The sequence below is a fragment of the Hevea brasiliensis genome, chromosome 11 (genome assembly GCF_030052815.1).
Source record: "Hevea brasiliensis isolate MT/VB/25A 57/8 chromosome 11, ASM3005281v1, whole genome shotgun sequence".
Lineage (NCBI taxonomy): Eukaryota > Viridiplantae > Streptophyta > Magnoliopsida > Malpighiales > Euphorbiaceae > Hevea > Hevea brasiliensis.
Window position 1 is genome coordinate 77272789 of NC_079503.1, and position 72089 is coordinate 77344877.

The following is a 72089-nucleotide window of genomic DNA, read 5'->3' on the forward strand; positions in this document are numbered from 1 at the left end:
TTTAAATAAATTTTAAAGTTTCTATAAAATTAAAATTCTTAATTTTAGAGTTAATATAAAGTTAAAATTATTAGTCCTATTTATATTTAATTTTAATTAAATATAAAATTTTACATGAAGTAATTAATTAAAATAAGAAATTAATAAATAAAAAAATATAATTTGATCGTATTACAATATTAGTAAAATAGTTTATTATTATCTAATTTTTAAATTTTTATTTATAATTAGTTATTTATTATATAAATTTAAAGATATTTTATTAGTTGCATATTATTTTTATAAGTTAATTTTCATATAATAGTTTTTTTATTTCAATAAATAATATATGAATATTTATAAAATTATAAATATTAATTAAAATTAAATATTTTTATGATTATAATTTATAAAAACAATAAAAATAATATAAATCATCTAAAGATTATTATTAATTTTAAAATTTATTAAATAAACAACTTAAAAGGAATTTTATTTAATTTTATTTATTTCCAATACTAATAAAAAAATATTAAAGATAATTAAATTTAAACTTAATTAATTTATTCTTTTATATATATATATATATATATATGAAGGGGGAGGGCAAAACATTGACTTCACTCAAATTGCCATTTATTCTTAACATTAATTATAATTACATTTTTAATATTTAAATTAACTTTAAAGTTTGTATAAATTTAAAATTCTTAATTTTACGATTAATAAGAACTTAAAGTTCTTAATCTATTTATACATAACTTTAATTAATTATAAAATTTTACAAGAATTAATTAACTAAAATAAAAAATATAATTTGATCGTATTACAATATTAAGTAAAATAGTTTATTAGTATCTATTTTTTAATTTTTATTTACAATTAATTATTTTTTATATATGTTTTAAAATATTTATTAGTTACATATTATTTTTTAGTTAATTTCCATTTAATATTTTTTTAATAAAACAATATATTAATATTTATAAATTTATGAACATTAATTAAAATTATATATTAATTACTATAATTTTTAAAAATGAAAATAAAAATAATATAAATCATCCAAACATTATTACTAATTTTAAAATTTGTTAAATGAACAACTTAAAAAAACTATTTAATCTTAATTGAAGACTAATACTAACAACAAAAATTATAAATAATTAAATTTAAACCTAATTAATTTATTCATTATGTAAATCTTTATTATTGGAAGTATATTTTTATTTCAATAAAACAATATATTAATATTTATAAAATTATCAATATTAATTAAAATTAAATATTTAATGACTATAATTTATAAAAATGAAAACAAAAATAATATAAAATCATTAGAAGATTATTAATAATTTTAAAATTTGTTAAATGAAGAACTCAAAAGGAATTATTTAATTTTAATTGATGATCAATACTAACAAAAAAATTAAAGATTTAAACCTAATTAATTTATTCATATACATATTTATATTATTACAAGTATAATTTCTTAAAAATTATTATTATAAAGCTAGCATTATACCACCTATATAAAATATTATCTCTTGCATTAATAATAAATAAAAGATAATATTGATAATATATTAATTAATTAATTAGATTTATATTTATATTATTACGATATTAATATTTTTTATTTTTATTCTTTTTAGTGTTAAAAATAGTACTATTTATAATCCTTATTCTTTTGAATGAAAAGAAGAATTGATAAGAATTGAAATAAAAAAAAATATTGGATAAACTAAACTGTATTTGACTAAATTTGTTTTATTGTGTTAATATAATTCTAATTTTCTATTAATAATTGAATCAAGAATAATATTATACCTAATTATACTAAATACCAAATAAAGAAATAATTAAAAATAAAATTAATTTTATAAAAATATTTTTTATGATGTTTTTATAAATATAATATAATTTTAATATAATGAAAACTTAAATAAGTAATAAATATAGTGCATTTATAATAATAGACTATGCATTAGAATATATATATATATATATATATATATATATATATATATATATATATATATATATTGGTAAGAATGAGAGACAAACTTTTTAAACTAATAAAATTATTATTATAAATATTAATAATATAAATTTATTTTTTCCCTTTTAAATTTTATTTTTTAAAATTCATTTTACAGAAATTTTGTTATAATTTTTAATTTTGAAGTAGACCTCTCTCTCTCTCTCTCTCTATATATATATATATAATTCAATTTTAATTAGAATATACATAATTAAATTTATATATTAATCAATAATTTATTTATAATATATATAATATAATCTACAAATATATTAAATAGATTTTAAATTTTTTTGTATTAAATTATATGACACTATAAAATTTCAAAATATCAATATAATAAAAATGAAACCTTTATAATAATAATGCACTAAACTAATAAAAATTTATTTTAAAAATAATTTTATTTTCTAATTTTATAAGTAATTCCCTTTCACATTAATTTGGGCATACAATTTTATTATGCAAGTTAATATCATTTTAAATTGCAAAAAATTAAAAAAATATATGCAAATCAAACTTTTCTTACAAAAATAAAATAATAGATTTTAAATGAATTAAATTCATGGACTAATTTATATTTATAATTAATTTATTTTAATTTTAAATATTTTCACCTATTTATATTTTAAAAACTTTTTATTATTTTTTCATTATATTAATATTATAACAAATAATTTTTTTAAAAATACAATCAAATAAAAAATAAATTTAAATAAATAAATATTTTTATTTATATAATTCATTAAAATGACATTAAAATTAATATTTTAATTTAAATAATTAAATATAAAATTTGTAATATAATGATAATATTATATAATATAAAATTAATAAAACATTATATAAAAAAAAATTAAATTATGAGTTTTTATAATAAGTATGAGAAAAAGTTAAATTAAAACCATGAATAGTACATGCACATTAATTAAGATAAAACCAAATCAAGACAAAAGAAAACAAGTTTAAAAGTGAAAATCAAAACCCCTAAAACCCTACAACCGGAAGTTTCTAATTAATGGTGCAAACTCTTTTCTTTCCCCATTGTCTTAGCAGAATTTGATACATGCCAATCCCAGCCAAGAACTCCACGCCTTGTAGTGGGCTCAAGACATCCAAAACTCCCTTCAAAGTCCTAAGCCTTACACAGTCTACCGCTTTCATCACCCTCTCTAGTCCTACCATTACTCCTTTCAGTGCCCCTTGCACCGGTCCCTCCACTTGCCTCACTTCCTCCCCATTCTTCACTCGAACCACCAACCTTACCAACTCCGCCATCTCCCTGTCAGCTACAACCACTTTGTTGCCTCTCCATTTCCCTCCTCACCTTCTCCTCTTCTAACCTTATTTTCACCCGCAAAGCCTCAATCTTTCTCATATGTTCTTGTGTCAATTCAACCAGACTCGAACTGAAAACACCATTCATCTTTATTGAGCTAACCAGTTTAAGCACTGCTGAAGGTTTCCACCCAGTAACCTAAGAATACGCATTCTCTAAAGGGGAAATCCAAATTGGACAGAAGAAAACAAGCACATCTTCATGGGCTAAGGCCCATTTTATAGTATAGTAATCTTTGTGAAGTTGTATGACTTTGGACACTAAAGCTTACAGCTCTTGCTCATGCTCACACCCAGTTTTAGCTTGATAATCCTCAGACGCCCTTCATAGGTGTTGCTGATACTTATCGAGTTGACACATTCATTTCTCAAAAAACTCAGAGAACCTCTCTTCAACTTTAGTTTCCATATTTCCCTCTTTCGTTTATGCAAAGAGATGGAGAAAGAAGAGGGATAGCTAGCTAGCTAGGACTAGGTGGGAGATAGAGAGAGATGAATAGAGTGATATGTTTTTATATATAAGAAAAGGCATGCTTGTGCTTGGCTTACGTGCATCAATGAGTTAGTGGTGAGTGTCAAGGGACGAGTGACGCTTTGCAAATATGGAAAGCCTCTCCTAGAGAGGGACATGAGTTTGATGGACTTAGGTTTTGCTTTGACCATGTTGATGAGTCAATCATGCACCCCACTACCTGATGTTTTATGTTTCTTATGTTGGAAAACGTGTCAGTAAAATAAACTATGTTGAGTTCAACATGGAACCCAGATATCTTCCTCTTCCTTCGCTATCTCCATCAACTTAACCCTCCTCTGAGGTAATATACATCTCCATGAAATTTGATTCTTTTGCTGACATGTTTCAATAGCTACAAGCCAACAACTTGCTTTAAGCTTTTGATTTTATTGATTTGAGTTTGATCATTTCTTGTTGCTTGTAGTTGCTTCAATCAACGAATTTATTATTTGAGTAATTATTAATTTACGTATTTCCAAAAATGGTTATGGTTATGAAGACCAATGAATAACAACTCTAACTCACAAAAAGCCCCTAAAATTAACAATAGCCAATTTTTTATTTTTTCCAATCGATAACTCCAACATACATAAAAGCTTTAAAATCCAAAATGTTACGTTCAATATAGGAAATTTATGGGTTATGTGCAAAAAGAGTTTAGGAGAAAAAAAAGTATGCATATAGAGAGAGAGACTGTGCCTCAAGGCATTGCAACACCACCAGCAAAACTAGAAAGTGGGTGCTCAATTGAAGTTTTGTAAAATGAATGCATTTAGCTCTCACTAAATATGATGCTTGGTTTTCTACTCAAAGCATGATAAATTGAATGAAATTAAAAAGGAAAATCCAAGAATGTGCTCAGGTAAGCATAATATATATTTTGGGAACTTGACCCACGTGTTTGACCCAAACAAGGTCTCTCGTGGTACACCGATCAAATAATCTTTTTCTAGATTAATGGTGTGACACCCCTTACCCATTTACAGTGTAGCCGAGCAAGATATGCCACTCAGTGTGCCGGAGCACCAATTCATGTTTCAATTACAATTTATCCCTTTTAATTCATTTATTTACAATTTTTGATAAATCTGAATTTTTACGCAATTTTTATAGAAAATCCAACAGAGTGCCGGCTATAATTTGGAAAAACAGTTCTTCTGAACCTGTTTAAAAACACTTCCAATATAATTTCCAAATCCAGACTCCATTATACACATTTCAAATCAATCTCAAAATCTCATTACTATTTTCAGAAATTTTTCTTTTCTGTTCACATCATCACTGGAAGCGCATTCATAAATATTTTTCAACATAATACACAGAAAATTTCAATAACGTAAAATTTCATATATTTATATTATTACGTAATTTCAAGAGTTTATAGTTACCATCCAAACTAATACAAAATACAAAATACAAAATGCTACCCCAAAGTCCTAATGTCTAACCATGTGCACTGCAGATGTGAGTTGACTCTGGACTCCGTATGCAGATTTGAAGGCTCACCTAGTCTGATGTCTGCTGGGCTCCCCAGCTAGGTCTCCAATACCTGTGCGTGGCAAAAGCGACGCGCTAAGCAATTCTGTTTAGTGGTGACAATATAAAATAAAATAAAATAAAATAAAATAAAAATAAGTATGCAGAATGTATGTTTACATTTTTGGGTAGACTTAATTTCTAATATTATTTGCAATATTATTCAATTAAAATTTGGTAAGGTTTATTATCATTGCCCGAGTAACCCATACTAGTTAACTGGACTGGATAAACGGGTAAACTGACATTGGGTACTAAGTGTCATGGCCCGGCCCACTAGTGATATTGTTTGCTCTGGGCCGAAGCCCTCACGGTTTTAAAACGCGTCACTAAGGGTTACAAATCACCAACTTATAAACCCAGCATCTCTCCCGTGTTTTGCCGACGTGGAATTTGCCTAGGGTGTTACAATCCACCCCCCTTATGGGACTCAGCGTCCTCGCTGAGGTTTGCCCCACCATCGCTCAAGGTTTCACGCGGAGCGGCTCTGATACCATAAATGTAACGGCCCAGCCCACTAGTGATATTGTCCACTCTGGGCCGAAGCCCTCACGGTTTTAAAACGCGTCATTAAGGGTTACGAACCATCAACTTATAAACCCAGCATCTCTCTTGTGTTTTGCCGATGTGGGATTTGCCTAGGGTGTTACACTAAGTACCTCAGACCATCACACCATCGGTCACATTGTGTCTCCCAGTGTGCAACAGAACAGCTAATAAGTTGTAATAATTATCAGGGATAAAACCTGAGTGTAACAACTCAAATAACATAGCCAAAGGCTATTATGTCACAGAATGGCATGGGAAGCCATGAAACACAGAATGGCATGAAGCCATATGCAGTACTGCTAACAGAACCCTATTGGCATGCCAACCTATCCAAACCAATCTTGCTAAGTATACTAGGGCATTTTACACTTTTAAGTTTCACAATTTTTGAAATTCAATTTTTAGTATTACTATTCAATTCATTAGTCAACTAAAATGTTGACTTTTGCATAGACAATAGGTACATTGGTTCTAATACTCCCAACATACCACATTTTGCATTCTAAATTTGTTGGTATTGATTGCCAAAACCATTTCTAAACTTAATGTTAATTGGACAAAATTTTCAGTTTTCATGCTTTATCTTTATTGTTCCATTAGTCATTTTTGCAGTAGGAATTTGGCAAAATGTTCAACATAAAAGTTGTTCCTTATTTTGTCTAGTTGCATTTACTTTTTTGAATCACTCCATTTGGAGTTTTGTAGCTCAAGTTATGGCCCAAAAACCACAACTGGCCGGATTGCAATTTTTCTAGAATTTCTGGACTGACCAAATCTACAGTATTAGGAGCAGTGACTTCAGGTCACTTTTTGAATATGTTATGGTCATAATTTGGGTTAGGTTTCTTCATGAAAGTTGTTGATCTATATCTCGGCTTGTAGCTGGTAAAATTTCAGGTCAATTGGACCTTTCTACACTAAGTTATGGCCAAATGACTAAATACTGTTCATTTGGTCATTTTGCCCAGGCAGAATGCAGGTTACCCGAATTAGGGCAATCTTTTGGTCAACTTGGTTTGGTTTTCTGAGCATGGTTTCTTCACCAAAGTTGTGTCATTATGTATCTAGTTTTATGTACAATTGGCCTTGCACCAATTGAACCTCTACAATTCTAGTTATTGCTGCCCAAACCTGCTGGACTCATGCCCAGTCCTACAGGTCACCAAGGGCAGCCACACCAAACTCCAATCCCACTACACAATTCACTTCATTTTTTTATTTAAACAGAACCAAATGGTCACTAATTGACCATTAAAACCTACTTTCATCATCACATGATCAAAGTCTCATTTTTCACCCCAAACCCTAACTCAAACATTACAAACCATGCATTATCATTGCATTTCATCAATCCACTTAAGAATTACATATTGTGGGCAGCCATACTAGCATGTTAGCTCCATAAAACTCATCACAATCATACCCCAACCAAGGCTGCTGAAATTTAGGGATGGCATACAAATGGTATTTCATCAATTTCTTTATCATTTGCATTCATTCTTAGTCCTTAAACATGAATTTAAAGTGAAAACTAAGGTTAGGTCACAAACCTCTAATGGAGTGAGATTTCCCACTTACTAGGGTTCCTCTTTTTCCTTTCTTTTTGCTCCCAAAAGACTCTCCAAGGTGTAAGAACACTTTTTTGTGTTGGGAATATAGGGTTTAGTTGGGTAAAAGCTAGTGAAATCAAGCTTTGAAAAGCTTGCTCAAGGTTGGCAATGGTGGGAGGGTGACGGCAAGAAGAAGATGGGAGAGAAGGTTCTGATTTTTTTTTTCAGCCCATTTATTCTCTTTTAAATAAGTTTATGCCATGTGTCAACATTGGATTGGTTGGGAGAATTTTAATGACATCATTATGATGTCATAGTTCCGTTTTCTTTCATTTTCTCTCCATTTCTTGTCTCTTTAATTTCAATTAAATTTTTAACAACATTTATTCATATTTTAGGTTATATAAATTATTTATTTAACTGGACAAGTTGGCTAAAAATTATCTCTGAAGACGAAATGATCAAAATGCCCTCCGTTTGGCTTAACGAGCCAAAATTGTGTGTACCGATAAAAAAAATTTTCTAAGCATTTTCTTGGCATTCTAATGCAATAAGAACCTCAATGACCCTTCTCTAGAGTCCCAATAATTATTTTATAATTTTTTCCCTGGGTCTAAGGTTGCTAATAGCCTTCACCGTCACTTCCCCTTCGGGTTACTCATCTCTAGTGTTTCGGCTCGTTTAACCTTAGTGTATTTCGTTTCTAAAAATTTTTCCTTGATTTTTATGAGCATTATTTAGTTTCTTTATAACTCCTCACTCTAGTCTATTTATAATTTCAAACATTCTAGCTGTCCGGACCGACCTTAGTCACTGGAACAGTAGACTGTATGAACTAGCTAAAGTGAGGATGTTACAACTCTTTCCCTCTAATAAAAATTTCTATCCTAAATTTACTCCGATGTGGCATACAGCTGAGGGAATCGTTGCCTCATCATCTCTTCACTTTCCTAAGTTGCCTCTTCAAAGGTTGTGGTGCTCTCCAAAGCACTTTCAATAGTGGAATTTGTTTACTTCTTTTCGCCTCCTTCACTTCCCTGAGCCAGGATCCGTGAGATAAGTGTTCTTCTCTGTGAGTATGTCAAGTTCTGTTGGATTTCAATCTCTTCTATGGAAATGATATGAAGGGTCCGAGCGACATCTTCTCAAAGATAGAAACATGAAATACATTATGAATTTTATCCAGCTTCCGTGGAAAAGCTACCGAGAGGCCATCGTTCCACACGCTCAATGACTTCATATGGGCCAATGAACCTAGGGCTTAACTTACTCCTTTCTCCCAAACCTCGAATTTCTTTGAGAAACACTTTATCACCAATCAGAAACTCTATCTCTTTTCTCTTTAAGTCAAGATATGATTTCTATCTATCCGAGGCAACCTTCAAGTTAGCTTTGATTATCTTCACTTTTTCCTCACCTGCTTTCTCCAAGTCCGGTCCTACTCACTATCTTCGCCAATTCATCCAACACATTGGGGTTCTACATTTCTCCCATATGGCTTCATACGGAGCCATTTGAATGCTAGCTTGGTAGCTATTGTTATAGGCGACCGCTAGTGGGAGGTATCTATCCCAACTCCTCAAACTCAATGACACAACTCCTAGCATATCCTCCAGATCTATCATATAATTCACATTGTTACTATAATTCAATTTATTAATTGCAAAAATTCATTTAGTTCTTAGATTTACCGATTACTCGCTCGATCGGCCCATCCGTATGAGGATGAAAAGCCGTGCTAAAATGGAGTTGTGTGCCCAAGGCTTCTTGCAACTTTTTCCAATCTCGATGTAAACCTTAGGTCTCTGGCCAGATATGATAGAAAGTGGGATTCCATGCACTAACTATCTCACCGATATACACCGCTTAGCTTCTCCAAAGGAGTAGTCATCCTAATCGCGTAAATGTGCCGACTTCTTAATCTATCCACTATCACCCACACCGCATCATGCTTCCTTTGGGTGAGAGGTAGACCACTAACAAAATCCATAGTGACCTGGCCCCATTTCCATCTGTATACTTATAGGTCAGAGTAACTCGATGGAACTTGATGTTCTCATGAACTTGCCGACATGTCAAACACTTAGTCACATAGTCGGCTTATATCCTCTTCATACTGTGCCACCAATATTGAGTCTTCAAATCATTATACATTTTCGTGTTTCCTGTGTGAATAGCATAAACAATAGTTGGTGATTCTTTCAAAATACTAATCTTCGCTTTCCATTATCCGTACACACACTCTTCCTCCGTAGTACGCACACCCATCCGCTTTCACCTCATAATCATTTTCCTTTCCTCCGAATTTTGCCCACAATGACCATTAATTTTTCATCCGCTCCGCCATCTTGTATCTATCAGAGCAGTTTGGCCTCACTTGCAACTCAACAAAATAGCTCCATCTTGAGCTAAGGACAGATGCATTTAGTGATCTTAAAGTCAGTGATGGACTTCTTACTTAAAGTATCAAAGAATAACATTTGCCTTCCTGTGATGATAATCTATCACACAATCATAGTTCTGAGGAACTCAATCCATCGCTCCGCTCTAAGATTGAGCTCCTTCCGGTTGGCAAATATTTTAGACTCTTGTGGTCCAGATAAATGTAGCTTTTTTCACCATATAAATAATGCCTTCATATCTTCAATGCTAAGATAATTGCTGATAACTCTAGGTCAAGAGTAGGGTAGTTCTGTTCATGTGGCCTTAACTGCTAGTAATCATAGGCGACCACTTTTACCTCTAGCCTTAATACACACCCTAGCCCATTATGCGCAGGCATCATCAGAGACTACAAAAGTCTTTTCCCGACACCGGCCGTGTTAACACCGGTGCTTCACAACATAGCCTTCAGCCTCTCAAATCTGGCTTGGCATTTGTCGCTCCAACAATTTCATATTCTTGTGCAACAACTTGGTCATTGGAGTAGCTATAAAAGAGAACCCTTCACAAATCTTCAGATACCAAATAGCCCCAAGAAACTTCGACTCGCTGTATTTCTAGGAGGCTTCCATTCCATCATCGCTTCTATCTTTTGGGATCCATTTTAATCCCCATCGATACTATGTGTCCAAGGAAAGAGATTTCACTCATCCGTGAAGTCACACTTGGACAACTTAGCATACAGCCTTCTTTTCTCGCAGGTTTGCGCACAATGCTCAAATGTTCATCATGTTCTTCCCCGGCCTTAGAATACACCGTATCATCAATAAAGACCACTACAAACCGATCTAGATATGGATGGAAGATACGGTTCATAAGGTCCATAAATGTTGCCGTACATTTGTTAACCCAAACGGCATCACTAGAAATTCATAGTGCCCATATCGGTTTTCAATGCGCTTTTGACACATCTCGCATCCTTTACCCTCAACCGATGATACCCTAACTGAGATCAATTTTTGAAAATACACTGCTCTCTTCAACCGATCAAATGTATCACAATTCGGTAATGGATATTTATTCTTTATAATTACCTTGTTCAACCGCTTAATCAATACACAATCTCAAGGTTCCATCCTTCTTCTTCACAAAATGAAACCTGAGCTCTCATGGTGACACATCGGGGCATATGAACCCTTTATTGAGTAACTCCCGCAACTAAATTTTCAAATCCTTCAATTTAGTGGGTGCCATCCTATAAGGAGCAATAGAAATGGGTGTCAGATCTCAGATTACCTCAATAGCAAACTCGACTTCCTTTCGTGGTAAACTGCAACTCTCCAGAAATATATCCGAAGTCTCTATCGTGGATATATTACATGTGTTTGGCTTAGCTTGCCTAGTATCAACCACGTGTGCTAGGTAAGCTTTACACTTTTCTCATCAATCTTCTTGCAATCAGGATCAGATAACATTGACAGAAATCCCTTTCACCCACAAATGCTGATCTCATTACCCTTAGAAGTTTTCAGAGAAATCCTCTTCAATTTGCAATCAATTCATTGCCTGATGACGTGACAACCACCCATTCCCAAAATCACGTCAAACTAATAGAAGGGCAACTCAATTAGGTCTGCCGAGAATTCATACCCCTAAATACTCAACGGGACAACCTTTATGTCACACAATACACCTCTGTAAGGAATAACATGATCCCGTAGAATACATAATGAATTACCAACTCCGCTTCATCGATAACCCATTAAATACACTACAAGGGATTTTAAAACTTTTCTTACTTCTTTTACAAAGGGTGAGCACTATTTACAGTGTTAAAGACTTCGTGAATCAAGTGAAATAACTAACTCATTTGGTTTATTTGGAATTTCAGAAAATTTTGGCAAAGTGCCATCCGTATTTTGACAAAATTTCTTCGTAAAACTCGTAAAAAGCACTTCAATAATTTTTTCCAAATCTCAACTCCAATACATTTCTCAACACAACAATTTATCAACACAATTCCATAGAAATTTTTCAAAGTCCGAGATAAGGAAATATAATACAACTTTTACAATCCAAAACACTCATAATTAATTTACAACTTCAAGGTACAATTTAATTTACAATCGCCAAAACTAAAACAATATGTACATACAAAGGTCATACATTACAAGATAAAAGCAAAAGCGTATACTCAATATACTGTAATCCTCGCCGATGTATATGCAAATTTAGTCCGCCGCCTGCTTGCCTCTCTACTCATGATAAAGAATAAAGCTATCACGAGACAATGTCTCAAAGGTGCACAACATTAACCAAATCCAATTTAAATCACAATTCATAAGTCATGTAAATAGTGGATACTTAAAATCATAATTAAATTCAAGACAATAATTGTCAACAAGAATTTAAACTCCATTTCTCAATATCACAATAATTTTCCATAAGTCGATCAGTTTGAATTCAAAAGATGATATGTCAATGAGAGTTTAAATCCATTTCACAATCTCACAATACACATCAATAAATCACACACGCCTTAATCATGATCCATAATTCAATTCATCCCAAAGCCGATGGCTAATGAGGTATTCAATTCATCCCAAAAGTCGATGACTAATGAGGAATAACATGGCTAGCTAGCAAAAATATGAGTACTCATTCTATTCGCCCTCAACAGCACACACCTCAACACTTCAAATGAGAGGGAATTCAATTCATCCCACTAGACAAGCTAGAGAGGAATACAATCAATATACATGATAGCCGTGGTTTCAAACCATTTCTAATGCTTTTAATCAATAAGTATCCATCAATGTCATTCAAACCATTTTTCACAGCTTTCAAACTATTCACAATATTTTTCAATCAATAAATATTCCTCAAACACATTTCCACAATTTAAAATAATGATATACAAATAATCAATATTTATTTCCATTGAAAATAATTCAAAAGAAACAGCTTGTTGTGCACAAACACAATTTAAAACAATAATATACAAATATTCAATATTTATTTCAATTGAAAATTCAAAAGCAATAGCCACAGTACAAACCTCCGATATTTGTCTCGGTCTTGACTCAAGATTTCTTTCCCTTTGTCGAGTCCTTGTTAATCGAGAAACACAATTTGAAGTGTTTCAAGACTAAATTAAACTATCTCTATCGATGGGGTTTGTAAATAATGCAATCAACTCAATTATTCGCTTAATCACCTAATATACCGACCCTCGATGCTTTAGGTAAATTAGGTTTTAGTGTCGTTAATATGTCACACTCGATAGGGTTTTAGGTTTGGTATGTTTTACCAAAGTCATTTCTCGCTTAGTGCATTTTAATGCAAATTGTCGATTCCGAACACCGGTTTGACCTAACCGACGATCTAGTTCCTCGGTTTTCGGTCTCGGCCGAAACTACAAACTTGTAGATCTAGGTCTTATTGCACGCGTGCAAAATTTCAGGTCAATCCGAGTTAAGTAGACCAAGTTATGGTCATTACACTATTGCTGGTCAAATGGTACCATTTTAGGTCAATTTTAGGTCAAAGTGGTCAATTCTGGTTCGGCCAGTTTTTGGACCCGAACTTGTGCAAGTTGTTTGACTTGCTTATGGTCATTTCTGGGCTTTGGTGTCTTCATAAGACTTGTAGGTATGGGTCTTAACTATTCTTGGTCAAAATTTCAGGTCAATTGACCTGGTTTGAGTGAGTTATGGCCTAAACACTCACTGCTGCCCAATTGGTCATTTTTCAGGTCCTAATTGCATCTAATCCGAATTGGTCAAATTTTTAGGTCACCTTGCAAGCAGAATTTTGGCATGGTTTCTCAATGAAAGTTGGCACATTTTGTGCCTAGTTTCACCTCAAATTGGTCTCATACTAATTAAGGTTACACATTCAAGGTTATAGGCCAAAATATACACTGCCCTCACTATGCATTACACACCCAAACTTCAAACACATTATTTACCTTGCAAGGTTTACTTCCATACCCTACCAAACTGTTTTGGCACATTACCAACAACATTTACTACATTACATTAGCATTATTTTGGGCAGATTCCAATCACCATCAACACACCAATTATCATTCACAATCACAATTCTAAGTACCATTACAATTACACCTAAACACTACAAACATTACATACACTTTACAACTTTAATTTACATACTTAACATCAATCCTTCTAGGTCAATATGCTGCCCACACTTCCTTCAATATACACCCTTTCTCAAGTGTCCACAAGCTGCCACAAATCACTCATCAACATCACATTGCCGCACTCTAAGTTAATTTCCATCAAAGTGCATAATTCACCATATATACATGCATTAAATCACTAGGTTACTAAATCACCATGAACAACATTATTTCTCAACAATTATATGCACAATTTCCTCATCAAAAACGTGACCATGGCTGTCCAAAATGACAACAACAATAACCCATCAAACTCAAAATTTTCCTTCACCAAACTAATACCCATAACATGCACATAAACTTTAACAAAGAAATTCTCAAAATTATGAACTTACCTTATGCTTGGAGCTTGTTAAACCTTGCTTAAACTTCCCAAAATTGGTATCAATATCTTCCTTGTGGTGTGTAGACCATTTTTCATGAAAGAAGCTAAGAGAATGGAGTTGAAAATGGAGGGTGGATTAAGCTAGCATGCAAACGCCCATGCAGTTCTATGTGTACATCAAATCCGCCATATTTGAGAGAATATGAGGAAGATGGATTTCAGATGGTGAGTGGACCATATCAGCCATAATTCAATGATAAATTAATCCCTTAGTGCTCCACTAAGTAAAATAATTCATATTATAAACTTAACTTTCCCATAATCCACATTTAACCCATTATTTCCACTATTTATTTTAGGTACCACCAAATTAATTTTTCATTTCATTTTCTAAGTGTAATACTATTTATTTTTAATTGACATTTAGGTAAAAAGACACTTCGGATGTCGAATGACCATAATGCCCTGCTCGTGGTTTTCCGATTTTTCTGAATAATCGTATTTTGTCCTGCTTTTTCGATTTCTCACTTTTCTTTGTACTAATTATTTAATTTTTCTTTGATCTTTCTAATGATATTTACTCTTCAACAATGGTCTATTTAAGTCCTAAAATGTTTCCTGTGGTTCCCGCAAATTGTATTAGTCAACGGTCCACGCCGTGACTTCCTAAGGGCCACCCATCGCTAGGTTTCCTACCACTTACTCTTACATTTCTTTGCTATGATTTTTCCTTTGTTTTTCTTTTCTTGTATTTCATTATTTTATGTCTCTCACTCATATTGAAGTATTTGTTCTAGGCATCCTAGCCGTCCTGACAACACTGTCACCGAGCAAGAGAACGCACTACCAACTTAGGTGTTACAATTCTCCCTTAAATAAATTTCGCCTCAAATTTTTACCGCATTAGTCTCTCGAATAGCCAGGTGTTGTCTCTCATATCCTCTTCACGCTCCTAAGTTGCTTCCTCGCCCGAATGATGGTTCCACAAAGACTTTAACCAGTGTATCTGCTTGTTCTCACCGCTTCACCTCATATGCCGTAATTTTTATGGGTTCTTCCTCATATGAGAGGTCCGATTTACTTCAATCTCTTCAATCGATAGTACATGAGATGGGTCCGACTGCACTCTCTTAACATGGACACATGGAAGACACTGTATCCTTGCTAGCTCGAGGTAATGCCAACCGGATGCTAAAGGACCCACTCTTTCCGTAACTTCATATGGTCCGATGAAACGAGGACTCGCTTTCCTTTCTCGCTAAATCTCATAATCCTCTTCCAAGGAGAAACTTTGAGGAATACCTTATCACCCATCGTGATACTCAATATCTCTTCTTTCGTATCAACATAGGACTTCTCGCGGTCCGATGCACTTTGAGTCTATCTCTCGATCAACTGATCTTTCCTCCGTCTCACTGGACAATTTCTGTCCAATCATCTTCCTCTCACCTACTTCATCCCAACATAAGGGAGTTCTACACTTTCTCGCCATACAAAGCTTCATATGGAGGCATCCCTATGCTTGATTGGTAGTCGTTGTTATAAGCAAACTCAATCAAAGGCAAGTGTGTATCCCAACTACCTTCAAATTCAATCACACAAGCCCGTAGCATATCCTCCAATATCCGAATAACCCTCTCGCATCGCCATCCGTCTGCAGGTGGAATGTCAGGTCAAGTTCAATCTAGTTCCTAGGGCTCTCAAGACTACCCTAATCTAGAAGTGAACCTAGGATCTCTCGCTGACACAATTGATACTGCACTCCATGCAATTTTACAATCTCATATATGTACAACCGCCAATCTTTCCGTGCTATAGTCCATCCGAATCGCAAAAGTGAGCAGATTTAGTCAATCACAACTATAACCCATACCGCATCATGACTACTCGTGTCCTTGGAAGTCCTCAGAATAAAATCCATAGTTATCCGCTCCCATTTCCACTGCATCGACAAAGGATGTAACAAACCACCGAACTTGATGTTCTCGCTTTACTTGCCGGCTGTTAGGCATTTGGAAACGAATTCACTATATCTCTTTTCATGCCCATCCACCAAGAATGCTCTTTCAAATTTCTCTCAGACATTTTAGTTCCACCAGTGGTGCATAGCAAATGGAGACTCATGTGCTTCCTTCATAATGATCTCTCAATTCCACATCACTAGGAACGCACATTCGCTCGATGTAGCAATAAACCATCATCTCTCACAGAATTCAGTGTTTCTTGCCCCGCCGACTTCTTTCAAGAGCTTCGATATTTTTCATCACTGCGCAGCCATTCGACCGATCAATCAACACCGGTCAGACATGCCATGCAACTACCGTCATCCCTCATCATCAACCTCTAAACCGCATGTCAGGCTTTCAATTCATATACCATGGACAAAGGAGAAACTCGAGACTTGCCATAGTCTTGCGACTTAAGGCGCCACCACCACATTTGCTTTCCCCGGCCGATAGTCTATTAAGCAATCATAATCTTTAATGAGTTCTAACCATCTCCTCCGCCTCAAATTCAATTCCTTCTGGTACCTAAGTACTTCAAGCTCTTGTGATCTGTGAAGATGTAGCATTTCTCTCCATACAGATAGTGTCTCCGCATCTTTAGAGCAAAAACAATAGCCGCTAACCTGCATCATGTGTTGGGTAGTTCCTCTCATGCGGTTTCACCGGCGTGATGCATAAGCAATGACATTCGATCTTGCATCAAGACATACGCCCTAACCCATTGTGAGAAGCATCACTATAAATCGTGTATTCTTTACCCGAGTAGGTAAAGTGAGAACTGAGCTTCGCTTAAGCACCTCTTCAACTCATCAAAACTCACGACATTTATCACCCACCAAATTTTACATCTTTCCAAGCAGCTGGTCAAGGAGAAGATAACATAGAAAATCCTTCACAAACCGACGGTAATATCCAAATAAACCTAAAATCGCGAATTTTCGTGATGTTCCCGGCGCTCCAATTAAGGATAGCTTCTACCTTGCCGAATCTACCTTGATCCCTTCAAATGACACAACATGTCCCAAAAAGGAGATTTCCTTCACCAAAATTCACATTTTCACAATTTGGCGATGCATAACTGCTTTCTCCTTTAAAGTCCGCAGCATAATCCGCAGATGTCTATCATGCTCCTCTCGCACTTCGAGTATATCAAAATGTCATCAATAAACACCACCACAAATTGATCAAGATATGGTCCAAGATAGTGTTCATCGATCCATAAAAGCACTGAGCATTTGTTAACCCGAATGGCATTACTAGAAACTCATAGTGGCCATACCGAAGTTCTCAAAGCGCTTTTGGAATACTCGCTTTGCACCTTCAATCGATGATAACCAGATCGCAAATCAATTTTGGAGAATATCGCCGCACTCTTCAATCGATCGAATGTATCATCAATGCGAGGCAATGGATATCCGTTTTATTGTCACCCTATTCAACCGCTCGTAGTCAATGCATGTTTGAGAGTACCATCCTTCTTCTTAACAAACAACACCGTGCTCCCTAAGGTGACACACTAGGCTGATGAAGCCCTTTTCAAGTAATTCTTGTAATCAGATCTTCAACTCCTTCAACTCACCGTGCCATTCTCGTATGGCGTTATGGAGATTGGATCCACACCAGTGCATAACATTAATTTCAAATCGCACTTCTCTTCCGAGGTAATCCCGCAATTCATCAGAAACACATCCGAAAGTCATGTACCGTAGGGATGTCCTTCAATGCCGACTCCCACTTGGGTGTCTACCACATGTGCCAAGTATGCTTCACACCCTTTTCTCGATCATTTTTCCGCTAGTGCAAAATAAATGATGTTGATGGCAATAGCTGCCTCTCCCTTGTATCACCACATCATCAGATCGAGGAGACCAAAAGTGACTGCCTTCACCATACCAATCATGGCATGATGCCTAGCTAACCAATCCATGCCCAAGATGATATCATAATCTCAAGGGCATTTCAATGAGATCGACAGAAAGTGTGTCCTTGGATCACCAAAGGACAATCTCTATACATCCTATTAACTCCTCGACTTCCGCCCTAGCTGACTTGTTACTAGCACCTCAAAGTCCATTTTTGTACATGGAACAAAGAATGCAATCAATGATGCTAGCACTCACATAAGAATGGGTAGAACCCGATCAAATAGCACAAATACATTCTCGTTAAAAGTTGAGAAGGTACTACCACAACATCGATGTCTCGCTTCTCTCTGCCTCATGGCATAGACTCGACCGAGCAATCGCCTTGTTCTCGACTGCTTTATCGCGGCCTTGGCCGTCACGGGTTACCTCTACCCCGCTCTACCGCTAGGTGGTTGTGAGCTTCGTGACAGTGGCTCGAATCGACTTCTTCGCAGAGTAGGAGGTGGTCCAACTCGCGACCATCGTGCAGCCTCCTGGCAAAGTGTCCCGTGCCTCCACAGCTATAACAGCTCCAATAGCCTTGTAACAGATTCCACCATGATTCTTTCCACAAGTTTCACATTAAGGGAGGGTAGGAACTTCTGCATCACGACTGCATAGGGAGGTCTCTGTCCCGAATGTCTTCCCCTACTGCATTTCTTGCCACCTCCGCCATGTCCCCATAGTTCTTCCTCTTCCAAGATGACCACCGAACTCGATCTACCGATTTTCCTCTTTCTCTGCCTTCTCCGACCTCTTCTTCTCAGAGCAGCCTCAAACTCAACTCTTTCCAACTCTAGGGCTTGAGAAACAAGTTCGTAGAAGTTAGTGTGTTTGAAGCCGAGCACTTGTACTCTAACATCGGGCTTCGCCGCTTCAAACCTCTTGCATCTCTCCCCGGTAGAGAGTAGACTCACCGCATAATGGCTAAGGCGGAAAATTCTCTTTCATACTCACCACCGACCGCTCTCTGCTTCAAACTTAAGAATTCTTGTAGCTTCGGTCTACATAAGCATCGTGGATGTATTTCGCCCAATTCCCGAGGAAGTCATTCCTGTGTCAAGATCGCAGTTCTACTGCATCGTGGGGAATGGTTTTCCACCACCATAAGCATCCCCTCAGTAAGGATACCGAGTATTCAAGTCCGAGCTCCTCTGCATAATGAAGTTTCTTGAACACCCTATCCATCCTCTCTAACCACTGCTCACCTTCTAGAGGATCTATCGTCCCTTGAACTCAGAGCCCCATACTTCATCAATTTATCATATCGCCTCGTAGGAGATCGTGGTTGTACCACGTGTCCGAATTGGGACTTGAGTAGGTGCATTACCATTTGTTGGAATATTGCACCATCCGCCGAGCGAATCGAGCAGAAATCATGCAGATCGCAGGGCCGGTGCCGAACCACCGACATTTTGTACACTGGGCATCCCCTTGCACTCTCAAATTTCAATAGATCGACGATCAACGATCACCCTCTTCCATATTCAATGCGAGGATCTTAGCTTTCGAACAATAACACAAGAATATTCACTCGTTAGTGCATATTTATATCAGAATGTATCAGATGTATCAAACAATGATATTGAGCAGCTTGTACTATGCAAAAGAACATTCAAATAACAGTGAAAACAGAATTTAAAAACTTTGCTCGATACTACTAAAACATGTCACACCCTACCCTCTGTAAGGCATAACATGATCCCGTAGTATACCTAATGAATTACCAACTCCGTCATCGATAACCCATTAAATACACTACAAGGGATTTTAAAACTTTTCTTACTTCTTTTACAGCAGTGAGCACTATTTACAGTGTTAAAGACTTCGTGAATCAAGTGAAATAACTAACTCATTTGGTTTATTTGGAATTTCAGAAAATTTTGGCAAAGTGCCATCTCAGATTTTGACAAAACAGCTTCTTCGTAAAACCCGTAAAAAGCACTTCAATAATTTTTTCCAAATCTCAACTCCAATACATTTCTCAACACAACAATTTATCAACACAATTCCATAGAAATTTTTCAAAGTCCGAGATAAGGAAATATAATACAACTTTTACAATCCAAAACACTCATAATTAATTTACAACTTCAAGGTACAATTTAATTTACAATCGCCAAAACTAAAACAATATGTACATACAAAGGTCATACATTACAAGATAAAAGCAAAAGCGTATACTCAATATACTGTAATCCTCGCCGATGTATATGCAAATTTAGTCTCGCCTGCTTGCCTCTACCTCATGACAAAGAATAAAGCTATCACGAGACAATGTCTCAAGCAGTGCACAACATTAACCAAATCCAATTTAAATCACAATTCATAAGTCATGTAAATAGTGGATACTTAAAATCATAATTAAATTCAAGACAATAATTGTCAACCAGAATTTAAACTCCATTTCTCAATCTCACAATAATTTTCCATAAGTCGATCAGTTTGAATTCAAAAGACAAGATATGTCAATGAGAGTTTAAATCCATTTCACAATCTCACAATACACATCAATAAATCACACACAACTTAATCATGATCCATAATTCAATTCATCCCAAAGCCGATGGCTAATGAGGTATTCAATTCATCCCAAAAGTCGATGACTAATGAGGACTAACATGGCTAGCTAGCAAAAATATGAGTACTCCTTCTATTCATCCTCAACAGCACACACCTCAACACTTCAGCCAGAGAGGGAATTCAATTCATCCCACTAGACAAGCTAGAGAGGAATACAATCAATATACATGATAGCCGTGGTTTCAAACCATTTCTAATGCTTTTAATCAATAAGTATCCATCAATGTCATTCAAACCATTTTTCACAGTTTCAAACTATTCACAATATTTTTCAATCAATAAATATTCCTCAAACACATTTCCACAATTTAAAATAATGATATACAAATAATCAATATTTATTTCTATTGAAAATAATTCAAAAGAAACAGCTTGTTGTGCACAAACACAATTTAAAACAATAATATACAAATATTCAATATTTATTTCAATTGAAAAATTCAAAAGCAATAGCCACAGTACAAACCTCCGATATTTGTCTCCGGTCTTGACTCAAGATTTCTTTCCCTTTGTCGAGTCCTTGTTAATCGAGAAACACAATTTGAAGTGTTTCAAGATCAAATTAAACTATCTCTATCGATGGGGTTTGTAAATAATGCAATCAACTCAATTATTCGCTTAATCACCTAATATACCGACTCGCTATGCTTTTAGGTAAATTAGGTTTTAGTGTCGTTAATATGTCACACTCGATAGGGTTTTAGGTTTGGTATGTTTTACCAAAGTCATTTCTCGCTTAGTGCATTTTAATGCAAATTGTCGATTCCGAACACCGGTTTGACCTAACCGACGATCTAGTTCCTCGGTTTTCGGTCTCGCCGAAACTACAAACTTGTAGATCTAGGTCTTATTGCACGCGTGCAAAATTTCAGGTCAATCCGAGTTAAGTAGACCAAGTTATGGTCATTACACTATTGCTGGTCAAATGGTACCATTTTAGGTCAATTTTAGGTCAAAGTGGTCAATTCTGGTTCGGCCAGTTTTGGACCTGAACTTGTGCAAGTTGTTTGACTTGCTTATGGTCATTTCTGGGCTTTGGTGTCTTCATAAGACTTGTAGGTATGGGTCTTAACTATTCTTGGTCAAAATTTCAGGTCAATTGGACCTGGTTTGAGTGAGTTATGGCCTAAACACTCACTGCTGCCCAATTGGTCATTTTTCAGGTCCTAATTGCATCTAATCCGAATTGGTCAAATTTTTAGGTCACCTTGCAAGCAGAATTTTGGCATGGTTTCTCAATGAAAGTTGGCACATTTTGTGCCTAGTTTCACCTCAAATTGGTCTCATACTAATTGAGGTTACACATTCAAGGTTATAGGCCAAAATATACACTGCCCTCACTATGCATTACACACCCCAACTTCAAACACATTATTTACCTTGCAAGGTTTACTTCCATACCCTACCAAACTGTTTTGGCACATTACCAACAACATTTACTACATTACATTAGCATTATTTTGGGCAGATTCCAATCACCATCAACACACCAATTATCATTCACAATCACAATTCTAAGTACCATTACAATTACACCTAAACACTACAAACATTACATACACTTTACAACTTTAATTTACATACTTAACATCAATCCTTCTAGGTCAATATGCTGCCCACACTTCCTTCAATATACACCCTTTCTCAAGTGTCCACAAGCTGCCACAAATCACTCATCAACATCACATTGCCGCACTAAGTTAATTTCCATCAAAGTGCATAATTCACCATATATACATGCATTAAATCACTAGGTTACTAAATCACCATGAACAACATTATTTCTCAACAATTATATGCACAATTTCCTCATCAAAAACGTGACCATGGCTGTCCAAAATGACAACAACAATAACCCATCAAACTCAAAATTTTCCTTCACCAAACTAATACCCATAACATGCACATAAACTTTAACAAAGAAATTCTCAAAATTATGAACTTACCTTATGCTTGGAGCTTGTTAAACCTTGCTTAAACTTCCCAAAATTGGTATCAATATCTTCCTTGTGGTGTGTAGACCATTTTTCATGAAAGAAGCTAAGTGAATGGAGTTGAAAATGGAGGGTGGATTAAGCTTGCATGCAAACGCCCATGGAGTTCTTTGTGTTCTTCAATTCGCCATTTTTGAGAGAATATGAGGAAGATGGATTTCAGATGGTGAGTGGACCATATCAGCCATAATTCAATGATAAATTAATCCCTTAGTGCTCCACTAAGTAAAATAATTCATATTATAAACTTAACTTTCCCATAATCCACATTTAACCCATTATTTCCACTATTTATTTTAGGTACCACCAAATTAATTTTTCATTTCATTTTCTAAGTGTAATACTATTTATTTTTAATGGACATTTAGGTCAAAAGACACTTCGGATGTCGAATGACCATAATGCCCTCTGCTCGTGGTTTTCCGATTTTTCTGAATAATCGTATTTTGTCCTGCTTTTCGATTTCTCACTTTTCTTTGTACTAATTATTTAATTTTTCTTTGATCTTTCTAATGATATTTACTCTTCAACAATGGTCTATTTAAGTCCTAAAAATGTTTCCTGTGGTTCCCCGCAAATTGTGTAGTCAACGGTCCACGCCGTGACTTCCCTAAGGCCACCCATCGCTAGGTTTCCTACCACTTACTCTTACATTTCTTTGCTATGATTTTTCCTTTGTTTTTCTTTTCTTGTATTTCATTATTTTATGTCTCTCACTCATATTGAAGTATTTGCTCTAGGCATCCTAGCCGTCCGACAACACTGGTCACCGGAGCAAGAGAACGCACTACCAACTTAGGTGTTACAATTTATACACCTTATTCACTACCACACCGTGGCCCAAGAGATTTGTGACCGTAATGTCTTGATCACTCTCTTATCGAACTCCTCTCTATGGGTAGTTTGATGCAAATGTAGGAATGAGTGGATCTTAGATCTACCAATGCATGCACAAAAGTGTTGTAGAGAGAGAACGATCCTCGATGACATCTCGGCATCTTGCTCCTCCCGAGCTCGATGGCATAGGCCCCGGTAGGTACTCGTATCTAGCCTCTCAACCGACTTTGGATGCAGCCTCTGATGGATCAACTACCTCAGATTTACTGTGCTTCCTACCCTTTGTGGTGCAGGAGCAGTCCGCTATTTTGTGTTGGAGCAATCGTAGTAGTCCTCTTCTGACAATTCTTGATCCGATGTTCGCTGATCCACACCGTAAGCATGCACCGGCCACTCGCCAACAATCCTCTTATGCCACTTTTTGACAATACCGAAGCGTAATATGCCGGGCCTGGTCCTCGAACATCATCCCCGAGAGCCGCCACCGATGGTGTGGATCGCCTCTCCTAGGTGTGAAATGTGGTTCGCCTCGAGATCGACTCGACTCGTGGTGGTCCTCAACTCGAGTAGGAGGACCCTTACTCTTCTTACGAGCGTAAATGCACCGATCGACCCAACCCTCTTCTCGTTGTCTTTCCTTCTATTTTGTTCATTTATTCGCATTTTTCCACTTTTGATGCAAAGATTCAAGCTAATTTAGCAAAATCTATGATTTCCAATGCCGTGATCATGACTTTGATATTGTCATTAAGCCCTTCTTCAAACCTTCGCACTTCTCTCGCCGAGGGGACTATCTCCTCCTATACCGCCGCCTAACAAACTCACGCTCATACTCAACCACTAATAATTGCCTCTGTCTCGCATCGATAAATTCTCTTCTTCTCTTCTAAATACACTTTGCTCACATTTTTTTTTCTCAACTCGTGGAAGAATTCCTGTGTGATCTGCTCGACAGACTTCATCGTTAATGTCCCACCACCGATATGCATCATCCTCAAGTAGGGACACAACACCCACTTGGTTCTCGCTGGTGCAGCTTTAGCTATTTCAAAGACTGATGGTTCTATCCAACCGCTTTCTGTCATGGGATCATCCTCCTCTTCCCAAAGAAGTCTACACCCCATGCTTTCGCAGCTTCTCCGCATGAGATTTCTGGTACCGTGGAGGTTGTGGTCAGGTTGTGGTGGTGGTATTGCCCCATCATTTGTTGATAGAATTCGGTCATTTGTTGAAATAGAGGAAATCGAGGTTGGGCAGTGCTCACTTGTCGGGCGAGCAGATTCTCCCCGCCTCTGCATTCATTTCTGGGTGGAGCATGACTTCCACCTCTTCATCAATCGCTTTAAGCGGCTAAGATCCATATCCTACTCAAAATAAGAAAACAAACAGACCGCATCGTTGTCACCAACATTTACAAATGCAATGCAATGATATGCACTCTATCTAGGCTCGTAAACGCCTAAACCGATGCTCGATACTACTAAATGTGACACCCATCAGAACACCCTCCCTGTGAACTATTCCGCACATCTTACTGCTCCTGACTGTCGGTTCTGACAAACTAGAACGTCCTAAAAATATTTAAACTAAAGTCAGAACCATAATTAACTCAAATATTAATAAGAAACACTTAGTAAAAATTTTAGAAATAAAATACAACCAAGAAAACGAGCCTGCCCAAGCCGATGGGTAACCGGAGGGAAGTTGTGGTTCTCGTGAACGAGGAGCCCTAGATCTCGGGAAAATTATAAAATAATTTTGGGACTCCAGAGAAGGGTAATTGAGGTTCCTATGGCATTAGAATGCCAAGAAAATACCTAGAAAAATTTTCCACCCAGACAGACGATTTTGACCCTAAGCCAAACGTAAGGGCATTTTGGTCATTTCGCCTTCCGAGGTGATTTTTGGCTGACTTGTCCAGTTGAGTAAATAATTAATATGACATAAAATATGAATTAAGGTTGATGAAAAATTTATTAAAATGAGAAATGAAAATAAGAAAACAAAAGTAAGAAGAAAAGTAAGTAAATAGGAATTATGATGTCATTAAGAAAACTATGACCAATCAAAATTTAGCCATTATTTGACTAACTAATAAAGAGATAAAAGAAGACCTAAACAATTAAAAACCAGCTGCTTTCTTCTTCTTCTTCTTCATTAAAAACGTGATCCTCTCTTCTTCCTCCCTCCATGAAAATTTTATTTCATTACCTCCATTTCACATGAGTTTCCACCACTAAACCCTAACCCCTTTCATTAAACCTTGACCATATCACTTGGAGAAGCTTTTGGCAGCCAAGGAAAGGAAGAAAAGTGAGGTTTAGGGCTTTGAAAATTCTGCCCAAACAAGGTTAGTGCACTTATACCCATTAAACTCTTTAATTCCATGATTTTAGACTTGAACTTAGTAAGATTTGTAGTTTAAATGAACAAAAAACCTATGGGTATGAACACTTCAATTTCGGTAGCCCTAAGAAGAACCAATAAGGGAGTGTTTTGAATGTTTTTAATGGACTTAGCATGAGTTGAGATTGTATTTAAGTTATATAATTACCTAGATGTTTAACTAGGTGCTAAAGGAGGTTTATGGGTAAATTGCCTTGGACACTAGGGTTTTGAGGCATGAAAAGTGACTTGGCTGACCAACCTATTAAAGAACACTCTAATGGTCAATAAGTGACCATTTTGGATATGTTGACCATAATTAGAACTGAAAATGGTAGGGTAAAGTGAAAGTGAAATCTGCCCTAGGATTACAAAGATAGGACTGAAAATTAGTCCCTTTGCACAGCCATAACTTGTTGTGTTAGTCCAATTGGTGTTTGGCCAATTGGACATGAAACTAGGCTTATAATGGCACATTTTTGCTGAAGAAACCATGCCCAAAAGACCAAAGCAAAAGGGTCAAAACTCAGCCACAATCCGATACCCTGCACTGAATTCTGTAGAATTTGCCAAATGAACAATAACTGTTCATTTGGCCATAACTCACTGTAGATTTGCTCAATTGGCCTGAAATTTTTACAGCAACAAGTTAAGACATAGACAAACAACTTTCATGAAGGAACCTACCCCAAATTATGGCCAGAACCCATTCAACCAAGTGACTCAAGTTACTGTTCATGCACTATAGATATGGTAAATTTCTGCAGAATGCATATCCGACAGCTTGGGTTTTTGAGCCATATATGGAGCTACAAAACTCCAAATGGAGTGATTCAAAAGGAAATTCAACTATACAAAATAAAAACAACTTTCATGTTTTACATTTCTTCAAATTCCAACAGTAAAGTGTCCAATGGAACAGTAAAGTTGACTCACCAAACTGAAATTTTCTGCTTGTGTGGGTTAAATTTTGAAATGGTATTAACACTTAATGCCAACAAGTTTTAAACACCAAATGTGGTATGTTGGGAGTGCAAAGGCAATGTACACATTTTTATTCTAAAAGTCAACATTTTTGTTGACCAATGATGAATAGTGACACCAAAAAGTTGAAATTCACAAATTGACAAATTTAAGAGTTTCAAATGCCCTAGTATACCTAATAAGATTGGTTTGATAGTTTGGCATGTCAATAGGGTTCAGTTAGCAAGATCGCACATGGCAAAAATGCTATTCTCATGATTTCATGGCTTTTAGCCATTCCGACTTTGTATTGAGACTTGGCCTTGTGCTCGATATTATTTACAAACCTGTTAGTCGCTCATGCACACCGAGATACATATGTGACCGATGGTGTGACGCCCGAGGTACTAGGTACCCAAAGCCGCTTACTCAAGTTATCCACCCATCTAGTGTAGGTTACTTGGGCAACCAAATGGAATGAAATGAACCAAGTTATCGAATTAATGTATATATAACCATACCAAACAAATGAATCATACACATTCACTATATATTTGTTTTCGCTATTTTCTTTTATTTTATTATTGCACCACTAAGCATTATTGCTTAGCGCGTTGTTTTTGCCACGCTGTAGGTCAAAGACCGAGATCCCGATCGTGAGCCCGTGAGACCTCGGGATCGTGAGTCCCCATCCCTGCAGTTCTCATTTTCAAAGCTGTCCGTGAGCCACCCGCCCCTCTCATGCAGAAGGCATTGGTAGGACACTAGATGCTCATTTTGCTATTCAGCTTTTGTAATTAACTTTTTTTATTTTCTCATATGTATTTGGGATTTATGTGTAATGTATTTTGAGGTTCATGAATAATAAAGATTTATGGTCATGTACATGGTATTAAATTGAGCATTTAATGGTTGTTATATATGAGAACCCCAGTAAAGGGATGTTTTGAGAAATGAAAAGTGTTGTTGAGACTCGAAATTATGTAAATTATTTAGATATTATATTGAGTTTTATCGATGATATTGGAGTTGAGAATGAAATGAATAGTATATTGAAGTAGTTTTTAATAGTTTCTCAAGAACCTTTCTCCATTTTTACTGCAAGACTCACCGGATTTTCCTTAAAATCTTCTTTAATCTTAAATTTGTAATGGCTACTTCTTTGATAAATGGTTAAAAATAAACTGGTATTTGCATAAATTAACTTCAAAAGCATGACATAAATTAATTGAGGAATATTAGAGTGTGCCCAGACACCGTGTGGCATTACTTACTCGAGTATACCGTATACACTGCAAGGGGTGTCACATTTAGCTAGAGGCCGGCGATGCGACTCAAATCGGCACTCAATTGGTAAGAGGCGAAGCAAACTGCGTGAGGTGATATGGGTTCGAATCCTAGCTCGCAGGCTTAAGGGATTGAACTCCACCAAAGCGACAAGATCGATTTGAGTTGCATCGCCGCTTCTAGAGGGGTACGGGCAAGATGGCCACCCATAGAGGGGCTTGAGCTGGGCCCATTAGATTAATGGTGTGACACCCTTTACCCGTCTACAGTGTAGCCGAGCAAGATATGCCACTCAGTGTGCCGGAGCACCAATTCATATTTCAATTACAATTTATCCCTTTTAATTCATTTATTTACAATTTTTGATAAATCTGAATTTTTACACAATTTTTATAGAAAATCCGGCAGAGTGCCGGCTATAATTTGGAAAAACAGTTCTTCTGAACCTGTTTAAAAACACTTCCAATATAATTTCCAAATCCAGACTCCATTATACACATTTCAAATCAATCTCAAAATCTCATTACTATTTTCAGAAATTTTTCTTTTCTGTTCACATCATCACTGGAAGCACATTCATAAATATTTTTCAACATAATACACAGAAATTTTCAATAACGTGAAATTTCATATATTTACATTATTACATAATTTCAAGAGTTTATAGTTACTATCCAAACTAATACAAAATACAAAATACAAAATCCTACCCCAAAGTCCTAATGTCTAACCATGTGCACTACAGATGTGAGGGTACTCTGGACTCCGAATGCAGATTTGAAGGCTCACCCAGTCTGATGTCTGCTGGGCTCCCCAGCTAGGTCTCCAGTACCTGTGCGTGGCAAAAGCGACACGCTAAGCAATTCTGCTTAGTGGTGACAATATAAAATAAAATAAAATAAAAATAAGTATGCAGAATGTATGTTTACATTTTTTGGTAGACTTAATTTCTAATATTATTTGCAGTATTATTCAATTAAAATTTGGTAAGGTTTATTATCATTGCCCGAGTAACCCATACTAGTTAACTGGATTGGATAAACGGGTAAACTGACTCTGGTTACTAAGTGTAATGGCCCGGCCCACTAGTGATATTGTTCGCTCTGGGCCGAAGCCCTCACGGTTTTAAAATGCGTATCTAAGGGTTACGAACCACCAACTTATAAACCCAGAATCTCTCCTGTGTTTTGTCGATGTGGGATTTGCCTAGGGTGTTACAATCCACCCCCCTTATGGGACTCAGCGTCCTCGCTGAGGTTTGCCCCACCATCGCTCAAGGTTGCACACGGAGCGGCTCTGATACCACAAATGTAACGGCCCGGCCCACTAGTGATATTATCCGCTCTGGGCCGAAGCCCTCACGGTTTTAAAATGCGTCACTAAGGGTTACGAACCACCAACTTATAAACCCAGCATCTCTCCCGTGTTTTGCCGATGTGGGATTTGCCTAGGGTGTTACACTAAGTACCTCGGACCATCACACCATCGGTCACATTGTGTCTCCCGGTGTGCAACAGAATAGCTAATAAGCTGTAATAATTATCAGGGATAAAACTCGAGTGTAACAACTCAAATAACATAGCCAAAGGCTATTATGTCACAGAATGGCATGGGAAGCCATGAAACACAGAATGGCATAAAGCCATATGCAGTACTGCTAACAGAACCCTATTGGCATGCCAACCTATCCAAACCAATCTTGCTAAGTATACTAGGGCATTTTACACTTTTAAGTTTCACAATTTTTGAAATTCAATTTTTAGTGTTACTATTCAATTCATTAGTCAAATAAAATGTTGACTTTTGCATAGACAATAGGTACATTGGTTCTAATACTCCCAACATACCACATTTTGCATTCTAAATTTGTTGGTATTGATAGCCAAAACCATTTCTAAACTTAATGTTAATTGGACAGAATTTTCAGTTTTCATGCTTTGTCTTTACTGTTCCATTAGTCATTTTTGCAGTAAGAATTTGGCAAAATGATCAACATGAAAGTTGTTCCTTATTTTGTCTAGTTGCATTTCCTTTTTTGAATCACTCCATTTGGAGTTTGTAGCTCAAGTTATGGCCCAAAAACACAACTGGCCGGATTGCAATTTTTCCAGAATTTTTGGACTGACCAAATCTACAGTATTAGGAGCAGTGACTTCAGGTCACTTTTTGAATATGTTATGGTCATAATTTGGGTTAGGTTTCTTCATGAAAGTTGTTGATCTATATCTCGGCTTGTAGCTGGTAAAATTTCAGGTCAATTGGACCTTTTTACACTGAGTTATGGCCAAATGACTAAATACTGTTCATTTGGTCATTTTGCCCAGGCAGAATGCAGGTTACTGGAATTAGGGCAATCTTTTGGTCAACTTGGTTTGGTTTTCTGGGCATGGTTTCTTCACCAAAGTTGTGCCATTATGTGTCTAGTTTTATATCCAATTGGCCTTGCACCAATTGAACCTCTACAATTCCAATTATTGCTGCCCAAACCTGCTGGACTCATGCCCAGTCCTGTAGGTCACCAAGGGCAGCCACACCAAACTCCAATCCCACTATACAATTCAGTTCATTTTTTATTTAAACAGAACCAAATGGTCACTAATTGACCATTAAAACCTATTTTCATCATCACATGATCAAAGTCTCATTTTTCACCCCAAACCCTAACTCAAACATTACAAACCATGCATTATCATTGCATTTCATCAATCCACTTAAGAAATACATATTGTGGGCAGCCATACTAGCATGTTAGCTCCATAAAACTCATCACAATCATACCCCAACCAAGGCTGCTGAAATTTAGGGATGGCATACAAATGGTATTTCATCAATTTCTTTATCATTTGCATTCATTCTTAGTCCTTAAACATGAATTTAAAGTGAAAACTAAGGTTAGGTCACAAAACTCTAATGGAGTGAGATTTCCCACTTGCTAGGGTTCCTCTTTTTCCTTTCTTTTTGCTCCCAAAAGACTCTCCAAGGTGTAAGAACACTTTTTTGTGTTGGGAATATAGGGTTTAGTTGGGTAAAAGCTAGTGAAATCAAGCTTTGAAAAGCTTGCTCAAGGTTGGCAATGGTGGGAGGGTGACGGTAAGAAGAAGATGGAAGAGAAGGTTCTCTTTTTTTTTTTTTCAGCCCATTTAGTCTCTTTTAAATAAGTTTATGCCATGTGTCAACATTGGATTGGTTGGGAGAATTTTAATGACATCATTATGATGTCATAGTTCCATTTTCTTTCATTTTCTCTCCATTTCTTGTCTCTTTAATTTCAATTAAATTTTTAACAACATTTATTCATATTTTAGGTTATATAAATTATTTATTTAACTGGACAAGTTGGCCAAAAATTATCTCTGAAGACGAAATGACCAAAATGCCCTCCGTTTGGCTTAACGAGCCAAAATTGTGTGTACCGATAGAAAAATTTTTCTAAGCATTTCCTTGGCATTCTAATGCAATAAGAACCTCAATGACCCTTCTCTGGAGTCCCAATAATTATTTTATAATTTTTCCCCCGGGTCTAGGGTTGCTAACGGCCTTCACCGTCACTTCCCCTTCGGGTTACTCATCCCTAGTGTTTCGGCTCGTTTAACCTTAGTGTATTTCGTTTCTAAAAATTTTTCCTTGATTTTTATGAGCATTATTTAGTTTCTTTATAACTCCTCCCTCTAGTCTCTTTATAATTTCAAACATTCTAGCTGTCCGGACCGACCTTAGTCACCGGAATAGTAGACTGTACGAACTAGCTAAAGTGAGGATGTTACAAATAGTCCATTGAAAAAGGTCCAAAATAGGTAGTTTAGAAACCGATTAACATCTAAAAATAATTTTATGAAATCTTTTATGAAATCCTATACTCTCATATCTCTGGAAATTGCTTTATGGCTAAATAACATTTGTATTCTAGCTGCATGCATGGCTGGCTGACAAGCATATAATTTAACTATAAACTAGACCTGTTCACCAGCTCCTGGGTGGAAGGAGGTGTGACGCCCCTCACCCGTCTATAGTATAGCCGAGCGATGAGTGCCACATTCGGTGCCGGAGCACCCTATCTTGTTTTATCATATCTATTGTAAACTTTTAATATCATTTAAAAGTAGTAATCTATGTGTAGAATTTTTTTTTTATATCTTATTTTTGTGGAGACCTGGACAGATCCTCCCCTGTTTTATTAGCATCTGGCGGGTTTCCACTAATCACCTGTTAACATGTCCATATTCATTTCACACATTTCCATATCATATTCTCTTTTATCATATCATTCACAACTATTTATGAGATCTAAAAATGAAGTATCATCTATTGCATTCAAATAGAAATTCATAGATAATAAATTACAAGTTTTCATTCCAATCTTAAAGTTTAATTACAAGTCCAAAATGAAATACATCATGACTAGACATAATGAACGAAAAAACTAGTCTATACATGGGCCCTACCAAAATACAACTATAGAGGTGACTAGTAAACACTGGCAGATCTGATCAGTCTCTGTGTGAGCACTACTATTGCTGCTGCTGTTGCTGCTGGGACTGATCTCCAGTACCTACGCGATGGAAAACTAACGCTCTAAGCATAACGCTTAGTGGTGTATAATCTATAATAACAATAATTAAACAATTGAATTAATATCTACAAATCATAATTTCTGGGTCTTTTACATTTTTATTGCTCTTTGGAAACAATTAACATTATTGGGATCTTTCCTGTTTACTTATTGTATATTCAGTATTAATTAATTATTATCAATGCCTAAGAAACCTATAACAAATTATAAAAGCTGGATACACGGGAGTATACGGGTTAGACAGCCATATGTCTACCCTGTAAACATCTGTCAGGCACGAGACCCACTGTCTGGCTTGTCAAGCTAGAAATAAAGTAGGCACAATGGCTAGTAAGTAGGCATATAGCCTGTAGAACAATCATACCAGACATATATTGTCAGTTCATGATTTGCTCTGTAAGCAGTACTGCTATCTGTGGTCCCTAATTGGTATACCAATCGATCCAAACTAAATAAATAAGTCTAGGTATACTATGGGCAATTAAATATTTTTAATTATTTTAGCAATATTCACTGTTACTATTTTCTGGTATTGTTCATTGGTACCATTAATTTCATATTAATAGGACATTAGTCCCAATTTATATATTCATATCATTTTTAATATTTAATTATCCTTATGAATATTTTAATTATCATATATTGCATTTTTCCCATGAACCTTTCTTTAGGTTCATGTTGATGTGTTATGTTTATCTAGGAATTTGACTAGGTTAGGATGTCTATTTAGTCACACTTCCTTCATAACTCACTATAATCTTCATAAGTTTCTTCATTAAAATTCATCCCTACACCTTAAGGAAGCTTTAAGCAGCAAAGGAAAAGAGAAATCTTGAAGTTTTTATAAGGTTGAGAAGTAGTCATTAAAGGTTAGTGCATGTTTTCTTTTCCTTTCTTTGTTAAATCTTGAATTGAGGTTGAAATGAGTAAGTATAACATGAAATTGAAAGCAAATGATAAGAAACTTTAGAACCCTCATTTCGGTAGCCTTGGAAATTATGGGAGTTTGATAAATTCAAGCATGTAAATGGTGTTTAGTGATGTTGATGGATAAGTAGATGAAGTTATATGTGTTAGAAATTTGATTGCATGTGTATGTTGTGATTGACAAATTGGAGTTAGGTTTTTGACCTAACTATTGGATACTTTATGTAATTGCTGAAATTTAACTTTGTTGAGTTGAATGGATGATGTTTAGAAGTGCCATGAATGTCAATTTGTAGTTAGGAGTTGGAGGAAATGAAATTTGAAAGTGTATTTTTCTATGCAGGTTTGAGACTTTGTAATCCAGTGAATGTTTTGAGCCATAACTGAATTTGCGTTGCTCCAATTGGTATGAGGCCAATTAGAGATGAAACTAGACCTAAAATGCTTTATTTTTCATGAAGAAACTATGCCCAAATTCTATTTATAAAATTACCTAAATTCTGTCCCAATCCAAATGACCATACAGTGAACCCAGAAAAATGACCAAATGAACAGTATACATTCAATTGGCCATAACTCCCTCTAGACAGGTCCAAATGACCTAAATTTTGTACCATTGGAAAGCTTATACATAGGAATACAAGGACACAGAGCCCAAAAATGTGTCTAACCAAACCAAATTGTTGGCCAAAATTAAATCACAAAACTGTCTAGAACCATATTGCCCAGAAATTGCTAGACATAGGCTTACTTGACCAGTTTTGGCAAAAAGGCCATAACTTGGTCTACAAAAATCCAAATGCAATGAAATCAGTGGAAAAGTTTCCACAAGACATCAATCTAAAATATTGATATTTTGACCAAAACCCAAAAATCAAGAGAACTAGGTCAATTGGCTAGGTCAAATTAGTATGCAAATTCTGAAAATTGCCTAAGTGACCACTTGACCCCAGAATGGTCTTTTAGTCATATCTCCCACTAGAAAACTCCAATTTGGATGAGCCATATTTTCTAGAAACCTAAGGGATAGGGCTCCAATCTTGTTTTAGACACATTCCTCAAATTATAAATGTAAGAATCCTAAAGTTGAGTCAAAGCCACTGACCTGACCTGGAATCTTGTTGGCACAGGACACACGAGTCTAGTCCAGTTATTTGGCTATAAGTAGTTCTACAAGACTTGAAAAATTGCAATAAAAAATTTTGAGTAACCATATGACATAGGGAAACAAATTATATGAAGAATACTAAGCCTAAAAGTGACTACAATATGTTCAATTAAATTGGTAAATTGTAACTCTAAAATCTACCTAGCTAAGGATCCAGAATTAGGAAATAAACCAGTTATGGTTATTTGACCATAACTTGAGTTATAGAAATCCAAATGATATGATTCAAAAAGGAAAACAAAGATAAGACATGGAGGAACAACTTCCATGAAGGAAGTATGGCCAAACAGTGGCCCACAAGTTGATCAAATTGATAGGTAAAATTAAGACATTAAAACTAAACCTAAAGAAAGGTTCATAAGACAAATAAAATTTATAGTAGGGTTTTAACCCTAATATGTTGCTAAACACTAAATTACATGAAATAGGTATGTGGGACCCACTTTCCCACTACAACTTGACATGAAATTTCTAATAAGTAGTTGATAATGCTTAATTGCCCAAAGTAAACCTAGGCTTATGTATATAGTTTGGAACGATTGGTATACCAATTAGGGACTATAGATTGCAGTACTGCCTATATGAATAATCATTGATTGATAAAATATGTCTGACATGATTGTTCTACAGGCTATATGTCAACCCGTTGGCCATTGAGTCTAATTTCATTTCTAGCTTTAAAAGCCTGCTTACTAGCCTTGTGCCTGACATGACAGTTGTATACAGGGTAGATATATGGTTGTCTAACCAGTATACTCCTGTGTATCCAACCTTTATAGTCTGTTATAAGTTACTTGGGCACTGATATGATTTTAAAAAGACTGAAAATGAAATAAATACACAGATAAGATCCTGATAAATAAATTGATCCCAAAGTTAAATAAATCTGTAAAGACTTAGAATTTATTTATGAAATTTACATAGAATTATCATTTTTAATTATTCAATTATTTTTCTTTAAAGTTATGCACCACTAAGCAATTCGCTTAGCGCGTTGGTTTTCCATCACATAGGTACTGGAGACCAGACACAGCCATAGCAGTAGCCGCAGCAATAGTGCCCTGATAGAGATTGACCAAATCTGACAGTGTCTGCTAGTCACCTCTGCAGTATTTATTTTGGTAGGGCCCATGTTATTAGATTTTGTATTTTGGTTTATTGTGCATAAGTAGATACAGTGTAAATCATTTTGAACATTGTAAATAAATTGTAATTATATTTTGGATTGTAAATAAAGCTGTGAGCTTTTGTATATAAATTTTCATATGAATGAGTTATGTTATTTTCTTGAAATTACATGAAAAGTTGTGAATGATATGACTTATGGAAATATGAGATAGATATGAAATTGTTTTTAACAGGTAAATATTGAAACCCGCCAGATGCAAATAAAACAAAGGAGGCTCTGCTCGAGTTTTCACAGAAATAATTTATGATTAAAAAAAAATTTACTATAGGTTTTCTATGAAGTATAAAATTAATAATGGATAGAACAAGATAAGATAGGTGCTACGGCACCGAATGTGGCACGCTTTACTCGGCTACACTGTAGATGGGTAAGGGACGTCACATGTTGCCTCTCAATTTCCCTCTCCACCCTCTCCTCTTCTAACCTTATTTTCACCCTCAAAGCCTCAATCTTTCTCATCTGTTCTTGTGTCAATTCAACTAGACTCGAACTGAGAATACCATTTATCCTTATTGAGTTAACCAGTTTAAGCACTGCTGAAGGTTTCCACCCAGTAACCCAAGAATACGCATTCTCTAAAGGGGAAATCCAAATTGGACAAAAGAAAGCAAGCACATCTTCATGGGCTAAGGCCCATTTTATAGTGTAGTAGTCTTTGTAATGTTGTGTGACTTTGGACACTGAAGCTTGTAGCTCTTGCTCATGCTCACACCCAATTTTAGCTCGATAATCCTCAGATGCCCTTTGCAGGTGTTGCAGATACTCATGGAGTTGACACATCCAATTCTCAAAAAACTCAGAGAACCTCTCTTCAACTTTAGTTTTCATATCTTTCCCCTTTCGTTTATGCAAAGAGATGGAGAAAGAAGAGGGATAACTAGCTAGTTAGGACTAGGTGGGAGATAGAGAGAGATGAATAGAGTGATATGTTTTTATATATAAGAAACGGTATGCTTGTGCTTGGCTTACGTGCAGCAATGAGTTAGTGGTGAGTGTCAAGGGACGAGTGACGCTTTGCAAATATGGAAAGCCTCTCCCAAAGAAGGACATGAGTATGATGGATATAAGTTTGGCTTTGACCATGTTGATGAGTCAATCATGCACCCCACCACCTGGTGTTTTATGTTTCTTATGTTGAAAAACCTATCAGTAAAATAAACTATGTTGAGTTCAATGTGGAACCCAAATATCTTCTTCTTCCTTCGCTATCTCTATCAATAAAACCCTCCTCTGAGGTAATATACAACTCCATGCTACTTGATTCTTTTAATGACATGTTTCAGTAGCTACAAGCCAATAACTTGCTTTAAGCTTTTGATTTTATTGATTTGAGTTTGATCATTTCTTGTTGCTTGCAGTTGCTTCAATCAGCGAATTTATCATTTGAGTAATTATTAATTTATGTATTGCCAAAAATGGTTATGGTTATGAAGACCAATGAATAACAACTCTAACTCACAAAAAGCCCTTAAAAATAACAATAGCCAATTTTTTGTTTTTTCCAATCGACAATTCAAGCATACATAAAAGCTTTAAAATCCAAAATATTACGTTTAATATAGGAATTTTCTGGGTTATGTGCAAAAAGTGTTTTAGGAGAAAAAAGAGTATGCATATAGAGATAGAGACTGTGCCCTAAGGCATTGCAGCACCACCAGCGAAACTAGAAAGTGGGTGCTCAATTGAAGTTTTGTAAAATGAATGCATTCAGCTCTAATTAAATATGATACTTGCTTGGTTTTCTACTCAAAGCATGATAAATTTGATGAAATTAAAAAGGAAAATCCAAGATTGTGCTCAGGTAAGCATAATATATATTTTGGAAACTTGATCCACGTGTTTGATCCAAACAAGGTCTCTCGTGGTACACCGATTCAATAATCTTTTCCTAGATCAACAGCCCATTGAAAAAGGTCCAAAATAGGTAGTTTAGAAATTGATTAACATCTAAAAATAATTTTATGAAATCTTTTATGAAATCCTGTACTCTCACATCTCTCGAAATTGCTTTATGGCTAAATAACATTTGTGTTCTAGCTTTATGCATGGCTGGCTGACAAGCATATAATTTTACTATAAACTAGACCTGTTCACCAGCTCCTGGGTGGAAGGAGTAGTTAAGATAGATACCTACGTGTGTGTGGGTGTGTGTGCGCGTGTGTATATATACATCACCTGCTAATTAGCCCATTCTTTGTCACTTGTGTCTCTTCAAATCTATTCATTATATTATTTTTATTTATTTTAGGACAATGTATAATTAAATCTTTGAGATATAGTAAAATTTATATAGTAATTTTTTATATATATTTTTAATAATAATTTAATTTTAAAATTTAATTCTATTAACAAATAAATTGACTATTGACTCTAATAATTTAGTACCTGTTTAATAATGTTGTTGAAATGTTAAAATTATTTTTTAAAAAATAAAATTTATAAATTTTAAAAATAATAAAAATAATAAAAAATGCTCTTTGTTTGAATAGATTTATATATGTCCACCAATTAAATAATTTGAAAAAAAAACTACATGTTATCTCGGGTTAACCATAAGAACTTTGTCAATCTCATTGGCTACTGTGAGGAGGATGAACCCTTCAATAGGATGATGGTATTTGAATACGATCCTAATGGAACCCTCTTTGAGCATCTACATGGTAATACTCTTTGTATATTAATTTAACGATGAAAATTTCGATAGATTTCTCCTGTGGTAATTTAGAGGCTGAAACATTTATTCTATGTCTTCAGTTAAAGAAACGGAAGATCTTGACTGGAGTGCAAGAATGAGGATTATCATGGACATTGTTTATTGCTTACAATACATGCACCATGATTTAAATCCACCAGTGGCACATTCTAACTTGAATTCACATAATATCTTTCTAACTGATGACTATGCAGCTACAGTAATCTCCTTCATGGGTTGGCTTCATTCTATTTTGTTTCTTTAATGTGCCTTCTCACCGTATCTATGGTCCCTCTTAGATTGCTGACATCTCTTTCTTGCCACAAGATTCCTCCAAGTCGAAGAGCTCAGGTAACAATGAGTTAGTGCATTCTACATTGCCACCTTTGGCTGATGTAGAGACAAATGTTATTGTTTTGGGATTCTATTACTAGAAATCATTTCTGGAAAACTCCAATACTCGGAAGAACAAGGGTCCCTTGAAAAATTGGTAAATCTTTTATGAAATCCTATACTCTCATATCTCTGGGAATTGCTTTATGGCTAAATAATATTTGTGTTCTAGCTGCATGCACGGCTGGCTGACAAGCATATAATTTAACTAGAAACTTGCAAGCTGCTAAATATTTGAATGACAAACGTAGTATCAATTATATGATTGACCCAACCCTCAAGTCTTTCAAAAATAATGAACTTGACCTCATATGCAAGATTATCCAAGAGTGCATACAACCAGATCCAAGGAAAAGACCAACAATGAAGGATATCACTTCCATGTTGAGGGAAGTGATTGCTATCTCACCTAATCAAGCAATTCTAAGAAATTTTAAATAAGTAATTAATTATGAGTATTTTTATAAAATTATCTTTTTAGAATTATCATTTAATATATTAAAATAAAGTCTAATTTATCTACATAATAATTTAAAATTTATTATGATTAGATTTTATTTATTTATAAAGACAAAATTAATTATGAGTCATAAATTATTTAATTCATGTGCAACATATTTTTTTTTAAATTATATATATATATATATATATATATATATATATATCATGATTTAAAATAATAAAATAAAAAATAAATTTTTATAAATTGAAATTCATTTTCAATTGTGCTTTATGGACTCATTTCAATTAAATTTTAGCATAATTTATAATTTAATTCGAAGTTTGACAAAATTATAATAAAATGTTTTTATTTTTAATTTATTAAAATTATTTACTCAATTTTAAATCTATTTACAATATAGTGTCATCGTTAAAAAATATATTTTTTTATTAATGAAGGTGAGAAAATAATTAAAAAAATATAATTTGTCTTTTAAAAATTTAAAATAACTATTTTTTTAAAACATGAATTGTATGTTATTTGTATTCATTTTACATATTTGTAATTTAAATTTTTATATATAATCTTTTTATATATATTATATTGTTATAATTTAATTATTTTTAATATCTAGTTAAATTTAATTTTTTATTGCCATAATATTAAATTATCATCATGATATTTTATTTTTAATTAATGTTAGTTCAAAAATTTGTAAGAAAAAAAATTAATAAGAAATATTAAATTAATCAATTAAAATAATATAAATAAAATACTATAAACATGATAGAAGAATACAAAATCTTACTAGAATTAGTCTCAGTGATTCCAAAAATATCTATAAAATAAATAAAATTATATAAATAAGTTTAGAAAATTACACAAAAATGAATATGCAAATGATAACAAAATGAGAAAAATACCTGAGAATTAGCTTCTTGAAATATCCAAATGGTTTAGGTAGCCTTCAATAGTAATATCCCTTCTTTTTTAGTTTTTTTTAATTATTTTTAATAAAAATTATAATAGTTAATTTTGAGACCTAATAAAATTTAATTTTATATCTAATAATATTTAATTTTTATTTTACTTAAAATACATTTTTAAATAATAAAAAAATAATTATAAATGATTTTAAAAATTAAAGATATTTTTATAATCCCATTATTCCCCTTCTCACTTTTATATATATTACAAATATATTAGATATTAATTAATTTTTTCCAATTTCTTATCAATTAATTTATTTAACAATATAATAGATTTCTTCTAATATATAGGTGAATAAAATGAACATATCATGTATATGTGATAAGTTAGTTAGATATTTACAATATAAAATTTGTGATTTTGAGTTAGTTAGATATTTGCAATATAAAATTTGTGATTTTGAGTTAGTTAAATATTTAAAATATAAAATTTATGCCTTTGATGGTCCATAATTATTACTTCCAATAAATTTGTATTATAAAAAATTAATAAAATAATTGTTAAAAAGAGTCATGTAAATATTGATAATAGAATAATTCAATATAATAAAAATTTTATCAAAAAGTTAGAGAGAGTGAAAATAACTCTTTATTTAACAAATCCCAATCAATTATTTTAACATATCACTAATCTTTCTATGAAAATAAATTTTTTATTTTTAATTATATATTTGATTAATAAAAAAAATGTTATATAGGTGATAAATTATATTTTAATTTTCATGATTTTTATTAAATAATTATTCAATTTAAATAAAAAGTAGAACCTATAAATAATGGCTAAAAATAATTATATCTAAAAATTTCCAATTCTATTTTGTCAAAATCTATATATTATTAATCAAGCTAATTAAAGAATAAAAATTAAAATATTTTAGTAACTTGAATAAGAAAAACATAGATTATCACATTGACAAATACTAAAAATATATTATAAAGTTTTTTTTTGTAATATTGCAATATAAATTTTTAATAAGAATAATTATTCTAACACCAATTCGTAGTAATATTTGAAAAAAATATTGAATTTCATAAACAAATTTTAATTAAAATATTTGATTTAAATGAAAAATAAAAAAAATAGCCATAAGAAATTATCTTTACTTTGACATTCTCATGGAAAATTAATGATTTCATTACAATAAAATTAAATTAAATATATATATATATATATATATTATTAAATTGAAATTATTTCAATAATTTTAATTTTGGTAATTTCAATCGATTTATTCAATCGTTTTAATTATTAATGATTTCAATTAATTTTATCAATAAATTTAATTAATTTTATTCTATAATTTAAGCATTAAAAAATCTTCTTTCTTTTTCATGTGCTTAATAATATTTTAAAAGTATTATTTTACCATAATAAGAATAGAGATATAACTGATTTTTTAATTAAAGTTTAAGATTTAAATTTTTGTTTCCATCTCAAAAAAATAGGTTTATTTATATTTTTACATAGTCTATATCATATGCAAATGAGGGAAGAGAGAATATTAGTTTTGCCAAAAATGTCATTTATTTCTCTAATTAATTGCAATTATATTTTTATTATTTAAATTAATTTTAATGTTTGTATAAATTTGAAATTATTAATTTTAGAAATCATATAAATTTCAATTTCTTAATAATACTTATAATTAACTTCAATTAAATATAAAATATTATAAAAATTAATTAATTAAAGTAAGAAACTAATAAGTGAAAAATAAAAAAAATGCAATTAATTTATATCGATATATCTGTATTATATATAAATAAATAAATGAGGAGAAAACATTAGCTTCGTTTGCCCAAGTTTCCTTTCATTCTTAAAATTAATTACAATTATATTTTTATTGTTTAAATTAATTTTAAAGTTTATGTAAATTTAAAATTCTTAATTTTAGAATTAATATAAATTTAAAATTATTAGTCCAATTTATATTTAATTTTAATTTTACATGAAGCAATTAACTAAAATAAAAAAATTAATAAATAAAAAAATATAATTTGATCATATTGCAATATTAAATAACATAGTTTATTAGTATATAATTTTCAAATTTATATTTATAATTAGTTATTTATTATATATATTTAAAGATATTTTATTAGTTGCATATTATTTTTATAAGTTAATTTTCATATAAGATTTTTTTTATTTCAATAAATAATATATTAATATTTATAAAATTATAAATGTTAATGAAAATTAAATATTTTTATGTCTATAATTTATAAAAGCAATAAAAAGAATATAAATCATCTAAAGATTATTATTAATTTTAAAATTTATTAAATAAACAACTTAAAAGGAATTTTATTTAATTTTAATTATTTTCAATACTAATAAAAAAATATTAAAGACAATTAAATTTAAACCTAATTAATTTATTCTTATGTATATATGTGAAGGAGGAGGGGAAACAATGGCTTTGGCCAAATTGTCATTTATTCTTAAAATTAATTATAATTATATTTTTATTGTTTAAATTAACTTTAAAGTTTGTATAAATTTAAAATTTTTTATTTTATGGTTAATATGAACTTAAAATTCTTAATCCTATTTATACTTAACTTCAATTAATTATAAAATTTTGCAAGCATTAATTACCTAAAATAAAAATTAATAAATAAAAAATATAATTTGATTGTATTACAATATTAAGTAAAATAGTTTATTAGTATCTAATTTTTTTTAAATTTTGATTTACAATTAATTATTTATTATATATATTTAAAAATATTAATTAGTTACATATTATTTTTTATTTAAATTCCATCTAAGATTTTTTTAATAAAACAATATATTAATATTTATAAAATTATGAATATTAATTAAAATTATATATTAATGACTATAATTTTTAAAAATGAAAATAAAATAATATAAATCATCCAAACATTATTATTAATTTTAAAATTTGTTAAATGAACAACTTAAAAAAATTATTTAATCTTAATTGAAGACTAATACTAACAAAAAATATTAAAAATAATTAAATTTAAACCTAATTAATTTATTCATTATGTATATCTTTATTATTGCAAGTATATTTTTATTTCAATAAAACAATATATTAATATTTATAAAATTATTAATATTAATTAAAATTAAATATTTAACGGCTATAATTTATAAAATGAAAACAAAAATAATATAAATCATTAGAAGATTATTAATAATTTTAAAATTTATTAAATGAAGAACTTAAAAGGAATTATTTAATTTTAATTGAAGATCGATACTAACAAAAAAATTAAAGATAATTAAATTTAAACCTAATTAATTTATTCATATGCATATTTATATTATTACAAGTATGATTTCTTAAAAATTATTATTATAGAGCTAGCATTATACCACCTATATAAAATATTATCTCTTGCACTAATAATAAATAAAAGATAATATTGATAATATATTAACTAATTAATTAGATTTATATTTATATTATTACGATATTAATATTTTTCTATTTTTAATCTTTTTAGTATTAAAAATAGTAGTGTTCATAATCCTTATTCTTTTGAATAAAAAGAAGAATTGATAAGAATTGAAATAAAAAAAAATATTGGATAAACCAAGCCATATTTGACTAAATTTATTTTATTGTGTTAATATAATTCTAATTTTCTATTAATAATTAAATCAAGAATAATATTATACCTAATTATACTAAATACCAAATAAAGAAATAATTAAAGCTAAAATTAATTTTATAAAAATATTTTTTATGATGTTTTTAGAAATAAAATATAATTTTAAAATAATTAAAACTTAAATAAGTAATGAATACAGTGTATTTATAACAATAGACTATGCACTAGAATATATATACAGATACGAATGAAGGACAAACTTTTTAAATTGATAAAATTATTATTATAATATTAATCATATAAATTTATTTTTTTTCTTTTAAATTTTATTTTTTAAAATTTATTTTATAGAAATTTTGTTATAATTTTTAATTTAGAAGTAGACCTCTCTCTCTCTCTCTCTCTCTCTCTCTCTCTCTCTCTCTCTCTCTCTCTCTCTCTATATATATATATATATATATATATAATATTCAATTTTAATTAGAATATACATGATTAAATTTATATATTAATCAATAATGTATTTATAACATATATAATATAATCAATAAATATATTAAATAATTAATATATTAAATAGATATAAAATTTTTTGTATTAAATAATATGACGATATAAAATTTCAAAATATCAATATACTAAAAATGATAATTTTATAATAATAATGTACTAAACTAATAAAAATTTATTTTAAAATTTATTTTATTTTCTAATTTTATAATTAATTCCCTTTCACATTAATTTAGGCATACAATTTTATTATGCAAGTTAATATCATTTTAAATTACAAAATATTAAAGTAAAATATATGCAAATCAAACTTTTCTTAAAAAAAAAACATAATAATAGAATTTAAATGAATTAAATTCATGGACTAATTTATATTTATTATTAATTTATTTTAATTTTTAAATATTTTCACCTATTTATATTTTAAAAACTTATTATTATTTTTTTATTATATTAATATTATAACACAAAATTTTTTTAAAATACGATCAAATAAAAAATAATTTTAAATTAATAAATATTTTTATTTATATAATTAATTAAAATGACATTAAAATTAATATTTTAATTTAAACAATTAAATATAATATTTGTAATATAATGATAATATTATAAAATATTATATAATATAAAATTAATAAAACATTATATAAAGAAAATTAAATTATGAGTTTTTATAATAAGGATAAAAAAAGTTAAATTAAAACTACTGAATAGTACATGCATATTAATTAAGATAAAACCAAATCAAAACAAAAGAAAACAAGTCTAAAAGTGAAAATCAAAGCCCCTAAAACCCTACAACTGGAAGTTTCTAATTAATGGTGCAAATCTTTTTCTTTCCCCATTGTCTTAACAGAATTTGAAGTATGCCAATCCCAGCCAAGAACTCCACGCATTGTAGTGGGCTCAAAACATCCAAAACTCCCTTCAAAGTCCTAAGCCTTACACAGTCTACCGCTTTCATCACCTTCTCTAGTCCTGCCATTACTCCTTTCAGTGCCACCTGCCTCACTTCCTCCCCATTCTTCACTCTAACCACCAACCTTACCAATTCCACCATCTTCCTATCTACTATAACCACTTGTTGCCTCTCCATTTCCCTCTCCACCTTCTCCTCTTCTAACCTTATTTTCACCCTCAAAGTCTCAATCTTTCTCATATGTTCTTGTGTCAATTCAACCAGACTCAAACTGGGAACATCATTTGTCCTTATTGAGTTACCCAGTTTAAACACTGCTAAAGGTTTCCACCTAGTAACCCAAGAATACACATTCTCTAAAGGGGAAATCCAAATTGGACAAAAGAAAGCAAGCACATCTTCATGGGCTAAGGCCCATTTTATAGTGTAGTAGTCTTTGTAATGTTGTGTGACTTTGGACACTGAAGCTTGTAGCTCTTGCTCACGCTCACACCCAGTTTTAGCTCGATAATCCTCAAACGCCCTTTGCAGGTGTTGCAGATATTCATCGAGTTGACACATCCACTTTTCAAAAAACTCAAAGAACCTCTCTTCAACTTTTGTTTTCATATCTTTCCCCCTTCGTTTGAGCAAAGAGATGGAGAAAGAAGAGGGATAGCTAGCTGGTTAGGACTAGTGGGAGATATAGAGAGTTGAATAGAGTGATATGTTTTTATATATAAGAAAATGTGTGTTTGTGCTTAGCTTACCTGCAACAATGAGTCAGTGGTGGGTGTCAAGGGATGAGTGACGCTTTGCAAATAGGGAGAGCCTTTCCCGAAGAGGGACACGAGTCTGATGGATTTAGGTTTGGCTTTGATCATGTTGATAAGTCACTTATGCACCCCACCGCCTGGTGTTTTTTGTTTCTTATGTTAGAAAACGTGTCAGTAAAATAAACTACGTTGAGTTTAACGTGGAACGTAGATATCTTCCTCTTCCTTCTCTGTCTCTATCAACTTAACCCTCCTTTAAGGTAATATGCAACTCCATGCAACTTGCTTCTTTTGCTGACATGTTTAAATAGCTACAAGCCAACAACTTGCTTTAAGCTTTTGATTTTATTGATTTGAGTTTGATCATTTCTTGTTGCTTGCAGTTGCTTCAATCGATGAATTTATCATTTGAGTAATTATTAATTTACGTATTGCCAAAAATGTTTATGGTTATGAAGACCAATGAATAACAACTCTAACTCACAAAAATAACAATAGCCAATTTTTTGTTTTTTGCAATCGACAATTCAAGCATACATAAAAGCTTTAAAATCCAAAATGTTACATTCAATATAGGAATTTTCTAGGTTATGTGCAAAAAGTGTTTTAGGAGAAAAAAGAGTATGCATATAGAGAGAGAGAATGTGCCCCAAGGCATTGCAGGACCACCAGCAAAACTAGAAACTGGGTGCTCAATTGAAGTTTTGTAAAATGAATACATTTTGCTCTCACTAATTATGACATTTGCTTGGTTTTCTACTCAAAGCATGATAAATTGGATGAAATTAAAAAGGAAAATCCAAGAATGTGCTCAGGTAAGCATAATATATATTTTGAGAACTTGACCCACGTGTTTGATCCAAATAAGGTCTCTCGTGGTCTACCGATCCAATAATTTTTTCCTAGATCAAATGGCCCATTGAAAAAGGTCCAAAATAGTTAGTTTAGAACTGATTAAAATCTTAAAATAATTTAGTTATCAATATTGAAAGAGAAATTGTTGAACTTTTTAATTCGGATTTCATTATTGATGAATTCAAGAGATTTAAAAAAAAAAAGTGTCGAGACCACTGTAGAAGAGGTATATCATTCTACTAGTATTATTAGTGTTTATTTCTTTAAAATTATTTTATATTTAGACGCCCTTTATGAAATTTGAAAGTAAATATGCACTTTAATAACTTTTAAAATGCATCATCATATAATTATTGTGCAAATAGCAAGTAGTTGATCCCCAATATTATCATCCAAGGTCCGCCCTTGGCCGTCTTCATCATCATCACTAGATCACCGTTGCCATCACCTCTATTATTATCACCACATGGCTATCACCATTATCAACACCATTACTACTACTTGATCGTTGTCATCACCACTTAGCTACCACCATTAGTACCATCATCACTCATACTCTATTACCACCACTACTATTTGATCATTATTGTTGCTGTCACCATCACTAGTAATAAAAATATTAATAATTTCAAATTAAAATAATATTTAATAAAATAATACTATATATGAAAATTTTATTATTAATTTAATTATATTTTATATATATATATAAATAAATATGAGATTGTATTAATAATTATATTACACTTTTATTTTTATAAATAAAATAATATAATATATAACTTTAATTTCAATTAATTACATTGCATTATACTCAGAGAGGAGTGTGTGGCAATTGGTTCAGGTATACAAAGAAGTTGCCCCAAAGGCATACTTCAATACTTTAAGAAAAGCTCGACAAGCATTTATGGAAAGCTCCAATACTCGGAAGAATAAGGTCCCTTGAAAATTTGGTAAATCTTTTATGAAATCCTACACTCTCATATCTCTGAAATTGCTTTATGGCTAAATAACATTTTTGTTCTAGCTGCATGCATGGCTAGCTGACAAGCACATAATTTAACTATAAACTTGTAGGCTGCTAAATATTTGAATGACAAACATTGTATTAGTTACATGATTGACCCAACCCTCAAGTCTTTCAAAAATAATGAGCTTGACCTCACATTCGAGATTATTCAAGAATGCATATAACCAGATCCAAGGCAAAGACCAACAATGAAGGATATCACTCCCAAGTTGAGGGAAGTGATTGCTATATCACCTGATCAAGCAACTCCTAGACTTTCTCCACTATGGTGGGCTGAACTCCAAATATTATCTATCGAGGCGACTTAAGTTTTGTCTCACTCTCTTCTTCTCTATATTGTAAGTTAAGTCTCTCTCAGACTTCATGTCAAAAATCTAAAATTTAGCTTTTGTATTTATGCTTCCCCTACATCAGTGGATACCATCAATGCTCATTTTCCACACCTTTTTTTTGTATCAGTTGTTCTATATTTGCCCTCTGATTTCATTATATTCCTTTTTTCTTTTTTCTTTTTTTTTTTTATAATTTCTCCCTAGCATTTCCATTAGAACGAGAGTGTAATATATTTGTTCCCTTGATGGGGCACTATGCTCCCAGCTGGTACATGTCATATGTATTTTGCGAATGAAGTTTGTGGCGTAAAAAGCTAATTGTTTGCCTTATTTTTATAAAAAGGCTATTATTATTCCCAGGATTCCCTTGTGCCCACATCATTAATGGAAGCAGAGGCTTTTTGATATTGTAATTGGAGTTACTGTGTTTTGGCAAATGATTTTCTGAAAAAGCAAAAAAATTTTTTATTACAATACAATATGAATATTTAATTATGTAGATGGAGATATTTCCATTTGAATTTAAAAGAGTGTGATATCAAGTACTATTCAACTTGCACCTATTGCTTGACAGATTTAGATGTGACTACTTACTAAAAAAAAAACCTACCCACTTAAAAGTTTTTTTTTTTCCTTACCACACTAATAATCTAACATAAATTAATTATAATTAATTATATATATATCACCTGCTAATTAGCTCATTCTTTGTCACCTGTGTCTCTCCAAATCTATTCATTATATTATTTTTATTTATTTTAGGATAATGTATAATTAAATCTTTGAGATATAGTAAAATTTATATATTAATTATATATATATATATATTTTTAATAATAATTTAATTTTAAAATTTAATTCTATTAACAAATAAATTGACCATTGACTCTAATAATTTAGTACCCATTTAATACTGTGGTTGAAATGTTAAAATTATTTTTTTAAAAATAAAATTTATTAATTTTAAAAATAATAAAAATGCACATTCTGCTCTCACTAATTATGGCACTTGCTTGGTTTTCTACTCAAAGCATGATAAATTGGATGAAATTAATAAGGAAAATCCAAGAATGTGCTCAGGTAAGCATAATATATATTTTGAGAACTTGACCCACGTGTTTGATCCAAATAAGGTCTCTAGTGGTCCACCGATCCAATAATTTTTTCCTAGATCAATGGCCCATTGAGAAAGGTCCAAAATAGTTAGTTTAGAAACTAATTAAAATCTAAAAATAATTTAGTTATCAATATTGAAAGAGAAATTATTGAACTTTTTAATTCGGATTTCATTATTGATGAATTCAAGAGATTTAAAAAAAAAAAAGTGTCGAGAGCACTTTAGAAGAGATATATCATTCTTCTAGTATTATTAGTGTTTATTTCTTTAAAATTATTTTATATTTAGACGCCCTTTATGAAATTTGAAAGTAAATATGCACTTTAATAACTTTTAAAATGCATCATCATATAATTATTGTGAAAATAGCAAGTAGTTGATCCCCAATATTACCATCCAAGGTCCGCCCTTGGCCATCACCATTATCAACACCATTACTACTACTTGATCGTTGTCATCACCACTTAGCTACCACCATTAGTACTATCATCACTCATACTCTATTACCACTACTAATATTTTATCATTATTGTTGCTGTCACCATCACTAGTAATAAAATATTAATAATTTCAAATTAAAATAATATTTAATAAAATAATACTATATATTAAAATTTTATTATTAATTTAATTATATTTTATAAATATATATATATAAATAAATACGAGATTGTATTAATAATTATATTACACTTTTATTTTTATAAATAAAATAATATAATATATAACTTTAATTTCAATTAATTACATTGCATTATACTTAGAGAGGAGTGTGTGGCAATTGGTTCAGGTATACAAAGAAGTTGCCCCAAAGGCATACTTCAATACTTTAAGAAAAGCTCGACAAGCATTTCTGGAAAGCTCTAATGCTCGGAAGAATAAGGTCCCTTGAAAAATTGATAAATCTTTTATGAAATCCTATACTCTCATATTTCTGGGAATTGCTTTATGGCTAAATAACATTTTTGTTCTAGCTGCATGCATGGCTAGCTGACAAGCACATAATTTAACTATAAACTTGTAGGCTGCTAAATATTTGAATGACAAACGTAGTATTAGTTACATGATTGACCCAACCCTCAAGTCTTTCAAAAACAATGAGCTTGACCTCACATGCGAGATTATTCCAGAATGCATATAACCAGATCCAAGGCAAAGACCAACAATGAAGGATATCACTCCCAAGTTGAGGGAAGTGATTGCTATATCACCTGATCAAGCAACTCCAAGACTTTCTCCACTATGGTGGGCTGAACTCCAAATATTATCTATCGAGGTGACTTAAGTTTTGTCTCACTCTCTTCTTCTCTATATTGTAAGTTAAGTCTCTCTCAGACTTCATGCCAAAAATCTAAAATTTAGCCTTTGTATTTATGCTTCCCCTACATCAGTGAATACCATCAATGCTTAGCTTCCACACCTTTTTTTTGTATCAGTTGTTCTATATTTGCCCTCTGATTTTATTGTATTCCATTTTTCTTTTTCTTTTTTTTTTATAATTTCTCCCTAGCATTTCCATTAGAACGAGCGTGTAATATATTTGTTCCCTTGATGGGGTATTGTGCTCCCAGCTGGTACATGTCATATATATTTTGTGAATGAAGTTTGTGGCGTAAAAAGTTAATTGCTTGCATTATTTTTCTAAAAAGGCTGTTATTATTCCCAGGATTCCTTCGTGCCCACATCATTAATGGAAGCAGAGCCTTTTTGATATTGTAATTGGGGTTGTTGTGTTTTGGCAAATGATTTTCTAAAAAAGCAGAAATTTTTTTTATTACAATACAATATGAATATTTAATTATGTAGATGGAGATATTTCTATTTGAATTTAAAAGAGTGTGATATCAAGTACTATTCAACTTGCACCTATTGCTTGACATATTTAGATTTGACTACTTACTAAAAAGAAAAAACCTACCCACTTAAAAGTTTTTTTTTTCCTTACCACACTAATAATCTAACATAAATTAATTATAATTAATTATATCATAAAATTTTATTAAATTTGTAACATTTTTTTAAGATAAAATTGTAATGCCTATTTATATTGAGATAAAACTAGACCTGTTCACCAGCTCCTGAGGAGAAGGAGGAGCTAAGATAGATACCTATATATATATCACCTGCTAATTAGCTCATTCTTTGTCACCTGTGTCTCTCCAAATCTATTCATTATATTATTTTTATTTATTTTAGGACAATATATAATTAAATCTTTGAGATATAGTAAAATTTATATATTAATTATATATATATATTTAATAATAATTTAATTTTAAAATTTAATTCTATTAACAAATAAATTGACCATTGACTCTAATAATTTAGTACCCATTTAATACTGTGGTTGAAATGTTAAAATTATTTTTTTAAAAATAAAATTTATAAAATTTAAAAATAATAAAAATAATAAAAATGCACTTTGTATGAATAGATTTATCAATATGTCCATCAATTAAATGATTTGGGAAAAAAATACATGTTATCTCGGATTAACCATAAGAACTTTGTCAATCTCATTGGCTACTATGAGGAGGATGAATCTTTCAATAGGATGATGGTATTTGAATACGCTTCTAATGGAACCCTCTTTGAGCATCTGCATGGTAATACTCTCTGTATATTAATTTAAGGATGGAAAATTTGATAGATTTCTCCTGTGGTAATTTAGAGGCTGAAACATTTATTCTGTATCTTCAGTTAAGGAAATGGAACATCTTGACTGGAGTGCAAGGATGAGGATTATCACGGGCATTGCTTATTGCTTACAATACATGCACCGTGATTTAAATCCACCAGTGGTACATTCTAACTTGAATTCACATAATATCTTTCTAACTGATGACTATGCAGCTAAGGTAATCTCCTTCATGATTTGGCTTCATTCTATTTTGTTTCTTTAATGTACCTTCTCACCGTATCTATGGTCCCTCTCAGATTATTGAGATCTCTTTCTTGCCACAAGATTCCTCCAAGTCGAAGAGCTCAGTGATAATGAGTCAAGATTCTACATTGCCACCTTTGGTGATGTAGAGACAAATGTCTATTGTTTTGGGATTCTATTGCTAGAAATCATTTCGAAAGCTCCACTACTCGGAAGAACAACGATCCTCAAAAATTGGTAAATCTTTTATGAAATCCTATACTCTCATATTTCTTTGAATTGCTTTATGGCTAAATAACATTTGTGTTCTAGCTGCATGCATGGCTGGCTGACAAGCATATAATTTAACTATAAACTTGCAGGCTGCTGAATATTTGAATGACAAATGTAGTATCAGTTACCTGATTGACCCAACCCTCAAGTCTTTCAAAAACAATGAGCTTGACCTCATATGCGAGATTATCCAAGAGTGCATACAACCAGATTCAAGGCAAACACCAACAATGAAGGATATCACTTCCAAGTTGAGGGAAGTGATTGCTATCTCACTTGATCAAGCAACTCCAAGACTTTCTCCCCTTTGGTGGGCTGAGCTTGAAATATTATTTGTCGAGGCGACTTAAGTTCTGTCTCACTCTCTTCTTATTTGTATTGTAAGTCAAGTCTCCCTCAGACTTCATGCAAAAAATCTAAAATTTAGCTTTTTGATATTGCAATTAGAGTTGCTGTGTTTTGGCAAATGATTTTCTGAAAAAGTAGGAAAATTTTGATTACAATACAATATGAATATTTAATTATGTAGATGGAGATATTTTCATTTGAATATAAAAGAGTGTGATATCAAGTACTATTCAACTTACACCTTTCGCTTGACAGATTCAGATTTTACTGCTTACTAAAAAAAACCTACACACTTAAAAGTTTTTTTTTTTACACCACACTAATAATATAACATAAATTAATTGTAATTAATTAAATCATAAAATTTTATTAAATTTGTAACACTTTTTTTAAGACAAAATTGTAATGCCTATTTATATTGAGATTAAATTAGACCTGTTCACCAGCTCTTGGGTAGAAGGAGGAGCTAAGATAGATACCTACATTTATGTATATATCACCTGCTAATTAGCCCATTCTTTGCCACATGTGTCTGTCTAAATCTATTCATTATATTATTTTTATTTATTTTAGAACAATGTATAATTAAATCTTTGAGATATAGTAAAATTTATATATTAATTTTTTATATATATTTTCAATAATAATTTAATTTTAAAATTTAATTCTATTAATAAATAAATTGACCATTGACTCTAATAATTTAATACCCGTTTAATACTGTGGTTGAAATGTTAAAATTATTTTTTTAAAAATAAAATTTAAAAATAATAAAAATAATAAAAATGCACTTTGTATGAATAGATTTATCAATATGTCCACCAATTAAATGATTTGAAAAAAAATTACATGTTACTCATGCAAAATATTTATTTCAAACTATTTTACACTTTTAATGGAATTTTAATGTAATTCTAATTTTTACACTAGAATTTAAATGTTATTAAATTCTTTAATATTTTTTATCATTACATAATAAATTAAATAAATTGAACAAATTTATATTTTAGATAAAAAATTTTAAATTTTTGAAAAATAATTATAAATTAAAAATAATAAAGGTGTATTATATTTGAAGAGATTCATGAAATAATATCAAAACTTAGGTTTTTAATTTTTTTTTTCAAAATTTATTTCTTATTAAATGGTTTAAAAAAATATTACATATTATACAAATTGTTTATTTGGAGCTTTTCTTCTCTTTTTTAGTTATTTAATTTATATTATTATTAGTATATGTAAAAAACGATATCGAGAATAAAATTTTTAGTAAAAATTTATTTAATTGATTTTAAATATGTTTGTTGTTGAATTTTCTTATTCATATTATATATATGAACAACTGAAAAATTTAAGATCATTTGAAAATTATGATAATATTTTACAATTATTTTTAATGAATTTTTAAAATAAAGAGCATGGCTTTTATTACTTGAGATTAATTTCTTTTTTATAAATTATAAACATTTACAAATGTTTGAAATATAATTGGTAGTATTATAATTAATAATAAATTAAATGAAATTTATTTGAAAAATAAGTATGTTATACGATGAACAAATTTTTTAACTGAAAAAATTTAAATAAGTAATTAATTACGAGTATTTTTACTATTATTTTATTTTTTTATAAAATTATCTGTTTAGAATTATCATTTAATATATTAAAATAAACTCTAATTTATCTACATAATAATTTAAAATTTATTATGGTTAGATTTTATTTATTTATAAAGACAAAATTAATTATGAGTTATAAATTATTTAATTCATGTGCAACGTATTTTTTTAAATTATATATATATATATATATATATATATATATATATATATATATATATATATATATATATATATATATATATATATATATCATGATTTAAAATAATAAAATTAAAAATAAATTTTCATAAATTGAAATTCATTTTCAATTGTGCTTTATGGACACATTTCAATAAAATTTTAGCATAAATTATAATTTGATTCGAAGTTTGACAAAATTATAATAAAATATCTTTATTTTTAATTTATTAAATTATGTGCTCAATTTTAAATCAATCTACAATATAGTGTCACTATTAAATTTTTTATATATAATTTTTTATATAATATTATATTGTCATAATTTAATTATTTTTAATATCTAGTTTAATTTAATTTTTTATTGCCATAATATTAAATTACCATCATGATTTTTTATTTTTAACTAATGTTAGTTCAAAAAATTATAAGAAAATAAAATTAATAAGAAATATTAAATTAATCAATTAAAGTAATATAAATAAAATACTATAAACATGATAGGAGAATACAAAATCTTACCAGAATTAGTTTTAGCGATTCCAAAAATATCTATCAAATAAATAAAATTATATAAATAAGTTTAGAAAATTACACAAGAATGAATATGTAAATGATAACAAAATGAGAAAAAATACCTGGGAATTACCCTATTGAAATATCCGAATGGTTTAGGTAGCCTTCAATAGAATATCCCTTCTATTTTAATTTTTTTTAATAAAAATTATGATAGTTAATTTTGAGACCTAATACAATAAGAATTTTATAACTAATAATATTTAATTTTTATTTTACTTAAAATACATTTTTTAAAAATAAAAAATATAATTATAAATAATTTTAAAAATTAAAGATATTTGGTAATCCCATTATTCCCCTTCTTACTTTTACATATATTACAAATGTATTAGATAATAATTAATTTTCTTAAATATCTTATCAATTAATTTATTTAACAAAATAATAGGTTTCTTTTAATATATAGGTGAATAAAATGAACATATCATGTATATATGATAAGTTAGTTAGATATTTACAATGTAAAATTTGTGATTTAAAGTTAGTTAGATATTTACAATATAAAATTTGTGAATTTGATGGTCCATAATTATTACTTTCTATAAATTTATATTATAAAAAATTAATAAAATAATTTCAAAAAAAAGTCATGTAAATATTGATGATAAAATAATTCAATATAATAAAAATTTAATCAAAAAGTTAGAGAGAGTGAAAATAAGTCTTTATTTAATAAATCCCAATCGATTATTTTAGCATATCACTAATCTTTCTATGTAAATGAATTTTTTGATTTTTTAGTTATATATTTGATTAATAAAAATAATGTTATATAGGTGATAAATTCTATTTTAATTTTCATGATTTTTATTAAATAATTATTCAATTTGACTAAAAAGTAGAACCTATAAATGATGGTTAAAAATAATTTATATCTAAAAATTTCCAATTTTATTTTGTCAAAATCTATATATTATTAATCAAGTTAATTGAAAAATAAAAAGTAAAATATTTTAGTAACTCAAATAAGAAAATTTTAGATTATCACATTAACAAATACTAAAAATATATTATAAAGTTTTTTTTTGTAATATTGCAATATAAATTTTTAATAACAATAATTATTCTAACACCAATTTATAGTAATTTTTGAAAAAAATATTGAATTTCATAAACAAATTTTAATTAAAATATTTGATTTAAATGAAAAATAAAAAAAAATAGCCATAAGAAATTATCTTTAATTTTACATGCTCGTAGAAAATTAATGATTTCATTACAATAATATTAAATTAAATAGGTGTGTGTGTATATATATTAAATTGAAATTATTTCAATAATTTTAATCTTGGTTATTTCAATCAATTTATCCAATCATTTTTAATTTTAACGATTTCAATTAATTTTATTAATAAATTTAATTAATTTTATTCTATAATTTAGACATTAAAAAAATATTCTTTCCTTTTTATATGCTTAACAATATTTTAAATTATTATTTTACCATAATAAAAATAGTTTCCATCTGTTTCATTTGAAAAATTTTTAGGAAAATTTTTTTTCATAATTTTGAAATTGTACAATTCGTACAGGTGAAGAATTTAGTGGATTCAAATAAAAATATAGAGATATAGCTGATTTTTTAATTAAAGTTTAAGATTTAAAATTTTGTTTTCATCTCAAAAAAATAGGTTTATTTATATTTTTACATAGTCTATATTATATATAAATGTGGGAAGGGAGAATATTAGTTTTGCCAAAAATGCCATTTATTCCTCAAATTAATTGTAATTATATTTTTATTATTTAAGTTAATTTTAATGTTTGTGGAAATTTAAAATTGTTAATTTTAGAAGTCATATAAATTTAAAATTCTTAATAATAATTATAATTAACTTCAATTAAACATAAAATATTATAAGAAGTAATTAATTAAAGTAAGAAACTAATAAGTGAAAAACAAAAAAAAATGCAATTAATTTATATTGATATATCTATATTATATATAAATGTATAAAGGAGAGCGAATATTAGCTTAGTTTTGCCTAAGTTTCCTTTCAATCTTAAAATTAATTACAATTATATTTTTATTATTTAAATTAATTTTAAAATTTGTATAAATTTAAAATTCTTAATTTTAGAATTAATATAAATTTAAAATTATTAGTCCTATTTATATTTAATTTTAATTAAATATAAAATTTTATATGAAATAATTAACTAAGATAAGAAATTAATAAATAAAAAAATATAATTTGATCGTATTACAATATTAAGTAAAATAGTTTATTAGCATCTAATTTTCAAATTTTTATTTATAATTAGTTATTTATTATATATATATATATATTGAAAGATATTTTATTTGTAATGGCCTGGCCCACTAGTGATATTGTCCGCTCTGGGCTGAAGCCCTCACGGTTTTAAAACGCGTCACTAGGGGTTACGAACCACCAACTTATAAACCCAGCATCTCTCCCGTGTTTTGCCAATGTGGGATTTGCCTCGGGTGTTACAATCCACCCCCCTTATGGGACTCAGCGTCCTCGCTGAGGTTTGCCCCACCATCGCTCAAGGTTGCACACGGAGCGGCTCTGATACCACAAATGTAACGGCCTGGCCCACTAGTGATATTGTCCGCTCTGGGCCAAAGCTCTCACGGTTTTAAAACGCGTCACTAGGGGTGCATCTCTCCCGTGTTTTGCCGATGTGGGATTTGCCTAGGGTGTTACATTATTAGTTGCATATTATTTTTATATGTTAATTTTCATATAAGATTTTTTTATTTCAATAAATAATATATTAACATTTAAAAATTATAAATATTAATTAACATTAAATATTTTTATGACTATAATTTATAAAAACAATAAAAATAATATAAATCATCTAAAGATTATTATTAATTTTAAAATTTATTGAATAAAAAACTTAAAAAGAATTTTATTTAATTTTAATTATTTTCAATACTAATAAAAAAATATTAAAGACAATTAAATTTAAACCTAATTAATTTATTCTTATGTATATATTAAGGAGGAAGGGGAAATATTGGCTTTACTTAAATTGTCATTTATTCTTAAAATTAATTATAATTATTTTTTATTATTTAAATTAATTTTAAAGTTTGTATAAATTTAAAATTCCTAATTTTATGGTTAATATAAACTTAAAATTCTTAATCCTATTTATACTTAACTTCAATAAAATATAAAATTTTACAAGAATTAATTACCTAAAATAGAAAATTAATAAATAAAAAATAAATAATATAATTTGATCGTATTACAATATTAAGTAAAATAGTTTATTAGTATCTAATTTTTTAATTTTTAGTTACAATTAATTATTTATTATATATATTTAAAAATATTTATTAGTTACATATTATTTTTTAATTAATTCCCATCCAAGATTTTTTTGATAAAACAATATATTAATATTTATAAAATTATGAATATTAATTAAAATTATATATTAATGGCTATAATTTTTAAAAATGAAAATAAAAATAATATAAAACATCCAAACATTATTTTTAATTTTAAAATTTGTTAAATGATCAACTTAAAAAAAACTATTTAATCTTAATTGAAGACTAATACTAACAAAAAAAATATTAAAAACAGTTAATTTTAAACCTAATTAATTTATTCATTATTTATATCTTTATTATTACAAGCACATTTTTATTTCAATAAAACAATATATTAATATTTATAAAATTGTTAATATTAATTAAAATTAAATATTTAATGACTATAATTTATAAAATGAAAACAAAAATAATATAAATCATTAGAAGATTATTAATAATTTTAGAATTTGTTAAATGAAGAACTTAAAAGGAATTTTATTTAATTTTAATTGAAGATCAATACTAACAAAAAAATGAAAGATAATTAAATTTAAACCTAATTAATTTATTCATATGCATATTTATATTATTACAAGTATGATTTCCTAAAAATTATTATTATAGGGCTAGCATTATACCTATATAAAATATTATCTCTTGCATTAATAATAAATAAAAGATAATATTAATAATATATTAATTAATTAATTAGATTTATATTTATATTATTACAATATTAATTTTTTTCTATTTTTATTTCTTTTAGTGTTAAAAATAGTAGTGTTCATAATCCTTATTCTTTTGAATGAAAAGAAGAATTGATAATAATTGAAATAAAAAAATATTATATAAACCAAATCGTATTGGACTAAATTTATTTTATTGTGCTAATATAATCTTAATTTTCTATTAATAATTAAATCAAGATAAATATTATAGCCAATTATACTGAATTCTAAATAAAGAAATAATTAACGCTGAAGTCAATTTTATAAAAATATTTTTTATGATGTTTTTAGAAATATAATATAATTTTAATATAATTAAAATATAAATAAGTAATAAATACAGTGCATTTATAATAATAGACTATGCACCATAATATATATATGGGTATAAATGAGGGACAAACTTTTTGAACTAATAAATTATTATTATTATAAATATTAATAATATAAATTAATTTTTTCCTTTTAAATTTTATTTTTTAAAAATTATTTAACAGAAATTTTGTTATAATTTTAATTTAGAAGTAGACCTCTCTCTCTCTCTCTCTCTCTCTCTCTCTCTCTCTCTCTCTCTCTCTCTCTATATATATATATATATATATATATATATATAATTCAATTTTAATTAGACTATACATGATTAAATTTTTATGTTAATAATGTATTTATAACATATATAATATAATCTATAAATATATTAAATAAATTTTAAATTTTTTGTATTAAATAATATGACAATATAAAATTTTAAAATATCAATGTAATAAAAATAAAAATTTTGTAACAATAATGCACCAAACTAACAAAATTTATTTTAAAAATTATTTTATTTTCTAATTTTATAAGTAATTCTCTTTCACATTAATTTAGGTATACAATTTTATTATGCAAGTTAATGTGATTTTAAATTATAAAAAATTAAAATAAAATATATGCAAATCAAATTTTTCTTAAAAAAATAAAATAATAGAATTTAAATGAATTAAATTCATGGGCTTATTTATATTTATTATTAATTTATTTTAATTTTTAAATATTTTCACCTATTTAATTTTAAAAATTTATTATTATTTTTTATTATATTAATATTATAACACGTAATTTTTTTAAAAATATGATCAAATAAAAAATAATTTGAAATTGATAAATATTTTTATTTATATAATTAATTAAAATGACATTAAAATTAATATTTTATTTAAATAATTAAATATAATATTTGTAATATAATGATAATATTATATAATGTAAAATTAATAAAAAATTATATAAAAAAATTAAATTATGAGTTTTTATATGAAGTATGAAAGAAAAGTTAAATTAAAACCACTGAATAGTACATGCATATTAATTAAGATAAAACCAAATCAAGGCAAAAGAAAATAAGTCTAACAGGGAAAATCGAAACCCCTAAAACTCTGCAACTAAAAGTTTCTAATTAATAGTGCAAGCCCTTTTCTTTCCTCATTGTCTTAGCTGAATTTGAAGCATGTTAATCCCAGCCAAGAACTCCACACATTGTAGTGGGTTCAAAACATCCAAAACTCCCTTCAAAGTCCTAAGCCTTACATAGTCTGTCGCTTTCATCGCCTTCTCTTGTCCCGCCATTACTCCTTTCAGTGCCACCTGCACCAGTCCCTCCACCTGGCTCACTTGCTCCCCATTCTTCACTCGAACCACCAACCTTACCAATTCCGCCATCTTCCTGTCTGCTACAGACACTTGTTGCCTCTCCATTTCCCTCTTGATACACTCGAATTGTATATATGTTTTTAAGCACATTTGCATACTATTTCATGGCATTTAGGCAAGTATTTTCATGCATAATAGTTGATTTCATTAGTTTTTGTAATTTCTATTGTAAAGCCCTTAATTTCATGTTTTCTGCATCATTTCAGGTGTTTGGGTGAAGCCCCAGAAGTATAGGAGTACAAAGGAAAGCTTGGAGGAGTACATAAATAGAGAATTGCTACTGATACAAAGTACACGGGTCGTATAAACCAAGCCCCAGACCCGTGTAACTCTCTGCCAAAAGAAAGCCAAGAGAATCGATGAGAACACAAGTACACGGGTCGTGTAAGTAGACCCGTGTAATCTGCAGGGACCCATGTAAGTCTCTACCGAGTGCAAGCTTGAAGAACCTTATGGGAACAATAGTACACGGCCCGTGTAACCAAGCCTGTATAGTTGGCGCAGACCCGTGTAAATTTCTGTGCCAAAACAAGGTTTCGTAATTCTCCTCCAGCAAGTTATACAGCCCTACATTACGAAACCCGTGTAGTGACACACGGGCCATGTACTATGCTACAGGCAGTTTTATAACTCAGATTCCCCTCCTGTTTTTGGATAAAAACGAGACTCCTAAGGCCCTTTAGACTCAAAGTGGCCTAACCCTAGAGCAACCAATATAAATAGAAAAGAAAACATCAAAAAAAGAGGACAGTCGTAGGGAGTGTCAAGGTCATTGCCGGCTCTACATCGCATTTAAAAGAAATTTTTCCAGCTGAAGCTCCAAAAGATCAAAGCTACAAACTATCATCGGTTCCTTCGTTTCATCCCCCTAGACATATTTCTATTGCTTTATTTCTTTTACATGATTTTCTTTTTACTGTTTTTACCTTTTATCATGATGTTTGCTGAACTCACCATGAGTGAGTAGTTTCCTTATTTTGGATTTGGGAGAGTAATGCTTGTAATTATTATTATGGATGAACATTAAGTTTTATTTACTGGATTTGAGATTCGATTCTTGATTTAATTTCTTATGATCTTAATGCATGCTATGTGCTGGTACCCACTTAGACATGATTGTAGATGTTGATTGAAGGACTGAAAGGTGAAGATTAACATTAGAAAATCAAGATCTTGAACCTAGGAATTCTGACCTAGACATAAGCTGATACCTCCGTGGAACCTAAAAATTGGTAAAAGGTCTTAAAGGATTTTAATTAATTTGATCACCGCGAAAGTAGGGTTTGAGTTAATTAAAATACACCCTAGATACCTTGAGAGAGGATTTAGGATAACTTAGGGCTAATTTCCATCAAGGAAAATGATCCTCAATTCAGTAAATAAACGAGATAACATCCCTAATAAGATTCAAGTGTGAAATCTTAACTCCAGAATTGTTCCAAAAATAGATTACTTCATTTTAAGTTTACTATTCTAGAGTTTAAAGTTAACAAACTTCATTCCCTAAATATTCGATAGCCTAAAAAGTCAAAATTACGGTGTAGATTGGTACTTGCTAAATAAAGGTCCTTGTGGGAACGATACTCTACTTATCACTTTATTACTTGTTAGCGATCCGTGCACTTGCAGGGTTGTAAAACTAGCAAATAAGTTTTTAGCGCCGTTGCCGGGGATTCTTTGGCTATAGTGATATCAAGCGATAGGCAATTTAGCTGATTTAGGCAATTATATTTATTATATAATTTTATTTTACTGATTATATTTTTCTTCTTTTCTCTCAGGTGCTCAATCTGGTATATGACTAGAACAAGGCCAGAAGAAGAAATTTTGGACTGTGATCCAGAGATAGACAGAACTCTGAAAGCCATCAGGAGGGAAAGGAAACATCAAGAGCACGGTCAAGGAGATCTTGAAATTCCAACCATGGCCGATAATAATGACAGACCAAAACTCTTGAGAGACTATGGAACTCCATATGTCTAAGGATTTCAGCCTAGTGTCACTAGACCCACAGTGGAAGCCAACAACTTTGAATTAAAACCAGCATGACTCCAAATGATTCAACAAACCCAGTTTGCAGGTTCACCTATAGAAGACCCTCACTATCACCTCTAATGCTTTCTTGCCCTATGTGATACATTCAAGATGAATGGAGTGTCTGATCAAGCAATAAGACTCAGAGCATTCCCATTCTCCCTTCGAGACAGAGCAAGGAAGTGGTTACTTTTTCAACCGGCTGGAACGTTCACTACTTGGGAGAATGTCACACTTTACCCCTCTGTAAGGCATAACATGATCCTGTAGCATACCTAATGAACTACCGAACTTCACCTACCGATAACTCATTAAGTACCCTACAAGGGATTTTAAAACAATTTTCTTACTTTTGATAAGTGGTGAGCATTTTCTAATAGGTATTAAAACATTTAATTAAAGTTGAAAACTAGTTAAAATTTTTGGCCCATTTTATTTTTTCGCAAATTTTATAAAAATTTCGGCAGAGTGCCGTTTGTATTTTGAGAAAACAGTTCTTCAAATTCTTGTAAAAAAAGCACTTCCAATAATTTTTCTCAACAACTTCTTCAAAAGTCACAATCATCTCAATCAATTTCAACACATTTATCAACTTCCAAAATTCAAATTCACCATTTCCAATATCTAACAATTATCAAAATACCATTAATGAATTTCATTCAATTTAAAATAAAATACTATCAATCATATTTCATTAATGACAAAATAATTTATATATACATCATACTAGAAATTTACATTAAGAAAATCCAAACTAAAATTTATTACAACTTTATACAAACTTTGTACAAGCTGCTCAAGACCGATTTTACATATCATACAATTACGTGCAATACATACATCAAAATGAATATTTACAATCAGGGTATAAATTATACCCGATAACTTCAAGCAGGTAGCTCCTGCCCTCGAGACTCAATCACGCTTCCTCTAGTCTCTATATCTGCGACAGCATACAAAGCTATCGCTGAGTGGTGAACTCAGTGGTGCACAAACTAATAATTTAAAACTTAATACAAATTATTCTTAACAATTTATAATGAATAAAAATTTAAAATTTCTAAATTCTTCAAAATCCATGACATATAAAAATCATTATTTTCATTCATGCAAATTATTTATTTGAATAACATTTTGATCAATTAATAACTATTTATTTACATTTCTTTTAAATTTTGAAACAATACAAAAATATTTTGAATCACTAACAAATTATTTATTTCAATCACAATTTATCAAATTATGCATAATTTAAAGGGCGTTGCCAACAATTCACACAGTTGATCCCATGACCCAAAATTCAAATAGATGCCGTGTTGTACACCACGACATTTCACATTCTCTCAATAACCGAGGCTAAAAGGGAGAAACAAAGACTAGCTAGTATATATGAGTACTCATTCAAATTCTTCCCCAACTGGCAAGCTAGAGAGGAAGTAACTCGCCCCATCTAGTGGAGGAGATATCTCACTAGACAAGCTAATGAGAATTCACAACAAATTTTGCCATGTCAACTGTGGTTTCAAATCATATTCAAAACAATTTCTAATCACAAAGTGTTTACAAATCAACATATTTAATCATCATAAATTCATGCTCAAGGTTGGCAACACATCAAACTTAAAATTTACAATCCTCAAAACCATGCAATAAATCCTTAAATGCATAAGAAAATTTACATTTAATTTATACAAATTCATTCAAAAAATTAAAATCCTCAATACAACAAAATTATAAATCATAAAATAACTTGTTCAAATCAATTTAGAAATGAAAAGTAACAAAATAGTTAGTTGTGCACAAACCTTAAACGAGTCGCCTCTTGGCCTTGACTTGATTTCCTGTTCTTTCTGGTGTTCTTTTCAACTCAAACACACAGCCACAAAGTGTTTCAGTATCATAACTCATCATTAATCCAAAAATAAATTCAAATTCATTTATACCTAGCTTTAATATGCTAAACTTGACGTTCTTTAAAATTTCTGTTTCGAGTTACTATTCACGATACTATTCAAGTCAATTTATTGACTTTCTAAGACTTAATAGGTATGGGAACTACAACTTCACCCACATACCACATTTTGGTCACTAAATTTGTTGGTTTTGGTTGTTTACTCAAATTCTAAGTCTTTTAGGCAATTTGGTAAATTTTCAGTTTTGGTGTCTTAAGTTGCACTGTTCTATTGGTCATTTTACTGTTAGAATTTGGCAAAACTTTCTTCATAGAAAATGTTCCCTATTGTCTTAAGTTTATTCTCCTTTTGAATCACTCCAATTGGATTTTTGTAGCTCAAGTTATAGCCATTTGAACCATGGCTGCCGGATTGGACTTAACCCAGATTTCTGGGCAAATTTTGGTTCTGGCAGTTTTAGGTCACCAACTTTGGGTGGCCAAATGACTTGGTTAATGGCATAATTTGGGTTTATGTTCTTCATGAAAGTTTTAGGTCTATATCTCATCTGTCCACTGGTAAAATTTCAGGTCATTTAGACCTGCCTAGCTCAAGTTGTGGCCAAATGAACAAACACTGTTCATTTGGTCAGTTTGTACAGGGCAGACTGAGATTTTCCAAGTTTGGTCAATTTGTTCACTAGGTTTTGGTCACTTTTTGGGCATGCTTCCTAAAAGAAAATTGTGTCATTTAGTGTCTATTTTCATTCCCAATTGGTCTCATACCAATTTGACTTGTAAATTTTCATTTTTGGTCCCTCAAAGGGACCTTAGTCATGCTGCCAGTAGCACGACCACATTGAGTCCGAATTTAGTCTCAACTCCAACACTTCCAACACATTTCATTTGGTCACAAATGACCATTTCTCACCTCAAAATAGGTCAAACATTTCATTTACCAATTTCTCACATTTTTGCCTCTAAACCCTAAGTGTCCAAACCCTAACTACATTAGTAATTACATTTAACCAAATCCAAGTATCTCAACATCACCTCTACATTCATATAAGCTTGCCTACACTTATAATCCAATCAAATTCATGCACTACCATATCAAACCCTAGCTGATCAAAATCCATGTTTAGTCCTCCAATAGTTAATTTCGTTTCATTTTAAGTTTATTTCTAAGTTAGTTAAGCTATAAACACAACTATTAAACTAATTTTGCAACTAAAATCACTAACCTTGCTTGGAGGGTTTCTAAGCTTTCTTTTCTTCAAGTCTTTTTCCTTCTTTTTGCTTTCTAATGCTTCCTCAACATGTAAAGAGAATTTTTTGTGTTGGGACTTTGTGAATTTATGGAAGAAAGTAGGGAAATTCAAGCTTTCTTTCTCTTAACAATGGTGGAACAAGGTGAGTAAGAATGGAGAGAGAGATGGGGCGGCAAAGAATGAGGAAGATGACTTTTTTTTTCCTTTTTTTTTTTTTGTCTTTTGTCTTATGGAAGACCAAAAAATCAATTTAAATAAATTTTTAATTATAGGATTTATGGCATCATGCTTATGTCACCACATGATGTCATTACCTTTTTAACTTTTCCATTTTCCTTTTTTTTTTCTATTTATTTTTCTATTAGTTCTTTAATTTAATTCCCGACTCCGAAATTTTCTTTTCTTCGATTTTATTTAACAGTTAGATCAGGAGTCAGCTCTAGGGGTCAATTGACCAAATTGCCCCTTGCCGATTCAACCCGGTTTGTAAATAATTTAATATTTCTTCCGGATCCTTGACCTAATTATTTGACTGACTTAACAATTCTTTTTCATGATTTTCTCTTTTCCACTGTGTTCGCAATGGTCCTAAGGACCGCGGCGTCACATTTTACAGTTCGAAATTTGAGTTTAAATCGACTTCGCAGTCGTTCCCAAGAAGGTCACCCATCGCTGTGACTCTACTGCTTAACTTCTTATGTTCTGTTTTTCTTATTTATACTTAACTACTTGACAATTACTAATTTTTTGTGTTTCTGGCTTATTTAGTTGTCTTAAGTATGGTTCTAATCCCCTTAGTTGTCCGGACCGACACCGGTCTCCGGAACAGTGTAATTTACTAGGCTACGCAAATAGGGGTGTTACAGAGAACCTTTCTCAAGCTTTTCTAGCAAGGTATTTTCCACCTACAAAGACTGCAAAACTAAGGCTTGAGCTCAACACCTTCAGACAAAAGGAAGGAGAATCACTCTATGACACATGGGAAAGATATAAAGACCTGCAGAGGGAATGTCCACACCATGGCATAGAAGATTGGCTATTAGTGAAAAATTTTTATAATGGATTACTTGTGACACCCCTTACCCGTCTACAGTGTAGCTGAGCATGATATGCCACACAGTGTACCGGAACGCCATATTTTATTTCAATTATTTTTTTATCCTCCCTTATTTATTTTTTGCATAGTTATGAAGTACAATTGGTGAAGTATAATTTATTTAAGTCATTTATGGAAAACATCAATTTATTTGAGGTTTCGCAAATTTTATAGAAAATCTGGCAGAGTACCAGCTAAAAATGGAGAAAACAGTTCTTTGGAACCTATGAAAACACTTCCAAAATTTTCAATCAATCAATCCCAAACTCCATTTCATCAACAAAATCTCAATATTTCTCAAATATACTCCCATTTCTCATTCATTCATTTCACATGATATTCATATAAAAGTCATAAATAAATATTCACTTTTTCATTCATAAACACAATTTCCATTATTTACATCAATACCAAAATACATTACATAAGTCTTAATTACACATGAGAAAATAAAAGTTAATTACAAAATACCAAAATAAAACCTAGTGTCCTACCAATGCACTGATGACGGTGAGGTGACACGGATACTGTGCAGAGCTGCAGAAGGTCTCACCCAGTCTGTGGTCTACTAAGCTCTCAGTCGGTCTCTCCAGAACCTATGCGTGGCAAAAGCAACGCGCTAAGCAATAATGCTTAGTGGTGCCAATAATAAAATAAAAAGAAATAACAGAAAATAAATATGCAGTGCATGTTCTGATGTCTTATGCAGATAATTTTTCGATCATTATTGGTAATCTTATTTATTTTGTACTTGTTATACTCATAATTTCATTAATTTTATCCACTTCCATTTTTAGTTGCCCAAGTAACCTATACTGGATGACTGGATTGGATAAACGGGTAAACTGGCACTGGGTATCAAGTACCTTGGGGCGTCACACCATTGGTCACATATGTATCTCCAGGCAATGTAATGCCTAATGAGTCAGAATAAATATTAGGCACAAGACCAAGTATCATCATAATGTCAAAATGGCTAAAAGCCATAAAATCACAGAATGGCATAATGTCATGTACAGTACTGCTAACTGAACCCTATTGGCATGCCAACCTATCCAAACCAATCTTGCTAGGTGTACTAGGGCATGTTACACTTTTAAAATGTACAATTCTTGAAATTTAAGTTTAGGTGTTACTATTCATTTCATTAGTCAACTAAAATGTTGAATTTTGCATAGACAATAGGTACATTGGTTCTAATACTCCCAACATACCACATTTTGCATTCTAAAGTTGTTGGTATTGGTTGCCAATACCATTTCTAAGCTTAGTGTTAGTTATTCAAAATTTTTAAATTTCAAGCCTCATATTTACTGTTCCATTGGTCATTTGTACAGTAGGAATTTGGCAAAATTGTCTTCATGAAAGTTGTTCCTTATTTTGTCTAGTTACATTTCCTTTTTTGAATCACTCCATTTGGAGTTTTGTAGCTCAAGTTATGGCCTAAACACCATAACTGGCCGGATTGGACAGAATCCAAAATTCTGGGCAAAACTGGTTCTGCCAGATTTGGTAACCTAAGTTTGGTTGGCAATTTGACTAGGTTATGGTCAGAATTTGGATTTGTGTTCTTCATGAAAGTTGTAGGTATATGTCTCAGATTTTTTCTGGTAAAATTTCAGGTCAATTGGACCTTTCTACACTGAGTTATGACCAAATGAATAAACACTATTCATTTAGTCATTTTGCCCAGGCAGAATGTAAGTCACTTGGATTAGGGCAATTTTTAAGCCAATTTGGTTTGGTTTTCTGGGCAGGGTTTCTTCACCAAAGTGGTGCCATTATGTGTCTAGTTTGATGTCCAATTGTCCTTGCACCAATTGAACCTCTACAATTCCATTTATAACTACCCAAACCTGCTGGACTCATGCTCAGTCCTGCAGGTCAGCCAAGGCAGCGCACCCATACACAAATGCCAAGCCTCAACTCACTTCATTTCCTCATTATACACATTCAAATGGTCACAAATTGACCATTACAAGGTTAATGAACCATCACATGAGCAAACCCTAGAATTGTTCAAGTGTCTAATTTTTTTTCATTTCATTGATGCACAATTCTTGCATTTCACTTACTTAATTATGTTCAATACCCCATCCACTATCAAAGGCTGCTCATAACCATTTTTCTACCAAGCAAAATCATCAAACCCTAGCTAACCCTAGCTGCCAAAAATTGTAAGTTGCACACACACACTTGTTTGCTTTATTTCCTTATATTTCCTACACAATTCATGCCATTGAACATGAATTAAAGCAAAAAGAGTAAGAATTGGACACTAACCTTGATTTAGTTAATTCCCAAAGCTTGAGAACTCTTCTTTTTCTCTTTCTTTTGCTACCCAAGACTTGCTCTAGGTGTAAGGGTAAATATTTGTGAAGGAAAGCTAGGGTTTTGGGGTGATTTGGGTGGTGAACTCAAGCTTGGTGAAGCTTTAATGGTGGAAGGGAGAAGGGAGGGCTACGGATGGAAGAAGAAAGGAAAAAGAAATCTGATTTTTTTTCTTTCATTTCTGCCCATTTAACTCATTTTAAGTGAGTTATAGCCATGTGTCACCATGTGATTGGGTGGAGGCACACTAATGACATCATGTGATGTCATAATTTCTTATTTAATTCATTTTCTTTTTTTTTTCTTTTCTACTCAATTTCAATTTAATTTGTAGCAATATTTATTCATATTTTATGTCATAATAATTATTTACTTAATTGGACAAGTCGGCCAAAAATCATCTCTGAAGACAAAATGACCAAAATACCCTCCGTTTGGCTTATTGAGCCAAAATCGTCTGTACCGGTTGAAAAATTTTTCTAAGCATTTTCTTGGCATTCTAATGCTATAGGAACCTCAATGACCCTTGTCTAGAGTCCCAAAAATTATTTTATGAATTTTTCCCTAGGTCTAGGGCTCCTAGTTGCGAGAACTGCAACTTCCCACTGGGTTACCTATCGCTAGGGCACCGGCTCATTTAACTTGGTTGCATATTATTTCTAAAATTTTTCCTAAATTTTTCTTATTAATATTTGGGTTAATTATGGTTCCTCACTTTAGTTTAAATATTCTTCCAGATATTCTAGCTGTCCAGACTGACACCAGTCACCGGAACAGTAGAATGCACAGAGTTGCTACAGGGAGGGTGTTACATTACTACCCTCTACAAGGAGCACAGTTGATTCAGCTGCAGAAGGTGATCTAATGGAGAAAACAGTTCCACAAGCACTTGAACTTCTAGAAAGGGTTGCATACCATAATTATGAGTGGTCAAATGAAAGAGGAAATGTAAGGAAAACTGCAGGGGTACTGGAAGTAGACGTCCTAAGCATGATAAATGCTCAATTTGATTAGCTCACAAGGAAACTCGAAAAGATGCAAGCCAACACAGTTGGTACAAACAGTCAACCTAAAGACAGCTATGGAGGAGGATACATGAGTTCAGAATACAGTAATTTCAATGAACCTTCCTCAGAACAGATGAACTATGTGAATAATGGAGGAAACTTCAATCAAAGGCAGCCCAACAATCCATATTCAAATACTTGTAACCCTGGATGGAGGAACCACCCAAATTTCTCATGGTCCAATTAGCAGAACCAGCCAATAAACAAGCAACAAGGGTATAAACCACCAAAGACTTCGGATTTCAGAATAGAGGACAAAACTTTGCACAGTCATCACTACCTCTCCAACCTCAACAACTTGAACTGAAAATGACTATGGAAACCATGATGGAAGGGTTCCTAGCAGCTCAATAACAACAAACTAAATTGATTAAACAGCTGACTTCGAGAGTGGACCAACTTGCTACTCACAACAAGATGCTAGAGAATCAAATCGCTCAGCAAGCAAGCTCTTCAAGTAAGGCTGCTGGCAAACTGCCTAGCCAACCAGAAATGAACCCAAGGGAGCATTGTAAGGTAGTTACACTGAGGAGTGGGAGAACTCTAATACAACCAGAGGTAGAACAGACAGAGGAAACCATAGAAAAATCCAAAGACCAAGTACAAAAAAAAGGAGGAAAAAGCTAAGAAAGATCAAGATAAGGAAGCGAGGAAGGCAAAGAAACTACTAGAGCCATACCAGCCTCCCCTACCTTTTCCTCAGAGATTTCAGAAAGCCAAATTAGACAAGCAGTTTGGAAAGTTTTTGGAAGTTTTATAAAAGCTTTACATCAACATCCCCTTCACTAAAACACTTTCTCAGATGCCATCCTATGCCAAATTTCTTAAGGAAATTCTATCAAAGAAAAGAAAGCTAGAAAACTATGGAACAGTAGCTCTAATAGAGGAATGCAGTGCCATACTGCAAAACAAACTGCCTCCAAAATTGAAAGATCC

General features: G+C 31.3%; 2 protein-coding genes and 1 non-coding gene across 3 annotated transcripts; all 3 read right to left on the reverse strand.

Annotated features, from left to right (window-relative positions):
* Positions 1-3308: 3308 nt before the first annotated feature.
* On the reverse strand, positions 3309-37062 carry LOC131170303 (protein DOG1-like 4). Its single transcript, XM_058129363.1, has 2 exons — positions 36616-37062; positions 3309-3500 (listed from the first exon to the last, which is right to left on the reverse strand). Exons 1-2 carry the CDS (start codon positions 37060-37062, stop codon positions 3309-3311), a joined length of 639 nt encoding a protein of 212 aa, XP_057985346.1.
* Positions 37063-45665: 8603 nt separating this feature from the next.
* On the reverse strand, positions 45666-46382 carry LOC131170304 (protein DOG1-like 4). Its single transcript, XM_058129364.1, has one exon. The coding sequence runs from the start codon at positions 46380-46382 to the stop codon at positions 45666-45668; it is 717 nt and encodes a 238-aa protein (XP_057985347.1).
* A 21196-nt stretch (positions 46383-67578) lies between these two features.
* LOC131170978 (small nucleolar RNA R71) lies at positions 67579-67685 on the reverse strand. The gene has a single exon (XR_009141738.1). It is a non-coding gene; the product is annotated as a small nucleolar RNA R71 (small nucleolar RNA).
* Between the last annotated feature and the right edge of the window lie 4404 nt (positions 67686-72089).

What these genes read in the sequence shown, in the direction of transcription:
- LOC131170303 (XM_058129363.1), bottom strand. Translation starts at nt 37,062, where the DNA reads ATGAAAACTAAAGTTGAAGAGAGGTTCTCTGAGTTTTTTGAGAATTGG. An exon ending in GGGAAATTGAGAGGCAACAT is followed by an intron (nt 3,501 to 36,615) that starts GTGACGTCCCTT and finishes GCGTATTCTTAG; the next exon opens with GTTACTGGGTGGAAACCTTC.
- LOC131170304 (XM_058129364.1), bottom strand. Translation starts at nt 46,382, where the DNA reads ATGAAAACAAAAGTTGAAGAGAGGTTCTTTGAGTTTTTTGAAAAGTGG.